Source organism: Calonectris borealis, chromosome W, assembly GCF_964195595.1.
Source record: "Calonectris borealis chromosome W, bCalBor7.hap1.2, whole genome shotgun sequence".
Classification (NCBI taxonomy): Eukaryota; Metazoa; Chordata; class Aves; order Procellariiformes; family Procellariidae; genus Calonectris; species Calonectris borealis.
This window is the reverse complement of record NC_134351.1, coordinates 29,026,519-29,098,607: the sequence shown is the minus strand read 5'-3', so window position 1 is coordinate 29,098,607 and position 72,089 is coordinate 29,026,519.

Sequence of the window (72,089 nt, the reverse complement as noted above, 5' to 3'; positions counted from 1 at the left end):
GCTCACCATGGTGGAAGCAACCACCGGCTGGCTGGAAACATACCCTGTGCCCCATGCCACTGCCCGGAACACCATCCTGGGCCTTGAAAAGCAAGTCCTGTGGCGACATGGCACCCCAGAAAGAATTGAGTCAGACAACGGGACTCACTTTCGAAACACCCTCATAGACACCTGGGCCAAAGAGCATGCCATTGAGTGGGTCTATCACATCCCCTACCGTGCACCAGCCTCCGGGAAAATCGAACGATACAATGGACTGCTAAAGACTACGCTGAGAGCAATGGGTGGTGGGACATTCAAACATTGGGACACACATTTAGCAAAGGCCACCTGGTTAGTCAATACCAGGGGATCTGCCAATCGAGCTGGTCCTGCCCAATCAAGACTCTTACGTACTGTAGATGGAGATAAAGTCCCTGTCGTGCATCTGAGAAATATGCTGGGGAAGACGGTCTGGGTTACTCCTGCCTCTGGCAAGGGAAAACCCATCCGTGGGATTGCTTTTGCTCAAGGACCTGGGTGCACTTGGTGGGTGATGCGAAAGGATGGGGAGGTCCGGTGTGTACCTCAAGGGGATTTGATTTTGGGTGAAAATAGCCAATGAACTGAATTGTATGATGTCAACTGTTACATGATATTGTATGTCATTATTTCTATGATATAGCAGTGGTATAGCAGTGAAAATCACCCAGATTAGTGAAGAATGAACTAACTCCAATGAAACCGAGCGAAGTGCAACGATGATAGAACTGGACGAGCGCAGCAGTACCAAAATGAGAACTGGCTTCAGGATGCAACGGCCCAACACCGCACACCATCTCTTCGGCCCTGAAAGACTGTTATAACAGATGGAGCCCAAAGTCATGGACTAAATGAACTCAGTGGACATTTTAGAGGGATAGTCCATAGACCGAGGGAATGATATCTGTGCGTGCATATATATATATGTGTGTATATATAAAGAAAGATAGTGGTGGTTAATTGAAATGTATTAAAAAAGATGTGAGACCTAAGCATGACGTAAATGGTATGGAATAAGGGGTGGATACTGTCCTGGTTTCGGCTGGGATAGGGTTAAATTTCTTCCTAGTGCTGTGTTTTGGATTTAGTATGAGGAGAATGTTGATAACACACTGATGTTTTCAGTTGTTGCTAAGTGCCCTCCTAGTCCAAGGACAGCTCCCGTGCCTACTGACTGAGCTAGGTACACAAGATGGGAGGGAACATAATCAGGACAGCCAGCCCAGCTGGCTAATGGGGTATTCCATACCATTTGACGTCATGCTCAGTATATGAACGGTAGGCGTGATCCAGGAAGTACCGATCGCTACTTGGTTATCGGTCAGCGCGGGTGGTGAGCAATTGCATTGTGCATCACTCATTTTGTATATTTTATCATTATCATTATCATTATTATTTTCCCTTCTTTTTCCCTGTTCTATTAAACTGTCTTTATCTCAACCCACGAGTTTTTCTCACTCTTACCCTTCCGATTCTCTCCCCGTCCCGCTGGGGGTGGGGGGAGTGAGTGAGCGGCTGCGTGGTATTTGGCTGCCTGCCAGGTTAAACCACGACAGTGGGATGAATGAAACTCTAAACTTCTATAATGGTGCCCGTGATATTGCATCAACATATTAATAGTCTGCATTTCTCCCATTACATAGCCCAAAATTATTATCAGTAAATTAGGGCAGTGTTAAAGAAAAACTGCATTCTGAGACCTGGAAAGCACTGTATTTGGGACTGTAAGAACTAAACTCATCAAATAATAAATAGAAAGAAACCTCACAAATGCTCTAATCAAATTTGCTTCAGAATCTCCATAATTTGAATAAATAGTGGGCATTCTAACAAATTTTTCCAGTCACTGTCTTTACTCAGCATTGTGTCCCTGGACTCCAACTAAATATAATGTTTGTTTTGGATAAGGAATACTGCACTACAAGCATCAGGATTAAATACCATCACAGAAACTCCGAAGTTAAGTGTTCGAGCAAAGAATCAATTCTAAAAGGATAGTAATATTTCAATGGTAATTATCACTATCATCCTTTCAAAATAAAGGATGTATGTCCTGTTAAGTAAAGAATAATGAGCTAAGCAAGCAGCACATATTTTGTTTATGTTGCTTGAAAGCATGACTCCAGATGGTAGGATTTGTTAGGGAGGGTCCTGTTTCATACCGTATCTGGTAAGAATGGCCCCATTCTAAGCTGGGGCTTCCAATTCCTAAGGTATATGACCCTGTCTTTGTTTTAATACAGCATTTTTACATTCAGACACTGGTGATGCACAGACTAGATTTTTAGACTGATACAGAAGTTCTGCTTGGTATTTCACTCTACAACAATAAAAAGAATAGCTCTTTCCAGATTATGTGCAGTTAATAACACAATCATATGAATCAATTCAAAACAGAGTAGGGGCATTTCAGAGCATTCTATATGCATGTTACTATACAAACACACACAATGGGAGTGTTTGGTTTGCATCAAAATTATAAATTACACATGTAATTATGTACTAAAGTACACTTCAGCCTTCAATGGACAACGTCATATTTATATTTTTTAAATACACTGGAACTTAATATTTCCAAAGTTAACTAATCTGAACAACAGCCAGCTGAATTCTAGCCTATCACCTGTTTCTTCTACAAACGTCATTTTTAATGCATACACTTCAAAGTCATTTATTGTGTCTTATGTCAAAATATTGTCGTAAATGAGTGGTTTAGAGGCCGCTTAAAGAATCACCGTCAAAGGTATTAGCAGAAAGTGATTTTAATAGAGATTTATAAAAGCGCGACTTAACAGAGTTCGATGGCAAGGTTCACTCTATCACTTACTACATGGATGAAGTATAGAAAGGAAAATCGTGTTATAATTGAGTTGGAATGATTTATACAGAGACCGAGGACAAAAAGGGTAAGGGAGACCCTCCCGTTGAGTCACGAGGTTCAGAGTAAACCTGTCTGGATCCACTCCTAGTCCCAGACTTGGTCAGTGGTTTATATCTAATACAAAAAGGGTAAGGAGACCCTCCCGTTGCGTCACGAAGTTCAGAGTAGACCCCCTTGCTTTCTAAACTCCTTCTCAGAGAGGAGTCTAGGTGCTTCTGGATCTACCCCTAGTCTCAGACTTGGTCAACAGTTTATGTCTAAGGGATTATGTGTGTTTAGCAGCAGTCTAAGGTTCATTCACAGTTTTAAGGTGGATCACAAGATTTTAGCAGCACTTAATCATTAACTAATTTGACATTTACGAAGTAAGTTAGTAGAGTCTACTACAATCACAACAGTAACTTAATTACAGATTATGCTTACTATTAGTTCACACACACACACACAGAGAAATATATATAAATGTACAAAAGGTACCTGTTAAAAATTCCCCTCGAGTTCAGTGAAATATTCATGTCAAATGTCTTGGCATTTCTCAACGGGCAAAGGGTTGAGCCTCGAGGAGTGTTTCAGCTGAGGAGAGTTTCAGCCCAGGTCTCGTGGCAGTCGGCGACAGTCATCCAAATATCGCAAACTTGAGAGTTCGCGAGGTCTGAGAGGCGTCCCACTCGGAGGGAGATGCTGGGCGCAGCCCGCTGCGGTCCAGGAGAGCTCAAAGGGTCTCACTTAGGACCACCGTTTATAGGTTCGCAAGATGATTGGCTTTAGTCATCTGTAAATTTCCATCCTGGCCACAGTCCCAGGTGGTAGTTACTAAAAATTCTCAAGGTTTCAGGTATTGTTCCACTTGAGCTACGACTCAGATAAAGGTATCAGGGGATGACACCTGGGCCAGGCAGTAGGAGTACGTTCCCAGCCTCAGCTATGCAGAGTTTCTGATACGGTCAAGGAGTGCTTATCCGCCAGACTCAGTACACCAAGGCCAAGGTTTCATGGGAATTTCTGAGATCAACAAGTGGCCCAGGAGAAGGGGGGGGTGAATGCACCACCACATATTATTAAAATAAAAGCTCAGTACTGTATCTAAAAAAACAAAGAATCTTACTCTGAAATCCACAAAAATTGAAAATCCACAAAAAAACCTCTGAAATCCTCAAACTCCACTAGTGAGTGAAACATGCAACTCTTCAAGCAGCTCCCACTTATTATATATGTGCAAAGTGGCAAAGGGTAACAGACAGCAGGGAGCAACTCATTGTAAAACATGAACTGCCTTACTGGGTAAGGCCAAAGATTTCCCATTTCCCTTTCTCTAGCAGTAGCCAACAGTGTACAGAAAAGAAAATAAAAAGATGTAAAAATAGGTTAGGTATATGGTGATACTCCTCCCAAATATTCTCACAGATTCAAACTATTTGTGACCCAGGGACTTTTTAGTTCTAGTGTATTTAATAAACTCTCCTGGGATTTCTCTTCAGTTAACTTGTTCCATCTCCCCTTGAATACATTTGATCTTTTAGCATCCAAAGGCTTCTAAAACACTAATGCCTTCATGGAATATGAAGTCAAAAATGAGCTGAAATTGGTGGAAGGGTGCATGTAAGCTGAAGACGATGTCGAGATGAAGGGTAAAGAAAAACCACACCAGCTGTCTCTCACGTGCTGACACCTCACATACAAAATTGTCAAAAGACTTGGAACATTGTGAGGGAAGGAGAGTAAAGGAAACTTGCAATTTCTTACACTCAACCACTTTGCAATGGCATGCTGCAAACATGTTGATGCAGGACCATAATGTCAAAAGACACTGAGCAAGGAGAGGGACGGATATGGAAAAACTGCAGCACACTATTTACTTTTACTGGGTTGCAGATGCATCCCAGTGGCAAACATGCAACAGCTTCAAGTGTATGAGCAACAAATTCCAACAAGAATAATTTCTTTTCTGTTAACATCTACCACAGCAATAAAAACATTTCATTACAGCAGATTTAGATTCTCAAGTAGCGTCTGATTCTCTTTAGAATGCAAGTTCAACAAACTTAAGGTTCTGAAAACCAAGACATGAAGAGTTAAGGTATATACCCCTGTGACTTGAATCTTTGTCCTTGAGCAGTGCCCAATATGACCATAACACACACACACACACACAATTTCTGTTTGAATGGTGCTGATAAAGAACTGCCTACATCTTCCTTCAATTACATATTCTAACATGTCTAAATTTTACAACTCTATCATTCCCTTTAGCAAATCTTTTGCATTTTTGTACAAGACTGCATGTATAGGTATGCATTCAGTTGCTCATTAGATTCACAGATTATATATCTCTCAACCTATAGCTGACTGTCCCTGCAGCAAGACCATCCCTCAGTCTGTCTAGATTTGAAGCTTGAGTAGCACTGCTGAAATGAGGCAAACTGGATTTAAGTACAAAGGCGTCTTTCCTTTGATAACATACATAGGATAATGAAGCAGAGGGGATCAATCTTTCCAATCTTTCCAATGGGAAACATAGCCCATAGCAGGATACCAAAGTCGTATTTAGCATTCTAGAAGGAAGAGGGATCAAACAGAACCATAATACTGTGGTAAGCTTTATGGTTTTGTCCATTCAGTAGAAAAGGCAAGTGCGTACCCTAGAGAAGAGAAGAGGGAGAGAAGGGCTGTGTGCATGTTACATCTCAGGCAAGCCAGCCATCAAGCAGAACGGAGGTTACTGGATACATCTGTTTAACTTGCTTGCTTGCTGTCTCTTCAAGTCAGCCACTCAGTATGCTTCAGCTGTATGACTTCAGCCACTTCAATGTAGTAAAATAAAATGAATTTTTAAATCTTCACTGAAGTGAGGAATAAGCACAAGCTACAGCTGCCAGATAAATTACAGCTGCCAATTAAATTAAGGAAAGCCTGCTCCACAATTCAAATGGGAACACCCACTGACTTCAGTGAGTTCAGGACTTACCCTCTGAGCTTTGAGGAAGCTATGTATCATACAGCTCTGTGCACCAGCCTGGTACTTGGTAACCTGGTTTCTTTTCTCTCCTACTGAGCTGTTGGATGACCTTAAGTAAGCCAATTCTAGTCCTGTGCTTCAACTCCTCCTCTTCCCCAAATTTTATCTATGTCAATTAAATAATGTTGCTAGTCTTCTTTATACAATGCTTTAAGATCTATGGATGGAAGTACTGTGTGAGAATTAAGCACTAAGTTACTGGAAACTTAAAAAGTAAAATTACTCCCTGTAGAAACAGTCTTATAAAGTCATGTCTGTTGGTATGTAGTCACAGATAAAGTGCATGTAATCCCTGCAGTACAGTAAATCTGTTGTGTTTTTTCCAATCTAGTTTTAAGTCTCCAAGAAGGAAAGGCTTCTGTAAGCTTCTTCAGAAGCCTGTTCTACACCTTAATAGTATTCATCTCGACTTCTCCTTGATGTCTTGGCTAATTACTGTCTCCTACTCAAACCTGTATCAGACTAATCAGTTCCTACCTTTACTTTTCTAAGCTTTACTTTTCTTCTCTCACTTATCGAGCATTATATACCATAAGAATCTGTAAAATGGGTTTATTTATTGTTCTTTTTAGCTAAACAATGAACATACGGGCTTTTAAAATTTTCCCTTCAATATGAATATGAGCTCTTCAAATTTCCTGATCATTTTTATAATGCATTACCAAAACCTTTCTGGTAGCAGGATGTGTACCCAGAACATACTCATTATTCTAGACATGGTTGTGCAGAGCCATCTACAGACAGATTATAAATCTCTGCTTCAAAAATTGGAGACTACAGGAATAACACACATTATCTCAGACTTTTAAACTAAAATATAACATTTTAGACTGTTGTGGTGGGTCTGTTGCTGAGCTGTCTGAAACCAGCTGTGTCTGGCACAGGGCAGCCCCTGGCCTCTTCTCACAGAGGCCACCCCTGCAGCCTCCCCACCCCCTTACCAAAACCTTGCCATGTACACCCAATACAAAGGCCTCAGAAGAAGTGTTTTGATCTACTTCCACTTTTAAGCACTGTTAAGACAATTACAAGAAAAAAAAATGAACAAGTCAAATATACAAAAGAAATTCTCAAGAGAAAACACACACAGAGTATTCTCAGGGCCCAAAAATTGAAAAGCAAAAGCATCAGGACAATAAACAGCCTTCTTTTGCTAACTAGAAACAGATTTTCTCAGTGAGAGGTCAGAAACAGTAACTCTACAACCCAAACTGCAGGCTTCAACTCCCACTATTCCCACAAAGAAGTCCACGCTTTTATATTAAGAGCAACAATGTGCAGTCAAAGAATTTGGCATTAAACTAAGAAGGTATGAAAGAATAAGACTATTTAAGAAAAAACCTAAACTGTCTAGAGAGGAAAGAAGGACCAAGTTTCCAAGCTAGACAAGCCTTTTTTGGTATCTGGCCAGGAAAGAGAGATAATTGCTTTAGTCATCTACCTCAGAGGACTATAATAAAAGTGTTCACTGGCCTTGATTTGCATTGCAATTAAATATACTATAGCTTAGACAAAGTTATTTTCCAAATAATAGCTTCTACTATGAACTAAATATCAGGTGTACCTATTTCTGGCTTCCCATATATCAGTAATTGACATTTAAAGCCAACAAGTAGACAATTAGTAATAAATGTTTCTATGAATTATTATCTTTCTGAATCTGCTGTTTACCTTGCATAGGGAAGTACTGTTCCTACCTGCAATAGCAGAGGTTGTTGGGGAACTAATGATCAGTACTGGCACTTACCTGCAGCACTTGCTTCCTGGCTTGGACAGCACCTTCTCTTTGCAATACCAGTCTGATTCACTGTAGCACTCAAGGACTTGTTTGGTGGCTAATGAATGAAGGCCCACTGCTTGTGGCTGCTGGGAAAGGGGTAACCCTTCATAGTACTGTTCCTAACGCTGTGCACAATCCATATAGCTTTTGATTGTTAATAATAGCCACTATACTCAGACTATAAAATTGTTTATTGTAAACTCAGTATTATAACCCAGCAGGAACTCTTGAACTATAAATACCAATTCCTGATGAGGCAGTATCTTCAAAGAGAAGTATTTTTCTAAAATACAGCACTGACCACATATTTGCAAGTATGTCAGGAGATGGCCCAGACATGCACCATCCACATATGAATTCTCCCTTTGGAAGAAAAGCCAGGATGCAGACAAGGTAGGAAGAGCCACAGCACACTTCACTTCATCCCTGCTTCTGGACAATCAAAAAACCAGTACAATCAGATGCATACCAAAGTGCACCTGCACTGCAAAATAGACACATCCACTGAATTTCCACTGATACATGAAATATTTAGTGAAAAGAGGAGCAAATCAAAGAAATATTTCCATTAGGCTGCTCAACAGCTCAAGACAAATTTACATATTTCTGGAATGAATTGTGTGACTACAGTCACCAATCAATTATCTGAAAATTACTACTTTGCTATCAGAAGACAAAAATTTGTATAGGAGGAAATTAATTACCAACTTTTCTTCTTAATATGATGAAACACTTGAATTTACCTCTGCCACTTCTGCTTTTTTCTCTCCCGATTTGGAAGAAGCTCCACTTGCCTTCTTGTCACCATGCTGTAAGTATAGAAAATAAATGTGTAATTATTAAGATCTTGAATTATACCTCTATGTAGAGAGATTCCCAAATATCTTAGTGCATGTATGATCCATTTCACCTACCATAATATGAGAGAATGGAACATTATAAGTTTTCTTTCTCACTAATGGTTTACAGGATTTCTAAGTGATCCGATGGATAACTTCAAGTGAAATCACAGTTGGAAAGTAATGATTTTCAGGGCAATATATTTAAGACTATTGTTCTTGTGAGAAGTTATGGAAGATAATTAAGCTTATCAATCATTCTTCATCTGCACAGTGCTCTCTAACTGATACTTGCTTCAGTAATGCTGTCAGTCCCACAGGCTTCAGTAGAAATTGAACAGGTCTCTCAGAGACCAACATTAAACATGCAATCATGAACATCCACTCCAGCATCTGAACTTCCCTTGGAAACATTCAAATGCTCATTACGCCCATCCCTCCTTACCTGGAAGACAGCTGTTACTATAATTTCTATAATTATATTATTGATATACAAAAAATAATCTCTGTAATAGTTCAGGCACAAGTACACATTAGGGAATCCAATTCTACTAGATTCCCCAAACCTCCTCTATCTTTCATCCCCTCCAAGACATTAAACTTCTTGCTTTCACCTCACCTGAAATGCAATCCTGTTTGTCCCCCACAGGCGACAACATACAGTAACACACAGTTTATTCAGCATGCACCCAGGTATTCAGTGCAAGCTTTACTCTATATATCTGTGAAAAGCAGTGAATATGGTCTCTCAAAAAAATCTTTTTCAAAAAAATGTTGTTTAATCTTTATAACAAAACCCCCCAAAATGTAAAAATAAGCAAGAGATTTTACAATTACTATAAAAGACAATGTAATATAGCTATTGTCAATATCTTGGCTAGTATAACTTCACACAGCAACTCAAACATCTGAGAATGAGGATTCATGTCTGGTCTGTTTTGTTAAGTAGAGCAAGGAGATGATTTTGGACCCATTTATTTCCCTATTGATTTGTGGGTTGAATAGCAGGAGGTAAAGTTTGCTAACCCATTAAAGCAAGAGTACCTACAGCATTTTCTTTACATGGCTACAGGGAGAAAATAATGATCCATGTATCACTGCATTATCTTCAACTGGAATGTGTTCAAGTTCATTAGACAGCCTGGGAAAACAGGCTGTTGAATGAACAAAGTAAAACTAAAGGAAAAAAAATTACGTCTCTAATCTGTTTCCATTATGGCAGTACAGAACAAAAGTTTCAAAAACTTTTTTTTAAACAAAAATTCTAATAATTCAAGTTTTTAAAATGAGTTTGGGCATCAATAAGATACTTGACAAGTTTTTAAATTAAAAATACTATTCTCATATTCCAGTTTTGCCTCTTCAGAGGAAGAACAAGTCTTTTCAGGTAACAGGTGAACTGATTCACTGCCCTACTAAAGCACTTTCAGTACAGACACAATTGTACCAGTAAAAAGCACAGATAACTGGTTTAGTAAAAGCACACCACACACATACCAGTAAAAGCAATATCAGTGAGAGTGCTTTTGCTGACAAAAGCATAACTGTACCAGAGCCGTCACAGCTATATGGTTCAGGGACTAGAGTTCCTACACAAAAAAGGCTCTGTAATGTAGAACAGGCTCTATTCCTAAATCAATACTCTCAGCATCACAACACTAAAAGCCAAGTGCTACCCTGAATCCAGCTACAGGTCTTATTGTTATCAATGTAGATAGCATTTAGCTTGTGTAGAATTGTGAAAGCATACTGCATGTAATGCTAGGTGTCCCGATCCAATGTCGGGGGAGGTTTCGATATGATCCCAAGAGCGAGATTAAGACACAAACGAGGTCAAATGCTGCATATCCTAAACAACTTTTATTATTAAAAGTAAAAGTTAGTAGCGATAGGATAGATCAGAACAAAGATAGAAATCAAGCAAGCATTCGGGATAGAGTTGCAAGAATAGTCACCACCATGGATCCGCGGTGTCTCGGGAGTTCAAGTCTTTCGGTGTTTCTGCGGTGGACGATGGCTCCCGGGGTCGGCAGTGGGCGATCCCCTCAGGCTAGTCTTGTCAGTCCCTTTTATTCCTGTTCAAGGGCTGCAGTTTCCATGGCAACGGCACGTTGCTACATTCCTGTGCAACAGAGTCTTGCACACAGCGCAGCCCCTGCAAACCGGAGGTATAGTAAATATCCTTAAAACATTGTAACAAGAATGATGTAATTGATAATGTGAACTGGACCTCCAGTGAAAAGGGGTTCAAAATGCAATAGTTATCTATAAAGTGGTATGCCTAGCTGTATATAGATACATACATGTTGGAGAAAGTTAGCCAGACTAGGCCGCGGTGGGAAAATTCTGAGTCATGCTGACAAGGGAGAAAAGAAAGTCATGCTGACCTTGCTCTGTGCAGATAAGCAACTTTGAGAAAGTACAGTATAAGAAAAACAGGATGGAACCCGGACCACGTAGCAGTAACCGAAAGTAGGAGGAATATGATAATGTAATTTTTAGAGCTAAGCCAATGATTGTGAGACAAGTATGCATAAGGTAGAACTTAGTGTATAAATATGTGTAGGGTTTTACAATAAAGTTGAAGCTGGCCTTATCACTCACATTGAGTCGACTGCCTGCCTTCCCTCGCTCGTCGCAAGTGGTGCCCGAACAGGGACCCCCCATCCCTGTTTTTCACCGGACAGCGAGATCGGAGAAGCACTGGTAGCAGCGACCAGGGAGCAGAAGATCAGTAGACGCTGTCGCGGCGTGCCTGATCCGTGCTTGAACCCAGGACGATTAAAAGGGGTTCGCCATCCGATAGAAGGCTACCCGTGGGAAAAGGCTGCAAACGACCGGATAATTAAGAGGGTCAACATAGCGCGCAATGGAAGTAGAGGTAGCCTTCGATATTTTAAAACGCTTTTTAGAAGAGCGGGGAGTAAGCCAATTAAAAGACCTGGCTGGTTTAATTGTTAGGGAAAGCGAAAGGGTTTTTTAAAGACCCTGAAAGTATGTTTGAAGTAGACAAGTGGCGTTTTTATGGAGATTGTTTGTGGGATCTAGTAATCGATGATGATAAATCAGCAAAAAAATTAATGAAATCTTGGAGAGATGTTATTAATTGCATAAAAAGATATAAAACTGAAAGGCGAATAGCTACAGCCGCCTCAGATCGGCTTGAGCAGTCCGATCCTGCCGCTGGACGTCTCACAGCAGGGGGTGACTACTTTTCACCTCCGCCTTCGGGAATTCCTGTTCCCGTCGTTTGCCAACCCTCTCGTCCCCCTCCTGATCCACCGACAGAAAGGGCTTGTCCCTCCGCAACGCCGGGGGAAAGGGAGGGGGAGAGGGAGGGTCCAAGTGAAAAGGAGAGGGTAGACAGTAGCGGACAGGAGACTGCTCAAGCTGAAAGTCTTCTAAAGGCCCCACTGGGGCAGGGCATCGCTGCTGCTTCTGTGCTGCTGTGCTGGACAGGCTGGAACTGCAGCGTGAACTCGAATCAAAGGGACTGTGACCTGTGGCTGAGTCCATGCGGGACAGGACACCCCGAGGCGTCTGTGACTGTGGATAAGCCCATGCCCAAGCAGCAGGAACCACCTGAACCAACGGAGGACAAACTTTACAAGAAGCAGCGCAAGTGCAGCAGTGACCCGACCTGAGCCGGCTTTGGTGCCCAGTAACTCCACGCAACGCACCACCTCTGCTGACCTGAGTGACCACCATAACAGATGGAGCCCAAAGTCATGGACTAAATGAACGTAGTGGACATTTTGTGTACATTTATGGATATTTTATGGACATTTTACAGGGGATTGTGCGGGCCTGTCCTACGTGTAGCCACCATGGGCCTGGTCTCGGAATCGGCGTGAATCCCAGGGGACTCGAGGCCAGAGAATTGTGGCAAGTGGATGTGACTCACGTTGCTGACTTTGGCAGACTGAAATATATACATGTTACGATTGACACCTATAGCAAATTTATATGGGCCACGGCACAAACAGGAGAACGAGCACTCCACGTAATGCGACATTTGACTAGTTGTTTTGCAGTCATGGGAGTGCCACAAACGATAAAAACTGACAATGGCCCTGCATACACAAGCGCCAAAGTGAAACGTTTTTTCCAAACATGGGGAGTGCGACATACTGCTGGTATTCCGCACTCACCCACGGGACAAGCTATCATTGAAAGGGCGCATCAAACGCTGAAACAATATTTGCAAAAATTTAGGGAAATCTCAGATGTACAAGAAAGACTTGTTAAGACTCTTTTTGTGCTAAATCATTTATGTATTTTTGCAGATCAGAAAGAGCCACCAGCATGGGTGCATGGTTATCCTAAAGAAAATAAGGATGACAAGCCAGTTTTCGTTATGTATAGAGATCCGGCAACCGGACTGTGGAAAGGTCCAGCAGAAGTGAAGTATATGGGTAGAGGTTATATGTGTGTACTTACTCCCACAGGGCCGAAGTGGATTCCAAGCCGCTGGACCAAAGCTGCTGTTGCTGATGATGATCAATGCAGCTCTGTCCGTACTGATCCCAGCGATGCCGTTGCCCAGCCGTGCGAACTTATGGGTGGCGTGGGCGAATAAAACTGGGACGACAGACTTTTGCCTGAGTTCAGCTACGGCAACTGAGCCCTTTAAAACATGTCTGATAGGCTTTCCTGAAATTATTGCCAGAGATTTTGATAATTGGACGTCTGTAACAGTTAATTGTATAAATGTTACTGTAGCAAATTGCTCGGTACAACTAATAAGAGCCCTAAATCACACTCTCCCTTGGGACCCCCCAAGAAATTGACCTTTTGGGGTCAGAAAAAATTGGAAATGCAACTGATAATGTTACTACTCAGACATGTTTTGTGTTTGGCAGCTTTAGTCGCTTTGCCGCACAGGCCCAGACCTTTCAGTCATTGATCGGCATAAGCAGCCGCACTGATGATAACAACCCTTTTGTTAATACCACCGGTTGGACTGTTGTTTCACCTTTTACGAAAGGATTCGAAATAGGCCAATATTGTGGGAATTATAACGCTTCCAAAACACTCAGTGCCTATGGACGGAGTATGAAGGGAACCAATAACTCTTTGTGGAACAATGATACGGCCAAAGCTCTTCCCCCCGGATATTTTTTGATCTGTGGGGATCGAGCATGGCCTGGCATTCCAAAGAACGCCTTTGGAGGGCCTTGTTATGTAGGTAAATTAACTCTGCTTACAGTTAGCCGACAAAGTTGGCTCAATATAACTACAGTAGCGACAAATCGACACAAAAGGTCTATACATCAATTGCAGGCAGATTGTAACGACAATATAGAATTATGGTCAACCACAGCCAATGTATTTAATTCCCTAGTGCCTAACATAGGCACTGCGCAAGCGCTGGCTTGGTATTTTATTAACAATTATAGTTATAGTAAAAATAGCATATCACTGTATTTTAAATAATGTTGTAAAAATGAACCACAATGTATTGGTGGTCCAAAAAGAAAAAGGGGGAATTGTTGGAGAAAGTTAGCCAGACTAGGCCGCGGTGGGAAAATTCTGAGTCATGCTGACAAGGGAGAAAAGAAAGTCATGCTGACCTTGCTCTGTGCAGATAAGCAACTTTGAGAAAGTACAGTATAAGAAAAACAGGATGGAACCCGGACCACATAGCAGTAACCGAAAGTAGGAGGAATATGATAATGTAATTTTTAGAGCTAAGCCAATGATTGTGAGACAAGTATGCATAAGGTAGAACTTAGTGTATAAATATGTGTAGGGTTTTACAATAAAGTTGAAGCTGGCCTTATCACTCACATTGAGTCGACTGCCTGCCTTCCCTCGCTCGTCGCACATACATACTCATACACAAAGTTTATATACATGAGAAGGGGAAATTCAAATTGTAACTGCTCAGCAGTGGTAATTCATGACCAAGGAAAGATCTGGTATGGAGGACAAGAAGGCCTAACTGCAGATGGGTTAAACTGGCTGGAAACAGGAATGCCAGAGACAGAAGGACTCCCTGTAAGGGAGTGGTTTCCCTTGGTGATAAGAAATCCTGCGGTATTGTCTTGTAGCAACCTTGGAATGTTCTCAGGGTTCTGAGTTCTCAGGGGCCACCTTTGGTCAACAGAGCTGGTGCTGGGGGATGAACCAAACACTGGGCTAAGGCGTCTGATGCCAACACTCTCATGATTGGTGCAGGTGTATGTGTATATAACGAATCGGCTCATTAAGCATTTTTGCAGACTCCTTGTAGAAATGCTTATGGCGGTAGGACTCTGTACAATGCATTGTTCATTAAATCACTTTATATTTAAGCACAAACGTGTGTTAAATTCACCTCAAGGAGTACAATAAAAATTCCTCAACACATGAATTGGCATGGTTGACCAATTTTATCTTGCTCAGATCATGTTTGTACAAAGCTTAAGTAAAACAAATGCATGGTTTGAATATTCCATACTAGGGATTCCCAAATTTATGCTAGTTGGGCAAAACATCCATATAATGAATTGTATTACTCCAAAGAAGTAATAGCAGCAACAGTTCCTAAACACATATATGTGCAAGTGTCCTGGTTCCGGCTGGGACAGAGTTAACTTTCTTTCCAGTAGCTTGGGGGGTGTGCTGTGTTTTGGGTTTGGTATGAGAGGAGAGTTGATGGCCCATTGATGCTTTGGTTGTTGCTGGGTGGTGCCTGCATGGGGGACTTACTTTTTCGGCCTCCCATGCTCTACCAAGTGCAGGGGAAGCTATGCGGGAGGGTGAGCATAGCTGGGGCGGTTGACCCAGCTGGCCAATGGGGTATTCTATACCATGTGACGTCATGCTCAGTATAAAAACCGGGGGGGACGGGACTCGCCTCCCTGTTGGTGACACGCCGTCAGCGGTCGGTGAGCAGTTGCATTGTGCATTGCCTGCTTTGTATATTCTGTTATTGTTGTTCTCATTGTTATTATTTCTGTTCTACTTTGTTTTATTTCAATTATTAAACTGGTTTTATCTCAACCCGCGAGTTTTTCTACTTGCGCCCTCCCAATTCTCTCTCCCATCCTACCAGAGGTGGGGGGTGAGCAAGCGGTTGTGTGGGGTTTATTTGCTGACTGGGGTTAAACCATGACAGTCCTTTTTGGCGCCCAACATGGGGCTCGAATGGTTGAGATAACAACAGATTAATTAGAGCGTATTAAGGAATTTATATCTGTTAACAGTTGCCGGTCACTATTGATTCATCTGTTCTCGATATTAATTTATCTGATCTGCACCATGCTCTCCTTTTTGCTTTACCTGTTAAAGATTGGTGTTGGGTTTTGCAGTCTGCTGTGCTCTGCAGTGATTAGTGATGTTTTGCCTGGGAGATTTGTTACTAAAACACTGGCATTGGGGGTTATTTGGTATTTGGGATATGTAATGAAGCCGTTACTGTATTTAGGGTACCACCTCACGGAGACAATTAGCAATTATACCTCTTCCCCTGAGAGGTTTTTTATGGAAAAAATAGAGAATGGCCCCTTCACTACCTTCCTCTATGATGTTTTCTCCTTCGTTAAAATAACTTGTCAGTACCTTGAACATCCCTGGATAGTTAAGATACATCTATTGGTATTCCTTGGGAATCTTGTTTTGGTTTTGTCCAAGCTTAGTAAGCAATTTGAGAATGTCATCCAGAGATCTGCCCCAAGGCTGGATAGTTATGAGTGGCAGGGCAAGTGGGATAGCATGGGCAAATGCCTAGGACGGTGGGCAACCCCAGTGTTTTGGAACTTCACCCCTGAGCAAGTGCAGAATCCTGAAAAATTAGTAGAATATTTGGAAGAAGTATGCTGTCACCCTGGTCATTCTAGGGAGACACAAATCACTGCGATGTGCTGGGGCCTGGCCCATGCCTCCTGAGCCCTGTTTAACACCACTCAGAACCCCCAAGGGGAACGAAACATCTCTGCATCTGATGACAAAACAACAGGCCCTGTGACTACCCCACCCCCCACGACAGGCACGGCGGCTACTCCACCCACTGCGACAGAGAACCAACCCATGCCAGTATCAGTCGCCCCTATACAAAAAAGAAAATGCACAAGAAAATCAGCTCGTTTAGTAAGGGATGAAGATGAACCAGGGCCATCACGAGAACAGGAGGAGGAAGAGGCAGAAGCCATAAATGAGATGGTAACCACGCGATCCCTATCCCTGAGTGAGCTGCAAGATATGCGAAAAGATTTCAGTCATCATACAGGCGAGCACATTGTCACCTGGCTGCTCCGATGCTGGGATAAGAGGGCCAGTAGCCTGGAATCAGAGGGTAGGGAAGCCAAGCAGCTGGGCTCCCTTTCCAGGGAACGGGGCATTGACAAAGCGATTGGACAAGGGGCACAAGTCCTCAGCCTCTGGAGGCGACTCCTGTCAGGCGTGAAGGAAAGGTATCCCTTCAAGGAAGATGTTATATATCGCCCAGGCAAATGGACCACCATGGAGAGAGGTATCCAGTACCTGAGGGAATTAGCCGTGCTGGAGGTGATTTATGATGACCTGGACAAAGAGCAGTTATCCAAAGATCCAGATGAAGTCAAATGCACCCGACCCATGTGGCGGAAGTTTGTACGGAGCGCAACAGCATCACATGCAAACTCATTGGCAATAACTACCCGGAAAAAAGGAGAGGAACAAACGGTGGATGAATTGGCTGGCCAAATCCAGCAATATGAAGAAAGTCTCTCTTCCTCCCTATGGGCCTGTGTCTCTGCTGTGGAGAAACTGTCCCGGGAGTTCCAGCAACACAAAGAGGATATGTCCTACTCCCCACCTGCACGGGCCAGTATCTCATCCATTAGGAGCAAGCGTCCCTCTGCTCAAGAGAGGAGACATCGTGGGTACACACCACGGGGCACCCTGTGGTTCTACCTGCGTGACCATGGAGCGGACATGAGGAAGTGGACTGGAAAATATACCTCAGCCCTAGAGGCACGGATACGTGAGTTGCAAGGAAAAACAGTCACACAAGGGGGTTCTCCCAGGAAAAATGCTGCTCCAGTCTCCAGGGAGCAGTTCCCCAGAAAGAGTAGAAGGTCTGATTCCACTTCTGACCTTAACAAAGGGACTACTGATTCGTACTTAAAAGAAGTGGGTAGCGGATACGATGACCAGGAGTAGAGGGGCCCTGCCTCCAGCCAGGTGGAGGAAAGGGACAACCGGGTTTACTGGACTGTGTGGATTCGATGGCCTGGCACATCAGACCCACAGGAGTATAAGGCTCTCGTAGACACCGGTGCACAGTGTACCCTGTTGCCATCAAGCTATAAAGGGGCAGAACCCATTTGTATTTCTGGAGTGACAGGGGGATCCCAAGAGTTAACTGTATTGGAGGCCAAAGTGAGCCTAACCAGGAAGGAGTGGCAGAAGCACCCCATTGTGACTGGCCCAGAGGCTCCGTGCATCCTTGGCATAGACTACCTCAGGAGAGGGTATTTCAAGGACCCAAAAGGGTACCGGTGGGCTTTTGGTATAGCTGCCCTGGAGACGGAGGAAATTAAACAGCTGTCCACCTTGCCTGGTCTCTCAAAGGACCCTTCTATTGTGAGATTGTTGAAGGTCCAAGAACAACAGGTGCCAATCGCTACCACAACAGTGCACCGGCGGCAATATTGCAGCAACCGAGACTCCCTGATTCCCATCCATGAGCTGATTCGTCGACTGGAGAGCCAAGGAGTGATCGGCAAGACTCGCTCACCCTTCAACAGTCCCATATGGCCAGTGCGAAAGTCCAATGGAGAGTGGAGACTAACAGTAGACTACCGTGGCCTGAACGAAGTGACGCCGCCACTGAGTGCTGCCATGCCGGACATGCTAGAACTTCAATACGAACTGGAATCAAAGGCAGCCAAGTGGTAAGCCACAAATGATATCGCCAATGCGTTCTTCTCAATCCCTTTGGCGGCAGAGTGCAGGCCACAGTTTGCTTTCACTTGGAGGGACGTCCAGTACACCTGGAATCGACTGCCCCAGGGGTGGAAACACAGCCTTACCAATTGCCATGGACTGATCCACACCGCACTGGAACAGGGTGAGGCTCCAGAACACCTGCAATACATTGATGACATCATTGTGTGGGGCAACACAGCAGAAGAAGTTTTTGAGAAAGGGGAGAAAATAATTCAAACCCTTCTGAAGGCCGGTTTTGCCATAAACCAAAGGTAGGTCAAGGGACCTGCACAGGAGATCCAGTTTTTAGGAATAAAATGGCAAGATGGACGTCGTCAGATCCCAACGGATGTGATCAACAAAATAACAGCCACGTCTCCACCAACTAGCAAAAAGGAAACACAAGCTTTCTTAGGCATTGTGGACTTTTGGAGAATGTATATTCCAGATTACAGCCTGATCGTAAGCCCTCTCTATCAAGTGACCAGGAAGAAGAACTACTTCAAACGGGGCCCTGAGCCACAACAAGCCTTTGAACAAATTAAACGGGAGATAGTTCATGCAGTAGCCCTTGGGCCAGTCCGGGCAGGACAAGATGTAAAGAATGTGCTCTACACCGCAGCCGGGGAGAATGGCCCTACCTGGAGCCTCTGGCAGAAAGCACCAGGGGAGACTTGAGGTCGACCCTTAGGGTTCTGGAGTCGGGGATACAGAGGATCCAAGGCCCGCTACACTCCAACTGAGAAGGAGATATTGGCAGCATATGAAGGGATTCGAGCTGCTTCGGAAGTGGTTGGTACTGAAGCACAGCTCCTCCTGGCACCCCGACTGCCGGTGCTGGGCTGGATGTTCAAAGGGAGGGTCCCCTCTACACATCATGCAACTGATGCTACGTGGAGTAAGTGGGTCGCAGTGATCACACAACAGGCCCAAATAGGAAATCCCAGTCAGCCAGGAATCTTGGAAGTGATCACGGACTGGCCAGAAGGCAAAGATTTCGGAATATCCCCAGAGGAGGAGGTGACGCGTGCTGAAGAGGCCCCACTGTATAATAAACTACCAGAAAATGAGAAGCAATATGCCCTGTTTGCTGATGGGTCCTGTCGCCTTGTGGGAAAGCATCGGAGGTAGAAGGCTGCTGTATGGAGTCATATACGAGAAGTTGCAGAAACTGCTGAAGGAGAAGGCGAGTCGAGCCAGTTTGCAGAGGTGAAAGCCATCCAGCTGGCCTTGGATATGCCCTGTGGGGGTGGTTGCAGCAGTGGAAGCAGAACAACTGGCAGCGCAGAGGCAAACCCATCTGGGCTGCCGCACTGTGGCAAGATATTGCTGCCCGAGTAGAGAACCTGGTTGTAAAAGTACGTCACGTAGATGCTCACGTACCCAAGAGTCAGGCCACTGAAGAACATCAAAACAACCAGCAGGTGGACCAGGCTGCTAAGATTGAAGTGGCTCAGGTGGATCTGGACTGGCAACATAAGGGTGAATTATTTATAGCTTGGTGGGCCCATGACTCCTCAGGCCATCAAGGAAGAGATGCAACCTATAGATGGGCTTGTGATTGAGGGGTGGACTTGACCATGGACGCTATTGCACAGGTTATCCATGAATGTGAAACATGCGCTCCAATCAAGCAAGCAAGCCCAGTCAAAACTTTTGTGTAATGTAGAGGGGGATAAAGTCCCTGTCGTGCACATAAGAAATATGCTGGGGAAGAGAGTCTGGGTTACTCCTGCCTCTGGCAAGGGAAAACCCATTCGTGGGATTGGTTATGCTCAAGGACCTGGGTGCCCTTGGTGGGTAACGCGAAAGGATGGGGAAGTCCGGTGTGTACCTCAAGGGGATTTGATTTTGGGTGAAAATAGCCAATGAACTGGGTTGTATGATGTTAAATGCTTTATAATACTGTATGTCATCACTTCTGTGGTTGCCATATGTCATATCAACAGTATTGCAGTAAGAATCACCCGGATTAATGAAGAATGAACTCTGATGAAACCGAGCAAAGTGCAATGATGATAGAACTGGACGAGCACAGTGATAATGGAACCAGAATTCGTTTCAGGATGGAACAGCCCAACACCACACACCATCTCTCCTGCCCTGAAAGACTGTTATGACAGCTGGAGCCCAAAGTCATGGACTAAATGAACTCAACGGACATTTTAGAGTGGTGGCCCATGGACTAAGGGAATGATATCTCTGTTTGTGGATATTAAAAGGCAGGAAAAGTGGTGGTGATTAATTGGAATGTATTGGAAAATGTGAGACCTGGGCATGACGTAGATGGTATAGAATAAGGGGTGGATACTGTCCTCGTTCCGGCTGGGACAGAGTTAACTTTCTTCCCAGTAGCTTGGGGGGTGTGCTGTGTTTTGGGTTTGGCATGAGAGGAGTGTTGATGGCCCATTGATGCTTTGGCTGTTGCTGGGTGGTGCTTGCACTGGGGACTTTTTCTTTCTCTTTTAGGCCTCCCATGCCCTGCCAGGTGCAGGGCAAGCTGTGGGGGTGGAGGAGGGGCACATCCGGGGTGGTTGACCCTGCTGGCCAATGGGGTATTCTATACCATGTGACATCATGCTCAGTATAAAAACCAGGGGTGTGGGGGGGCTCGCCCCCCGTTCCTGACATGCGGTCGGCTGTCAGTGAGCAGTTGCATTGCGCATTGCCTGCTTTGTGTATTCTGTTATTGTTGTTGTTACCATCGTTATTATCACTGTTCTACTTCATTTTATTTCAATTACTAAACTGTTTTTATCTCAACCCGGGAGCTTTCCTACTTGTGCCCTCCTGATTCTCTCCCCCATCCCACTGGAGGGTGGGGGTGAGCAGCGGCTGCGTGGGGTTTATTTCCTGGCTGGGTTTAAACCACGACACAGGTGCACAAGAATCTGGGAGGGAGCATAGCCAGGAAAGTTAACCCAACTGGCTAAAGGGAATTCTATACCATATGACATCATGCTCAGCATATAAAGCTGGGGGAAGAAGAAGGAATTGGGACATTTAGAGTGATGGCGTTTGTCTTCCCAAGTAACTGTTACACATGATGGAGCCCTGCTTTCCTGGAGGTGGCTGAACACCTCCCTGCCAATGGGAAGTAGTGAATGAATTCCTTGTTTTGCTTTGCTTGCGTGCATGGCTTTTGCTTTACCTGTTAAACTGTCTTTATCTCAACCCACGAGTTATCTCACTTTTACCCTTCTGATTCTCTCACCCATCCCACCGGGGGGGAGTAAGCGAGTGGCTGTGTGGTGCTTAGTCGCTGGCTGGGGTTAACCCATTAAAACAACATAACATTGCAAGAGAGGATTGATATTCTAGACATAGGACTTTTCCAATACATGTCAGCAGAAGCAATGACAGGTGGCAACATCAGGAACATTGGGGACAGAATTTTTAGTAGGGCCTGTAGCTATAGGATAAGCGGTAATGGTTTTAGACTAAAAGAGGGTAGATTCAGACTAGATATAAGGAAGAAATTTTTTAAAATGAGGGTGGTGAAACACTGGAACAAGTTGCCCAGAGAGGTTGTAGATGCCCCATCCCTGGAAACATTCAACGTCAGGCTGGACGAGGCTTTGAGCAACCTGATCTAGTTGAAGATGTCCCGGTTCATTGCAGGGGGTTTGGACTAGTTTAACCTGGCAGGCAGCCAAATACCACTCAGCCGCTCACTCACTCCCCCCACCCCGAGCAGGGCAGGGAGAGAATCGGAAGGGTAAGAGTGAGAAAAACTCGTGGGTTGAGATAAAGATAGTTTAATAGAACAGAAAAAGGGAAAATAATAATGATAATGATAAAATATACAAAATGAGCGATGCACAATGCAATTGCTCACCACCCGCGCTGACCGATAACCAAGTAGCGATCGGTACTTCCTGGATCACGCCTACCCTTCATATACTGAGCATGACGTCACATGGTATGGAATACCCCGTTGGCCAGCTGGGCCAGCTGTCCTGATTATGTACCCTCCCATGTTGTGTACCTAGCTCAGTTAGTAGGCACGGGAGCTGTCCTTGGACTAGGAGGGCACTTAGCAACAACTGAAAACATCAGTGTGTTATCAACATTCTCCTCATACTAAATCCAAAACACAGCACTAGGAAGATATTTAACCCTATCCCAGCCAAAAGCAGGACAGTATCCACCCCTTATTCTATAGCATTTTACGTCGTCCTTAGGTCTCACATTTTTTTTTTAATACATTTCAATTAACCACCACTATCTTTCTTTTTATATATACACATATATATATGCACGCACAGATATCATTCCCTTGGTCTATGGACTATCCCTTTAAAATGTCCATTGAGTTCATTTAGTCCATGACTTAGGGCTCCATCTGTCATAACAGTCTTTCAGGGCCGGAGAGATGGTGTGTGGTGTTGGGCTGTTGCATCCTGAAGACAGTTCTCATTTTGGTACTGCTGCACTCGTCCAGTTCTATCATCATTGCACTTTGCTCGGTTTCATCAGAGTTAGTTCATTCTTCATTAATCTGGGTGATTTTCACTGCTATACCATTGATAGCAACCATAGAAATAATGATATAAAATATCACATAACAATTGACATCATACAATTCAGTTCATTGGCTATTTTCACCCAAAATCAAATCCCCTTGACGTACACACCGGACTTCCCCATCCTTTCGCATTACCCACCAAGTGCACCCAGGTCCTTAAGCAAAAGCAATCCCAAAGGCTGGTGCATGGTAGGGGATGTGATAGACCCACTCAATGCCATGCTCTTTGGCCCAGGTGTCTATGAGGGTGTTTCGGAAATGAGTCCCATTGTCTGACTCAATTCTTTATGGGGTGCCATGTCGCCATAAGACTTGCTTTACAAGGCCCAGGGTGGTGTTCCGGGCGGTGGCATGGGGCACAGGGTATGTTTCTAACCATCCGGTGGTTGCTTCCACCATGGTGAGCACATAGCGCTTGCCGTGGTGGGTTTGTGGGAGTGTGATATAATCAATCTGCCAGGCCTCCCCATATTTATATTTCAACCATCGTCCTCCATACCAGAGAGGCTTTACTCGCTTGGCTTGCTTGATTGCAGCGCATGTTTCACATTCATGGATAACCTGTGCAATAGCATCCATGGTCAAGTCCACCCCTCGATCACGAGCCCATCTATATGTTGCATCTCTTCCTTGATGGCCTGAGGTGTCATGGGCCCACCAAGCTATAAATAATTCACCCTTATGTTGCCAGTCCAGATCCACCTGAGCCAACTTCAATCTTAGCAGCCTGGTCCACCTGCTGGTTGTTTTGATGTTCTTCAGTGGCCCGTCTATTGGGTACGTGAGCATCTATGTGTCGTACTTTTACAACCAGGTTCTCTACTCAGGCAGCAATATCTTGCCACAATGCGGCAGCCCAGATGGGTTTACCTCTGCGCTGCCAGTTGTTCTGCTTCCACTGCTGCAACCACCCCCACAGGGCATTTGCCACCATCCATGAGTCAGTATAGAGATAAAGTACTGGCCATTTTTCTCGTTCAGCAATGTCCAAGGCCAGCTGGATGCCTTTCACCTCTGCAAACTGGCTCGACTCACCTTCTCCTTCAGCAGTTTCTGCAACTTGGCGTATATGACCCATCCAGCCCAGCACCAGCAGTCGGGGTGCCAGGAGGAGCTGTGCTTCAGTACCAACCACTTCCGAAGCAGCTCGAACCCCTTCATATGCTGCCAGTATCTTCTTCTCAGCTGGAGTGTAGCGGGCCTCGGATCCTCTGTATCCCCGACTCCAGAACCCTAAGGGTCGACCTCGAGTCTCCCCTGGTGCTTTCTGCCAGAGGCTCCAGGTCGGGCCATTCTCCCCGGCTGCGGTGTAGAGCACATTCTTCACATCTTGTCCTGCCTGGACTGGCCCAAGGGCTACTGCCTGAACTATCTCCCGTTTAATTTGTTCAAAGGCTTGTTGTGGCTCAGGGCCCCATTTGAAATCGTTCTTCTTTCGGGTCACTTGATAGAGAGGGCTTATGATTTGACTGTAATTTGCAATATGCATTCTCGAAAAGCCCACAATGCCTGAGAATGCTTGTGTTTCCTTTTTGCTAGTTGGTGGGGACATGGCTGTTATTTTGTTGACCACATCCATTGGGATCTGACGACATCCATCTTGCCATTTTTTTCCTAAAAACTGGATCTCCTGTGCAGGTCCCTTGACCTGACTTTGTTTTATGGCAAAACCGGCCTTCAGAAGCATTTGGACTATTCTCTCCCCTTTCTCAAAAACTTCTTCTGCTGTGTTGCCCCACACGATGATGTCATCAATGTATTGCAGGTGTTCTGGAGCCTCACCCTGTTCCAGTGCGGTGTGGATCAGTCCATGGCAATTGGTAAGGCTGTGTTTCCACCCCTGGGGCAGTCGATTCCAGGTGTACTGGACGCCCCTCCAAGTGAAAGCAAACTGTGGCCTGCACTCTGCTGCCAAAGGGATTGAGAAGAACGCATTAGCGATATCATTTGTGGCATATCACTTGGCTGCCTTTGACTCCAGTTCGTATTGAAGTTCCAGCATGTCCGGCACGGCAGCACTCAGTGGCGGCGCAACTTCGTTCAGGCCATGACAGGCTCACTTCGGCCTCCAATACAGTCAACTCTTGGGATCCCCCTGTCACTCCAGAAATACAGATGGGTTCTGCCGCTTTACAGCTTGATGGCATCAGGGTCCACTGTGCACTGTTGTCTATGAGAGCCTTATACTCCTGTGGGTCTGATGTGCCAGGCCATCTAATCCACACAGTCCAGTAAACCCAGTTGTCCCTTTCCTCCACCTGGCTGGAGGCAGGGCCCCTCTAGTCCTGGTCATAGTATTCATCTCACTTCTTGTAAGTATGAATCAGAAGTCCCTTCATTAAGGTCAGTTCTGCTCTGTCTGGGGAACTGCTCACTGCAGACTGGAGCCGCAATTTTCCTGGAAGAACCCCCTTTTGTGATTATTTTTCCTTGCATCTCACATACCAGTGCCTCTTGGGTCGAGGTAGATTTTCAATCCCACTTCTTCATGTCCTCTCTGTGGTCATGCTGGTAAAACCATAGGGTGCCCATGGTGTCTACCCTCTATATCCTCTGAGCAGAGGAACGCTTACTTGTAATAGCTGAGACACTGGTCCATACAGGTGGGGAGTAGGACCTATCCTCTTTTATTTGCTGGATCAGTTTCTCCACAGCCGAGACAAGGGAGGAAGAGAGACTTTCTTTGTATTGCCAGTGTTGGCCAGCCAGTTCATCCACCGTTTGTTCCCCTCCATCTTTCCAGGTCATTGCTGCCAATGATTTGGCATACGACAATGGTGCACTCCATACAAACTTCCGCCACATGGGTCGGGTGCACCGGACTTCATCTGGGTCTTTGGATAACTGCTCATTGTTCAGGTCATCATAAATCACTTCCAGCACAACTAATTCCCTCAGGTACTGGATACCTCTCTCCATGGTGGTCCACTTGCCTGGGTGGCATATAACATCTTCCTTGAAAGGATACCTTTCCTTCATGCCTGACAGCAGTCACTTCCAGAGGCTGAGGACTTGTGCCCCTTGTCCAATCACTTTGTCAATGCCCCCTTCCCTAGAAAGGGATCCCAGCTGCTTGGCTTCCCTCCCCTCTAATTCCAGGCTACTGGCCCTGTTATCCCAGCATCGGAGCAGCCAGGTGACAATGTGCTCTCCTGGATGATGGTTGAAATCTTTTCGTATATCTCGCAGCTCACTCAGGGATAGGGATTGGGTGGTTACTGTCTCATTTACGAGTTCTTCCTCTCCCTCTGAGGAAGAGGAGGAATCCGCCTGCCACGTTCTTCCTTTGGGGAGAGCGGGTAGTTCTCCCTTTTCCTCCTCCCATTCTCATGATGTCCCTGTTTTAGAGAGGTCTGCCTCCTCACTGGCAGGCAGTATGCTTCTTCCTCCTGCTCGCTGTTAGGAGAAGCTTATTCATCCCTTTCTAAACGAGTTGACTTCCGCTTCCAAAATTTCTTCTTGTGCATAGGGGCGACTGATACTGGCACGGGTTGGTTCTCTGATTTAGCTGTAGTACCTGTCGCCGGGATTTGGGTAGCCACAGTGCCTGTCGCTGGGGTTGGAGTAGCTACGGCACCTGTCGCGGGTGTTGGAGTAGCTGCAGTGACTGTCGTTTTGTCATCAGATCCAGAGACCTCCTCTTCCCCTTGAGGGTTCTGAATAGTGTTGAACAGGGCTCGGTAGGCATGGGCCAGGCCCCAGCATATTGCAGTGATTTCTGTCTGTCTGGAATTGCCAGGGTGACAGCATGCTTTCTCCAAATATTTTACTAATTTTTCAGGATTCTGCACTTGCTCAGGGGTGAAGCTCCAAAACACTGGGGGTGCCCACTGTCCTAGGTACTTGCCCATGCTGTCCCACACACCCTGCCACTCATAACTATCCAGCCTTGGGGCAGATCCCTGGGTGGTATTCTTATATAGTTGTTTAACCTTAAACAAGGCCTGAAACACATTCAGGAGACATAGCAACAGGAACATGCTGGTTTGAACATCCCAAGGATATTCAAAATCCTCAAGAGCTGTTGTAATCAGCCTGGAGGAGAAATGGAAGGTGTAGGAAGGTGTCTCCCTCATATATTGGCTCTCCAAGGAGAAGAGGTAAAAAGTGTAATTATTAATATTTTCTGAAAGATAGCTCCCGAAGTACGGGGATGATGGCAATGCTGAGTACAATCTCACGACCAATAATTTTATCATACCATAAGCCAGTGTTACACAGTACAGCAAAGTGGTAACTTTAATGCATCTCCCAGAGGTGATAAACAGCACCACAGGGAGTGCATATGGCAAGTACGGTGTTACATAAAACAACTCCGAGATCAAGGACAACAACTCTGAGAGCAAATGAATCAACATTGTGACCAGCGACTACTGAACTAATATAATGAATGCTTATCACAAATTTGTTTTAACATGCTCTGGTCAGATGTGTCGTTATCTCAACCCTTCGAGCCCTACGTTGGGTGCCAAAAAGTACTGTTGTGGTTTAACCTGGCAGGCAGCTAAACACGGCTCACTCCCACCCCCCAGTGGGATGGGGGAGAGAATCGGAAGAGTAAAAATGAGAACATGTATGGGTTGAGATAAGAGCAGTGTAATAATTGAAATATAATATAATAATAATAATAATAATAATAATATGTAATGAAAAGAAAGATAACAAAAAGAGAGAGAAATAAAACGCAAGAAAGACAAGTGATGCAAATGTAAAATAAAAAAAAAACAATTGCTCACCCTCCGTGGACCGATGCCCAGCCAGTCCCTGAGCAGCGGCCCCCCGGCTAGCTTTCCCCTAGTTTATACACTAAGCATGACGTCATGTGGTATGGAATATCCCATTGGCCAGTTTCGGTCAGTTGTCCTGGCTGTGCCCCCTCCCAGCTTCTTGTGTATCTCCAACCTTCTCAGTCCGCAGAGCATGAGAAGCTGAGAAGGCCTTGACTCTGTGTAAGCACTTCTCAGCCGTAATGAAAACATCTCTATATTATCAACACTGTTTTGAGCACAAATTCAAAACATAGCCCCATACTAGCTACTACGAACAAAATTAACTCTATCCCAGCCAAAACCAGCACAGCAATATACATTTTTAATAATAAAAAAGAGCAAATTTAACTAACATTGAACAGAAATATATTTAAAGATATGTAGAATCCATGACCATTGATCTTTGAATAATATAAATATAGTCTCTTTCATGTGATACATAATCCTATCTCATGTTGTCCTTCTACTGTTAAAATTAGTAATATTTTTTATTTATAATGATCACAAGTATTGGTGCATTATAATAAAACAAAATGGCATAAATGGGGATTGAAATCACCGTTTGTATGCAACCAATTTGAAGAGAAAATACTTTGGGTTTTGTGAGTATAATCAACTGTACAGAAATATAATAAGGTGAAATAGCACAAAACACTACCTCTAAGAACCAGACTTAAGTGAACACCTTGAAATATCTCCACAGTACTCAGTACTACTTGGTTTGACTACTTGGTTCAAAGCACATAAACCCTCACCTTTTGCTGGATCCCTAATGATCGTTTCACTGTGCACTAAATGAATCACTTCCACCTCAGTACCTGATTGCACATTGCTTTTTTGTAACTGCAAAAGAGCACAATAATATAAAAATTTGATTTGCCTGAGCAAGCCGATGGCCACATCTGTTCAGCCAGGCTCTGGCAGATGAGTCAGCATGTGGTGAAGTGGCAGACAGGCCTGCCCAGATCCCTGCAGAAGCCCTGTCATCTCTAGTTTTGTTCTGCTGCAATGGCCAAGCCACAGTTGCAGGGCAAGAGCCTCTGTGGCACATTTTTCTGGGTTATCCCTGTTTGCAGCATCTTCCCTTTCTGCTCACACTCCTCTGTAAACAAACACGGTGTTAATGGAGTTTAAGTGTGGATGATTTCCTGTCAGCATGTAGTGCTCTTGTGAGTACTTCTTTTTATTTTAAGCCTTGCATTTGTTTCATGTTTGTTCTGAGATGTATTATGGTATAGCTCTGCATTGCAGTGAGAAGTGTTTCCACACGTGTTCAGGACCAGGCATCAGCACAGTAATACAGAGGACTTGGTTTGTTGTGAAATCACTTGGTAATCAAACACAATTTAATTCCAGCTGATGTACAAAACATTATAAATTTAAAGAAGTAACAGAATTCTGAGCGTATCACAAAACCCCAAATCTGTAATTTCTACCCAGAAGAATTTGTGCTATATGTCAGAGCCAGGCTTATGGAGCCATTCAGCCCTGTCAACCATTTTGATGCTGGCAATGGGCTTCCAGTTTCAGTAGAAGTGGGCAGTGACCATCCAGAAACCCGGATGCAGCTGTCCAGATGCCCTTTGCTACATATGCACAGACTATCCAGGGCATCCCAAATGTGATGTAAATTCCATTTGCAAATACACAGCAACTCCAATAAAAGCAGATCAATGACATATGCATGGGAGCTCTGATATGAGATTTACAGGAACTTATATTTTGTATTCATCAGTGCTGGCACATCTGAGGCACAAATGTTGCAAAACCCCAGTTATTTTAAGTAACCATAGGGTAGCAGAATGGTAAAGTCTGAGCAGAAGTGCTATGCTTGAGGAAATGCTAGTTTAGTGTGTAGCAGAGATGCTACTTGAGATGACGTGGCTGAGGACAGCTGTACAGTGCCCAAACATGTTCTGCTGAAACCGGCCTGGCTAACCCTTCTCACCTAGGAGGTGTGGTCTGCCTCTACACCAGGTAGATCCAAGGCCTAAGTAGTCCATTCTTGTGCCTTTTCTTAAACAGAAACCTGTGCTGATTTCCGGAACATGAACTTCAACAAATAGCACAGAAACCTCTTCACAGAGGAGCTGAGCCTGACTGTATCTTGTATTAGGAAGTGAATTGCTCCCTCACCCTCTTACCCATTGGGTTGCAATGCTAGAAGTTTATTAGTCAATTCGTACCTCTACTCTGAATCATCATCAACAAACACTAGATGACAAATCTGTTCTGATCATCACTGCTCTTGAAAGGCCATAGGCCAATTGCAGAATAGTTTAGGGGGTGGAGTAATAATCTAAAGAATAAATGTGTAATTATTAAATATGGCAAAAATAATGGCCTTGAGTAAGAAAATAAACACTCCCTGTCATAAGACCCTGAAAACTGAGACAAGATCTTTACACTTAAAGAAAAATAAACATCATATAAGCACAAAGTGCACATGTCCTGCTCCAAGCTCTAGGAAAATGAAACTCCTCCTCAAACACTGAGAATTTGGCATAACCAGAGGAAATGTGGTTATCTGTGCTTGCCAGGGACATGCTTCAAAGCTCACTGTAAAAAATGACTTCCCACTGCCTGTAATGAGTTTTACATTAAGTCCAGAAAAAAGTATTTCTGCAACAACAAAACTTTACATGACTCAGGTCCAGATATCTGCATATGTAAAGGACCCTTCTCCCCCATGTAGGGGAAAAATTGAAGACAAGACACCAAATTCCATTCTTCTTTTAAACAAAACTCCAATTAACTCTGTCATCATTACATACTAGTGTGAAAAGATACTGAATTCTTTTTAATAGACTGATTAAGCCAAGACCTAAAAAGAGGTGCTGTCAGCAGGTTGCTAGTGTGCTGATATTTGTGGTGAATGAATAGTTAAGTGCCACTATACCCATATTTATACTTATGATGCCAGAGCAGACATTTCCTCCACATCTTCTACCTCTGCTGCCAAAGCACATGGTTTGAAGGTAAAGGCACTGGACATGCTTCACATACCAAAAAGAGATAAATCTCTGTCCTTGGGGTACCAGAACACGTGGGGAAAAGACTAAATACGGCTTATGAAGCTCAAAAAGTGAAAGGGTTTCCAAAAGTACATGAGGGATTAAAGAATTAATGACAGCAGATGCCACTGTCCTAGTGCATACAAACATTCAAGTCTGATATGGGGAGCAGAGTCACCCCTTTGCTCAGCCCAGTCCTGCTGTTTCAGGGAGAGCAGGAAGATGACATATAGCTGGGGAAAAGTTTGTTTGTGTTCTGTTTCCAGGGTTTGCTGGAACAGCTGTTTGAGTTAATTTGTGGTTGCCAGTTAATTTTCTTCCCTCTGACCACAATCCTAACATTCTCCTTTGCTTCTTAATGTCTGCACTTAGACTTGTTTACTGACCACAGTGTTGCAAACCAGATTTTTAAGAGATGCACAAGACATTATTCACCCACTGCACAGAGGAGAATATTCACAATGTTGTGTCTTTATACCTGAAACCTCCCTTTTCATATACTGACTCCGCAGACAGCTAGGGTCCTTCTGCATAGATCTGTTGACATGATTGGGCTTGTGTTCATTGATTTTCTTGTTTGTCTTCCTTGTCTTCCCAGAAATCTTGTCCAGGAATGTCCACAAGAATCATTTTGTGTTAGCTCTGAGTTTCTGAACATCAATATATTCAGTGAGAGGTCAGACACTACTGCACTTGTGCTGTACAATAAGGGAACTCACACCTGTCACCAGGGCAACTCTGCCTCCAACTCTTGTGCCCTCAGAGCCTTGGGCATGTGCAGCAGGATTCTATAAAACATACACAAAAGGTCTGAAACCATCTGAAAAAACATCAGATGTACTTCACATTACACAGTATAGGCATGCTATATCCATCCAAGAATTCCTCACCTGTTATATGGCAGCCCAGATTTCATCAGCTTTTATTTTCACAGTTGCAGCTGTGTGACAGATGCACTTGACCCCTTAACCAGACTGGTGGTGGTTTGGTACAGGCTCCGGAAGAGGTAAAGGCCTGAGCTGTAGCCAGGCCGTGAACTCCTCTAGTTTCAATCTGTTCCCTGAAAACCCACAAAGGAACCGAGTGCATATGAGCTTGGAACACCGATCTTGCAATTAACGCATGAATAGTGGGTGGCTTTTCCAAGACTCATTTGTCAAGGAACAAAGTAAGTTGTGGGTACAAGGAGTCTCATGCATACCTTTTCCATCGCATGTAATTTGACTACAAGTCAACCACTTTATTCCATAAATATGACAGCCTAGGTGAGCCTTCTTTGAGCTCTCCCTGCTAGGCAGCGTGGCTGCATGGCAGTGATATCCCCTAGAGCTGGGCCACCTCACAAAGTTGCTCCTCAAGGCAGAGAGACATTTTACCAACGGCAGATCTTTGGTAAGCAACCGATATCGCGCATAACCTTGTAGTATGGTAACTTTGATTTTGTCTTGGTAACTTTGATTCCATGCTGAATTGATGCTAATGAAGCATTACATAAATTTTGCATGTATAATAGCTTAGACATAAACCCTTGACCAAGTCTGAGACTAGGTTTGGACCTAGCCACACCTAGACTCCTCTCTGAGAAGGAGGTGGGTTGAGATAAAGGTTGTCCAAGCACAGCAGACTACAAAACCCAACACCAATCTTTAACAGGTACAGTAAAAACAAGAGCATGGTGCAGATCAGATAAATCAATATCGAGAACAGATGAATGAATATTGTGACTGGCAACTGTTAATAGATATAAATTCCTTAATACGCTCTAATTAATCTGTTGTTATCTCAAACCCTTCGTGCCCCATGTTGGGTGGCAAAAAGGACTGTCGTGGTTTAACCCCAGTGAGCAGCTAAACCCCATGCAGCTGCTTGCTCACCCCCCCAACTCTGGTGGGATGGGGGAGAGAATCGGGAGGGCACAAGTAGGAAAACTCGTGGGTTGAGATAAAAACAGTTTCATAATGGAAATAAAACAAAGTAGAACAGTAATAATAACAATGATAACAACAACAATAAAAGAATATACAAAGCAGGCAATGCACAATGCAACTGCTCACAGACCCGCTGACCACGTGTCACGAACGGTGTGGGGGGACAAGCCCCCCCCCCCCAATTTTTATACTGAGCATGACATCACATGGTATAGAATAGCCATATTGGCCAGCTGGGTCAACCACCCCGGCTGTGCTCCCCTCCCCCGCACAGCTTCCCCTGCACTTGGCAGGGCATGGGAGGCCGAAAGAAAAAAAAAGTCCCTGGTGCAAGCACCATCCAGCAACGACCAAAGCCTCAATGGGCCATCAATGCTCCTCTCATACCAAACCCAAAACACAGCACACACCCCAAGCTACTGGGAAGAAAGTCAAGTCTGTCCTAGCCGGAACGAGGACAGGTCATAACAGACAGCATGTTGTGGATGAGTGAGTTAGATCGCTTAAAGAATCACCGTCAAAGGTATTAGCAAAAGTGGTTATAATATGATGTTGTAAAAGTGAGACTTAACAAAGTTTGATGGCAAGGTTCACCTTATTAATTACTGCATGGAAGAAACATACAAAGGAAATTTGAGTTACACACTGTTGTGGTTTATCCGGCAAGCAGCCAAACACCACACAGCCACTTGCTCACTCCCCGCCACCGCAGTGGGATGGGGGAGAGAATCGGGAAAAAAACCATAAAATTCTTGGATTGAGATAAAGACAGTTTAATAGAACAGAAAAGGAAGGGAAAATAATAATAATAATAATGATAATAATGGTAGAATATGCAAAATGAGTGATGCACAATGCAATTGCTCACCACCCGCTAACCAATAACCAAGCAGCGATCGCTACTTCCTGGACCACACCTCCTATTTATATACACTGAGCATGACGTCATATGGTATGGAATACCCCTTTGGCCAGTTGGGTTAGCTGGACTAGCTATGCACCCTCCCAGCTTCCTGTGCACCTGGCAGAGCATGGGAAGCTGAAAAGTCCTTGACTAGCAGGTGACTTCGCAACAACTGAAAACATCAGTGTGTTATCAACATTCTTCTCATACTAAATCCAAAACACAGCACTAGGAAGAAATTTAACCCTATCCCAGCCAAAAGCAGGACAGTATCCACCCCTTATTCTATACCATTTACGTTATGCTTAGGTCTCACATTTTCCAGTACATTCCAATTAGTCATCACCACTTTTCCTGCCTTTATATATATATTTATGTATACACACAGCTATCATTCCCTTACTCTATGGGCCATCCCTCTAAAATGTCCGTTGAGTTCATTTAGTCCATGACTTTGGGCTCCATCTGTCATAACAGTCTTTCAGGGCCAGAGAGATGGAGTATGGTGTTGGATTATTGCATCCTGAAGCCAGTTCTGATTCCATTATTGCAGCGCTCATCTGGTTCTATCATCGTTGTACTTTGCTTAGTTAAATCGGAGTTCATTCTTCATAAATATGGGTGATTTTTACTGCTATACCATTGATAGCAAGCATAGAAATAATGATATACAATATCATAAAACATTTAACATCATACAATTCAGTTCATTGGCTATTTTCACCCAAAAACAAATCCCCTTGAGGTACACACCGGACCTCCCCATCCTTTCGCATCACCCACCAAGGGCACCCAGGTCCTTGAGCAAAAGCAATCCCACGGATGGGTTTTCCCTTGCCAGAGGCAGGAGTAACCCAGACTGTCTTCCCCAGCATATTTCTTATGTGCACGACAGGGACTTTATCCCCCTCTACAGTACGTAAGGGTTTGGATTGGGCAGGGCCAGCTCGAGTGACAGATCCCCTGGTGTTGACTAGCCACGTGGCTTTTGCTAAATGTGTGTCCCAATGCTTGAATGTCCCACCACCCATTGCTCTCAGCGTAGTCTTTAGCAGTCCATTGTATCATTCGATTTTCCCAGAGGCTGGTGCATGATAGGGGATGTGATATACCCACTCTTTGGCCCAGGTGTCTATGAGGGTGTTTCAGAAATGAGTCCCGTTGTCTGACTCAATTCTTTCTGGGGTGCCATGTCGCCATAAGACTTGCTTTTCAAGGCCCAGGATGCTGTTCCTGGCGGTGGCATGGGGCACGGGATATGTTTCCAGCCATCCTGTGGTTGCTTCCACCGTGGTGAGCACATAGCGCTTGCCGTGGTGGGTTTGTGGGAACGTGATATAATCAATCTGCCAGGCCTCCCCATATTTATATTTCAGCCATCGTCCTCCATACCAGAGAGGCTTTACTCGCTTGGCTTGCTTGATTGCAGCGCATGTTTCACCTTCATGGATAACCTGTGCAATAGCGTCCATGGTCAAGTCCACCCCTCGATCACGAGCCCATCTATATGTTGCATCTCTTCCTTGATGGCCTGAGGCATCATGGGCCCACCAGGCTATAAATAATTCACCCTTATGTTGCCAGTCCAGATCCACCTGAGCCACTTCAATCTTAGCAGCCTGGTCCACCTGCTGGTTGTTTTGATGTTCTTCAGTGGCCCGACTCTTGGGTACGTGAGCATCTACATGACGTACTTTTACAACCAGGTTCTCTACCCGGGCAGCAATATCTTGCCACAATGCGGCAGCCCAGATGGGTTTACCTCTGCGCTGCCAGTTGTTCTGCTTCCATTGCTGCAACCACCCCCACAGGGCATTTGCCACCATCCATGAGTCAGTATAGAGATAGAGTACTGGCCATTTTTCTCGTTCGGCAATATCCAAGGCCAGCTGGATGGCTTTCACCTCTGCAAACTGGCTCGATTCACCTTCTCCTTCAGCAGTTTCTGCAACTTGTCGTATAGGACAAGTCTCCCCTGGTGCTTTCTGCCAGAGGCTCCAGGTAGGGCCATTCTCCCCGGCTGCAGTGTAGAGCACATGCTTTACATCTTGTCCTGCCCGGACTGGCCCAAGGCCTACTGCATGAACTATCTCCCGTTTAATTTGTTCAAAGGCTTGTTGTTGCTCAGGGCCCCATTTGAAATCGTTCTTCCTCCTGGTCACTTGATAGAGAGGGCTTACGGTCAGGCTGTAATCTGGAATATGCATTCTCCAAAAGCCCACAACACCTAAGAAAGCTTGTGTTTCCTTTTTGCTAGTTGGGCTGTGTTTCCACCCCTGGGGCAATCGGTTCCAGGTGTGCTGGACGCCCCTCTAAGTGAAAGCAAATTTATATCTGTTAACAAATAAATTTATTCTGCGCCATGCTCCTGTTTTTGCTGTACGACGTCCATCTTGCTGTTTTATTCCTAAAAACTGGATGTCCTCTGCAGGTTCCATAACCTTACTTTGTTTTATGGCAAAACCGGCCTTCAGAAGGATTTGGACTATTCTCTCCCCTTTTTTTCATCCCACTGCCTCATGTTATTATTATATGTTATATTATATTATATGTTATATTATATTATATGTTATTATTCCATCCCACTGCCTCATGTCTGCTCCGTGGTCATGCAGTTAGAACCACAGGGTGCCCCGGGGTGTGTACCCACGATATCCTCTCTCCTGAGCAGAGGGACTCTTACTCCTAATGGCTGAGATACTGGCCCGTGGGGGTGGGGAGCAGGACATATCCTCTTTGATTTGCTAGACCTCCTGAGACAGTTTCTCTACAGCAGAGACACAGGCCCGTAGGGAGGAAGAGAGACTTTCTTCATATTGCCGGAGTTGGCCAGCCAATTCATCCACTATTTCTTCCTCTCCGTCTTTCCATGTCATTATTGCCAATGAGTTTGCATGTGACGCTGGTGCACTCCGTACCAACTTCCGCCACATGGGTCCGGTGCATTTGACTTCATCTGGATCTTTGGGTAACTGCTCTTTGTTCAGGTCATAATAAACCAGTACAAAAGTCCAATGGAGAGTGGAGACTAACAGTAGACTATCGTGGCCTGAAAGAAGTCATGCCGCCACTGAGTGCTGCCATGCCGGACATGCTGGAACTTCAATACGAACTGGAGACAAAGGCAGCCAAGTGGTACGCCACAAATGATATCACTCATGTGTTCTTCTCGATCCCTTTGGCAGCAGAGTGCAGGCCACAGTTTGCTTTCACTTGGAGGGGCGTCCAGTACACCTGGAATCGACTGCCCCAGGGGTGGAAACACAGCCCTACCATTTGCCATGGACTGATGCACACTGCACTGGAACAGGGTGAGGCTCCAGAACACCTGCAATACATTGATGACATCATTGTGTGGGGCAACACAGCAGAAGACGCTTTGGAGAAAGGGGAGAGAATAGTCCAAATCCTGCTTAATGCCGGTTTTGCCATAAAACCAAACTATGGTCAAGGGACCTGCACAGGAGATCCAGTTTTTAGGAAAAAAATGGCAAGATGGACGTCGTCAGATCCCAATGGATGTGATCAACAAAATAACAGCCATGTCCCCACCAACTAGCAAAAAGGAAACACAAGCTTTCTCAGGCATTGTGGGTTTTTGGAGAATGCATATTCTAGATAACAGCCTGACCGTAAGCTCTCTCTATCAAGGGACCAGGAAGGAGAACGACTTCAAATGGGGCCCTGAGCAACGACAAGCCTTTGAACAAATTAAACGGGAGATAGCTCATGCGGTAGCCCTTGGGCCAGTCCAGGCAGGACAAGATGTAAGGAATGTGCTCTACACCGCAGCCAGGGAGAATGGCCCTACCTGGAGCCTCTGGCAGAAAGCACCAGGGGAGACTCGAGGTCAACCCTTAGGGTTCTGGAGTCGGGGATACAGAGGATCCGAGGCCCGCTACACTCCAACTGAGAAGGAGATATTGGCAGCATATGAAGGGATTCGAGCTGCTTCGGAAGTGGTTGGTACTGAAGCACAGCTCCTCCTGGCACCCCGACTGCCGGTGCTGGGCTGGATGTTCAAAGGGAGGGTCCCCTCTACACACCATGCAACCGATGCTATGTGGAGTAAGTGGGTCGCAGTGATCACACAACGGGCCCGAATAGGAAACCCCAGTCGCCCAGGAATCTTGGAAGTGATCACGAACTGGCCAGAAGGCAAAGATATTGGAATGTTCCCAGAGGAGGAGGTGACGCGTGCTGAAGAGGCCCCACTGTATAATAAACTACCAGAAAATGAGAAGCAATATGCCCTGTTCACTGATGGGTCCTGTCGCCTTGTGGGAAAGCATCGGAGGTGGAAGGCTGCTTTATGGAGTCCTATATGCCAAGTCGCAGAAACTGCTGAAGGAGAAGGTGAATCGAGTCAGTTTGCAGAGGTGAAAGCCATCCAGCTGGCCTTGGACATTGCCGAACGAGAAAAATGGCCAGTACTCTATCTCTATACTGACTCATGGATGGTGGCAAATGCCCTGTGGGGGTGGTTGCAGCAATGGAAGCAGAACAACTGGCAGCGCAGAGGTAAACCCATCTGGGCTGTCGCATTGTGGCAAGATATTGCTGCCCGGGTAGAGAACCTGGTTATAAAAATACATCACGCAGGTGCTCACGTATCCAAGAGTTGGGCCACTGAAGAACATCAAAACAACCAGCAGGTGGACCAGGCTGCTAAGATTGAAGTGGCTCAGGTGGATCTGGACTGGCAACATAAGGGTGAATTATTTATAGCCTGGTGGGCCCATGATGCCTCAGGCCATCAAGGAAGAGATGCAACATATAGATGGGCTCGTGATCGAGGGGTGGACTTGACCATGGACGCTATTGCACAGGTTATCCATGAATGTGAAACATGCGCTGCAACCAAGCAAGCCAAGCGAGTAAAGCCTCTCTGGTATGGAGGACGATGATTGAAATATAAATATGGGGAGGCCTGGCAGATTGATTATATCACACTCCCACAAACCCGGCACGGCAAGCGCCATGTGCTCACCATGGTGGAAGTAAACACCGGATGGCTAGAAACATACCCTGTGCCCCATGCCACTGCCCGGAACACCATCCTGGGCCTTGAAAAGCAAGTCCTATGGCGACATGGCACCCCAGAAAGAATTGAGTCAGACAATGGGACTCATTTCCAAAACACCCTCATAGACACCTGGGCCAAAGAGCATGGCATTGAGTGGGTATATCACATCCCCTATCATGCACCAGCCTCCGGGAAAATTGAATGATACAGTGGACTGCTAAAGACTACACTGAGAGCAATGCGTGGTGGGACATTCAAGCATTAGTACACACATTTAGTAAAAGCCACCTGGTTAGTCAACACCAGGGGATCTGTGACTCGAGCTGACCCTGCCCAATCCAAACCCTTACGTACTGTAGAGGGGGATAAAGTCCCTGTCATGCACATAAGAAATATGCTGGGGAAGACAGTCTGGGTTACTCCTGCCTCTGGCAAGGGAAAACCCATCCGTGGGATTGCTTTTGCTCAAGGACCTGGGTGCACTTGGTGGGTGATGCGAAAGGATGGGGAAGTCCGGTGTGTACCTCAAGGGGATTTGATTTTGGGTGAAAATAGCCAATGAACTGAATTGTATGATGTTAGTTATTACATAGTACTGTATGTCATCACTTCTATGGTTACCATATGCCATATTAACAGTATTACAGTAAGAATCACCCAGATTAATGTTGGATGAACTCCGATGAAACTGAGCAAGGTGCAACGATGATAGAACCGGACGAGCGCCCAGAACTGGCCTCCGCATGCAAGAGTCCAACACCACACACCATCTCTCCTGCCCTGCAAGACTGTTATGACAGGTGGAACCCGAAGTCATGGACTAAATGAACTCAACGGACGTTTTAGAGGGATGGCACATGGACTAAGGGGATGATATCTCTGTGTGTGTATATATCAAAAGGCAGGAAAAGGAGCGGTGACTAATAGGAATGTATGGGAAAACGTGAGACCTGGGCATGATGTAGATGGTATAGAATAAGGGGTGGATATTGTCCTGGTTCCAGCTGGGAGAGGGCTAACTTTCTTCCCAGGAGCTTGGGGGTGTGCTGTGTTTTGGGTTCGGTGTGAAAGGAGCGTTGATGGCCCATTGATGCTTTGGCTGTTGCTGGGTGCTGCTTGCACCGGGAGGGGGGAGCACAGCCGGGGTGGTGGACCCAGGTGGCCAATGGGGTATTCTATACCATGTGACATCATGCTCAGTATAAAAACCAGGGGTGTGTGGGGGCTCGCCCCCGGTTCGTGACACGCGGTTAGCGAGCAGTTGCGTTGTGCATTGCCTGCTTTGTGTATTCTGTTATTGTTGTTGTTCTCATTGTTATTATTACTGTTCTACTTAGTTTTATTTCAATTATTAAACTGTTTTTATCTCAACCCGGGAGCTTTCCTACTTGTACCCTCCCGATTCTCTCCCCCATCCCACCGGGGGGGTGTGATCGAGCGGCTGCATGGAGTTTATTTTTGCTGGCTGGGGTTAAACCACGACACCTGGCAGGAATTTAATACCTATTGTCAAAGTACAGCAATGGGAGAATGCTGACACTATATTACAGGTGAGTGACAGAGGACTATAAAGATACCATGATAACACATATTTTCATGTCAGACTGTCAGTTATATCTCATTTATGACTTCTGCCTCTTTCTCCTCCTGTTCTCGTGGTGCCCCTGGCTCATCTTCATCCCTTACTAAACAAGCTGATTTTCTTGTGTATTTCTTCTTATGTATAGGGACGACTGATATGGCACGGGCTGGTTCTCTGTTGCGGGGGGCAGAGTAGCCACAGTGCCTATCGCTGGGGTTGGAGTAGCCGCAGTGACCATTGTTTTGCCTGGGAGATCCAGAGACCTCCTCTTTCCCTTGAGGGTTCTGAATAGTGTTGAGCAGGGCTCGGTAGGCATGGGCCAGGCCCCAGCACATCGCAGTGGTTTGTGTCTCTCTGGAATTGCCAGGGTGACAGCATGCTTTTTCCAAATATTTTACTAATTTTTCAGGATTCTGCACTTGTTCAGGGGTGAAGTTCCAAAACATTGGGGGTGCCCACCGTCCTAGGCATTTGCCCATGCTATCCCACTCACCCTGCCACTCATAACTATCCAGCCTTGGGGCAGATCTCTGGATGACATTCTTAAATTGCTTACTAACCTTGGATAAAACCGCAACAATATTCCCAAGGAATACCAATAGATGTATCTTAACTACCCAGGGATGTTCAAGGTACTGGCAAGTTCTTGTAAGGAAGGAGAAAACATCATACAGGAAGGTAGTGAAGGGGCCATTCTCTATTTCCTCCATAAAAAATCTCTCAGGGGAAGAGGTATAATTGCTAATGGTCTCCATGAGGTGGTACCCAATATACAGAAACGGCTTCATTACAAATCCCAAATACCAAATAACCCCCAATGCCAGTTTTTTAATAACAAATCTCCCAGGCAAAACATCACTAATCACTGCAGAGCACAGCAGACTGCAAAATCCAACACCAATCTTTAACAGGTACAGCAAAAAGAAGAGCATGGTGCAGATCAGATAAACTAATATCGAGAACAGATGAATCAATATTGTGTCCAGCAACTGTTAACATATATAAATTCCTTAATATGCTCTAGTTAATCTGTTGTTATCTCAAACCCTTCGAGCTCCACGTTGGGAACCAAAAAGGACTGTCGTGGTTTAACCCTAGCCAGCAACTAAACACCACACAGCCGCTCGCTCACTCCCCCCAAGTCCGGTGGATGGGGGAGAGAATTGGGAGAGTAATAGTGACAAAACTCGTGGGGTGAGATAAAGACAGTTTAATAATTGAAATAAAATAGTAGTAATAATAATAATAATAAAACTAATAATAAAAAAAGTATATACAAAGCAGGCGATACACGATGCAATTGCTCAGCAACCGCCAACCGATGCCCAGCCAGTCCCCGAGCAGCGATTGCTGCCCCCCAGCCAACTTCCCCCAGCTTATATACTGAGCATGATGTCATATGGTATGGAATACCCCGTTGGCCAGTTAGGACAGCTGACCTGGCTATGCTCCCTCCCAGCTTCTTGTGCACTTGACAGAGCATGGGAAGCTGAAAAGTCCTTGACTATCATAAACACTACTTCGCAACAGCTAAAACATCAGTGTGTTATCAACATTCTCGTCATACTAAATCCGAAACACAGCACTAGGAAGAAATTTAACTCTGTCCCAGCCGAAACCAGGACAGCATCCACCCCTTATTCTATACCATCTATGTCATGCCCAGGTCTCACATTTTTCAATACATTCCAATTAATCACCACCACTTTTCCTGCCTTTTGATATATACAAACACAAAGATATCATTCCCTTAGTCTATGGGCCATCCCTCTAAAATGTCCATAGAGTTCATTTAGTCCATGACTTTGAGCTCCATCTGTCATAACAGTCTTTCAGGGCAGGAGAGATGGTATGTGGTGTTGGACTGTTGAATCCTGAAGCCAGTTCTGGTTCCATTATCTCTGCTCATCCGTTTCTATCATCGTTGCACTTCGCTAGGTTTCATCAGAGTTCATTCTTCATTAATCTGGGTGATTCTTACTGCAATACTGTTTATATGACATATGGCAACCATAGAAGTGATGACATACAGTATTATAGAGCAACTAACATCATACAATTCAGTTCATTGGCTATTTTCACCCAAAATCAAATCCCCATGAGGTACACACCGGACTTCCCCATCCATCACCCACCAAGTGCACCCAGGTCCTTGAGCAAAAGCAATCCCAAGGATGGGTTTTCCCTTGCCAGAGGCAGGAGTAACCCAGACTGTCTTCCCCAGCATATTTCTTATGTGCATGACAGGGACTTTATCCCCCTCTACAGTACGTAAGGGTTTGGATTGGGCAGGGTCAGCTCGAGTCACAGATCCCCTGGTGTTGACTAACCAGGTGGCTTTTGCTAAATGTGTGTCCCAATGCTTGAATGTCCCACCACGCATTGCTCTCAGTGTAGTCTTTAGCAGACCACTGTATCATTCAATTTTCCCGGAGGCTGGTGCATGATAGGGGATGTGATATACCCACTCAATGCCATGCTCTTTGGCCCAGGTGTCTATGAGGGTGTTTCGGAAATGAGTCCCATTGTCTGACTCAATTCTTTCTGGGGTGCCATGTCGCCATAGGACTTGCTTTTCAAGGCCCAGGATGGTGTTCCGTGCAGTGGCATGGGGAACAGGGTATGTTTCTAGCCATCCGGTGTTTACTTCCACCATGGTGAGCACATAGTGCTTGCCGTGGCGGGTTTGTGGGAGTGTGATATAATCAATCTGCCAGGCCTCCCCATATTTATACTTCAACCATCATCCTCCATACCAAAGAGGCTTTACTTGCTTGGCTTGCTTGATTGCAGCGCACATTTCACTTTCGTGGATAACCTGTGCAATAGCGTCCATGGTCAAGTCCACCCCTCGATCACGAGCCCATCTATATGTTGCATCTCTTCCTTGGTGGCCTGAAGTGTCATGGGCCCACCGAGCTATAAATAATTCACCTTTATGTTGCCAGTCCAGATCTACCTGAGCTACTTCGATCTTGGCAGCCTGATCCACCTGCTGGTTGTTTTGGTGCTCTTCACTGGCCCGACACTTGGGTACGTGAGCATCTACGTGACATACTTTTACAACCATGATCTCTACCCGGGCAGCAATATCTTGCCACAATGCGGCAGCCCAGATGGGTTTACCTCTGCGCTGCCAGTTGTTCTGCTTCCACTGCTGCAACCACCCCCACAGGGCATTTGCCACCATCCATGAGTCAGTATAGAGATAAAGTACTGGCCATTTTTCTCGTTCGGCAATGTCCAAGGCCAGCTGGATGGCTTTCACCTCTGCAAACTGGCTCGATTCACCTTCTCCTTCAGCAGTTTCTGCAACTTGGCATATAGGACTCCATACAGCAGCTTTCCACCTCCGATGCTTTCCCACAAGGCGACAGGACCCATCAGTGAACAGGGCATATTGCTTCTCGTTTTCTGGTAGTTTGTTATACAGTGGGGCCTCTTCAGCACGTGTCACCTCCTCCTCTGGGGATATTCCAAAATCTTTGCCTTCTGGCCAGTTCGTGATCACTTTCAAGATTCCTGAGCGGCTGGCGTTTTCTATTTGGGCCCGCTGTGTGATCAGTGTGACCCACTTACTCCACGTAGCATCGGTTGCATGGTGTGTAGAGGGGACCCTCCCTTTGAACATCCAGCCCAGCACCGGCAGTCGGGGTGCCAGGAGGAGCTGTGCTTCAGTACCAACCACTTCCGAAGCAGCTTGAACCCCTTCATATGCTGCCAATATCTCCTTCTCAGTTGGAGTGTAGCGGGCTTCAGATCCTCTGTATCCCCGACTCCAGAACCCTAAGGGTTGACCTCGAGTCTCCCCTGGTGCTTTCTGCCAGAGGCTCCAGGTAGGACCATTCTCCCTGGCTGCGGTGTAGAGCACATTCTTCACATCTTGTCCTGCCCGGACTGGCCCAAGGGCTACTGCCTGAACTATGTCCCGTTTAATTTGTTCAAAGGCTTGTCGTTGCTCAGGGTCCCATTTGAAATCGTTCTTCTTCCTGGTCTCGTGATAGAGAGGGCTTACGATCTGACTGTAATTTAGAATATGCATTCTCCAAAAACCCACAACACCTAAGAAAGCTTGTGTTTCCTTTTAGCTAGTTGGTGGAGACATGGCTGTTATTTTATTGATCACATCCGTTGGGATCTGATGACGTCCATCTTGCCATTTTATTCCTAAAAACTGGATCTCCTGTGCAGGTCCCTTGACCTTCGTTTTATTGCAAAGCCGGCCTTCAGAAGGATTTGGACTATTCTCTCCCCTTTCTCGAAAACTTCCTCTGCTGTGTTGCCCCACACGATGATGTCATCAATGTATTGCAGGTGCTCTGGAGCCTCACCCTGTTCCAGTGCATAGTGGATCAGTCCATGGCAAATGGTAGGGCTGTGTTTCCACCCCTGGGGCAGTCGGTTCCAGGTGTACTGGACGCCCCTCCAAGTGAAAGCAAACTGTGGCCTGCACTCTGCTGCCAAAGGGATTGACAAGAACGCATTAGTGATATCCATTGTGGCGTACTACTTGGCTGCCTTTTACTCTAGTTCGTATTGGAGTTCTAGCATGTCCGGCACAGCAGTACTCAGTGGCGGCGTGACTTCGTTCAGGCCACGGTAGTCTACTGTTAGTCTCCACTCTCCATTGGACTTTCGCACTGGCCATATGGGACTGTTAAAGGGTTAGTGAGTCTTGCTTATAATTCCTTGGCACTCCAGTCAACAAATCAGCTTATGGATGGGAATCATGGAGTCTCGCTTGTTGCAATATTGCTGCCAATGCACCGTTGTGGTAGCAGTCAGCACGTGTTGTTCTTCGACCCTCAGGAACTCCACAAGAGAACGGTCCTCCAAGAGACCAGGCAGGGTCGACAGCTGTTTAATTTCCTCCGTCTCCAAGGCAGCTATACCAAAAGCCCACCAGTACCCTTTTGGGTCCTTGAAATACCCTCTCCTGAGGTAGTCTATGCCAAGGATGCACGGAGCCTCTGGGCCAGTCCCAATGGGGTGCTTCTGCCACTCTTTCCCGGTTAGGCTCACTTTGGCCTCCAATACAGTTAACTCTTGGGATCCCCCTGTCACTCCAGAAATACAGATGGGTTCTGCCCCTTTATAGCTTGATGGCATCAGGGTACACTGTGCACCGGTGTCTTCGAGAGCCTTATACTCCTGTGGGTCTGATGTGCCAGGCCATCGAATCCACACAGTCCAGTAAACCCGGTTGTCCCTTTCCTCCACCTGGCTGGAGGCAGGGCCCCTCTAGTCCTGGTCATTGTATTCACTACCAATTTCTTGTAAGTACGAATCAGAAGTCCCTTTATTAAGGTCAGAAGTGACATCAGCCCTTCTACTCTGTCTGGGGAACTGCTCCCTGGAGACTGGAGCAGCAATTTTCCTGGAAGAACCCCCTTGTGTGATTGTTTTTCCTTGCAACTCACGTACACGTGCCTCTAGGGTCGAGGTAGATTTCCCATCCACTTCCTCATGTCCTCTCTGTGGTCACGCAGGTAAAACCACAGGGTGCCCCGGGGTGTGTACCCACGATGTCTCCTTTCTTGAGCAGAGGGATGCTTGCTCCTAATGGCTGAGACACTGGCCCGTGCAGGTGGGGAGCAGGACATATCCTCTTTGAGTTGCTGGACCTCCTGAGACAGTTTCTCCACAGCAGAGACGCAGGCCCGTAGGGAGGTAGAGAGACTTTCTTCATATTGCTGGAGTTGGCCAGCCAGTTCATCCACTGTTTGTTCCTCTCCATCTCTCCAGGTCATTATTGCCAATGAGTTTGCATGTGACGGTGGTGCGCTCCGTACAAACTTCCGCCACATGGGTCGGGTGCACTGGATTTCATCTGGATCTTTGGATAACTGCTCATTGTTCAGGTCATCATAAATCACCTCCAGCACGGCCAATTCCCTCAGGTACTGGATACCTCTCTGCATAGTGGACCACTTTCCTGGGTGACATATAACATCTTCCTTGAAGGGATACCTTTCCTTCACACCTGACAGGAGTCGCCTCCAGAGGCTGAGGACTTGTGCCCCTTGCCCAGTCGCTTTGTCAATGCCCCCTTCCCTAGAAAGGGATCCCAGCTGCTTGGCTTCCGTCCCCTCTAATTCCAGGCTACTGGCCCTGTTATCCCAGCATCGGAGCAGCCAGGTGACAATGTGCTCGCCTGGACGACGGCTGAAGTCTTTTCGCATGTCTCGCAGCTCACCCAGGGATAGGGATCCGGTGGTTACCATCTCATTTACGGGTTCTGCCTCCTCCTCCTCCTGTTCTCGTGATGGCCCTGGTTCATCTTCATCCCTTACTAAATGAGCTGATTTTCTTGTGCATTTTCTTTTTTGTATAGGGTCAACTGATACCGGCATGGGTTGGTTCCCTGTCACAGGGGGCGGAGTAGCTGCCATGCCTGCCGTGGGGCGTGAGGGAGCCGCTGTGCTTGCCGTGGGGGGTGGGGTAGCCACAGGGCCTGTTGCTTTGTCATCAGCTGCAGAGACGTTTCCTTCCCCTTGGGGGTTCTGAGTGGTGTTAAACAGGGCTCGGTAGGCGTGGGCCAGGCCCCAGCACATTGTAGTGATTTGCGTCTCCCTAGAATGGCCAGGGTGACAGCATACTTCTTCCAAATATTCTACTAATTTTTCAGGGTTCTGCACTTGTTCAGGGGTAAAGTTCCAGAGCACTGTGGGTGCCCACCGTCCTAGGCATTTGCCCATGCTATCCCACTCGCCCTGCCACTCATAACTATCCAGCCTTGGGGCAGATCTCTGGATGACATTCTTGAATTGCTTACTAACCTTGGATAAAACCAAAACAATATTCCCAAGGAGTACCAATAGATGTATCTTAACTACCCAGGGATGTTCAAGGTACTGGCAAGTTATTTTAACAAAGGAGATGACATCATGGAGGAAGGTAGTGAGGGTACCATTCTCTATTTCCTCCATAAAAAATCTCTCGGAGGAAGAGGTATAATTGCTAATGGTCTCCATGAGGTGGTACCCGAAATGCAGAAACGGCTTCATTACGAATCCCAAATACCAAATAACCCCCAATGCCAGCGTTTTAGTAACAAATCTCCCAGGCAAAACATCATTAATCACTGCAGAGCACAGCGGACTACAAAACCCAACTCCAATCTTTAACAGGTACAGTAAAAACAGGAGCATGGTGCAGAATAAATTAATATGTTACCAGATATAAATTCCTTAATATGTTCTAATTAATCTGTCGTTATCTCAACCCTTCACTGCCCCACGTTGGGCGCCAAAAAGGACTGTCGTGGTTTAACCCCAGCCAGCAAAAATAAACTCCATGCAGCTGCTCGATCACCCCCCCACTCCAGTGGGATGGGGGAGAGAATCGGGAGGGCACAAGTAGGAAAGCTCCCGGGTTGAGATAAAAACGGTTTAATAATTGAAATAAAACTAAGTAGAACAGTAATAATAACAATGAGAACAACAACAATAACAGAATACACAAAGCAGGCAATGCACAACGCAACTGCTCACCGACCGCCGACCGCGTGTCACGAACGGGGGGCGAGCCCCTCCACACACCTGGTTTTTATACTGAGCATGATGTCACATGGTATAGAATACCCCATTGGCCAGCTGGGTCCACCACCCCGGCTGTGCTCCCCCCTCCCGGTGCAAGCATCACCCAGCAACAGCCAAAGCATCAATGGGCCATCAACGCTCCTTTCACACTAAACCCAAAACACAGCACACCCCCAAGCTACTGGGAAGAAAGTTAACCCTGTCCCAGCCGGAACCAGGACACAGGAGCCCTGGGTTAATTAGTGCTGCTTCACAGGGTAGACAGGACTCTTGGTTCAAACCTCTAGTGAAAAGAACTCAGATGTGAGAGATCGGGATACCAAGGGAAACAACTGAGGAAAGAAGAGGAAGTGCCCATCCACAGTGCCCAGTAGGAAAATATTATATGATTATCAAACCATACCCAGAGCCATTTTATTGACTTTCACTTGGAATAGGAAGAGTGGCAGTTTTCATCTTCCATTCTTTTGCACCAAAAGAGTTTTACATTCAGCTGCATCCCAGTCAGACACATACAGAATTTGCCAGTTCTGTACTGAAAGACTCAATGTGAATGTCATCTACAGGCAACAGTTTTCACAGCATTCAAAATACTTAAAAATACAATATTAAAAAAATTGAAAATAAAACATCAAAATTTCAAACATGTCCATTGCTGAAGAGGCAGCACCATACAAGGCTCTGAAACCCAATACAAGGAAGGAGCAGTCTCTTCACAACTTTGCTAGGAGAGACACAGGGGCTATTTTTCCCTATTTGTAGCATAAATTCTGTAGTGTTTGCTGTGAGAAAAACTCTGTAGGCTCTCCTTGCCAGCATAACCTTTCTTTCTCTATTTTAAATAAGTTTCAAAGGCTAAGGAATGTATATGAAGGAATAGGAAAATTAACTAATCGATATAAATTAGTTATTTTTCCTAGAGCTTCATCTCCATGCAGAAATTCATAGTTGATATGCAAAAGTTGGAAGCACTGGAGTGTGCTGTGACTTTTAAAGAGGTTATAGCTTCTCCTTCTGCTCTCTACAGCTTCCTGAGGAGGGGAAGTGGAGAGGGAGGTGCTGATCTCTTCTCCCTGGTATCCAGTGATAGGACGCATGGGAATGGTTCAAAGCTGCACCAGGGGAGGTTTAGACTGGACATTGGGAAGCATTTCTTTACCGAGAGGGTGGTTAAACACTGGAACAGGCCTCCTAGAGAGGTGGTCGATGCCCCATGCCTGTCTGTGTTTAAGAGGCATTTGGACAATGCCCTTAATAACATGCTTTAACTTTTGGTCATCCCTGAAGTGGTCAGGCAGTTGGACTAGATGATCGTTGTAGGTCCCTTCCAACTGAAATAGTCTATTCTATTCTTTTCTTGTCAGTCCTGAACAGGGTATCACTGTGGCTTAAACTCACAGGAAAAGCATGTTGTTGAATGGCAGCCCAGTCAGAGTTCAGCTTTTCGTTTAAGTGACTTACCTTGTATTTATGGCAACTTACCACCAGAAGCAGGCAGGCCCAGGAGCTGACTCTCCCCTGCTGCTTTCTACATAGTATAAATTATAGCATCACCTCACAGGCTACTGCTGTGAAATTTGTAGCTGGGTCACAAGCTGGTTGAATAGGCTAGACAAGATGCCTGTTTAAATTCAAGCACAGGAAGGGTCCATTCTCCTCAAAAGGCCGATTATCAGCATTTTGGTTTTGATACTACCATAAACATCCTTGTACCACAGTACATATATGCTCTCTGTCTCAATAAATCTTCTATTAAGATGCGTATTCTGGAGTGAAAAATGGATTTAATCCCGCTCCAACAGAAAGCTTAAAGAAAGTTTCAAGGGATGGAGTCAAACAACATGGAATTTTGTTCCTAGGCCTTTTGGAGTTGTTTGTTATTATTACCATCATTTTTTTTATACCCTGTAGTAGTCTCCTTGTCCTTTAATATACCTTCTCATTATCACAATAGACTTTTTTAATTATAAAGCACTACTTAAGATTTCCAGTACATTTTTCTTCTTCATTAATATAGGCAGCCAAAACCCCTTCCTTTCATTATTTTGAATAGTACAGACTATCCTCCTACTGAAGGCCTGAGGAAACTAACAAATAAGAGAAAAGCAAATTCAAAAGCTCTCAAGGGGCAAATCTCTTGAGGAGGCATGAGATGAAAGGCAAAAATCACAGGAACATCCTGATTTGAGCCAGTTCAGGATGTTCCTGGTGAGAGGCACAGCTCGCTCTCCATCTCTCAAGTGCACATTCTTCAGTTTATCTGTTGTTACATGAAAGAGTTACTGTAAATAGGAGCCACAACTCCAGAAGTCTCTAGCCACTGCAGAGGAGCATTGCTCTGGTAGCCATTTCAGCTTTGCTGAAGGAGACAACACTGCCTGTAGAACAACAATTTCCAAAAGCTGACAAAAAGACTACACAAAAATCTCATATCTGCATTGTCCATAATCTGCAATACTGATATTTCTATGTGCTTAAATAACCACCCTTGGGATTCATATCAAATATCGTTTTTTCTGTTATAATGATATCCCTGAAATAGGGCAAATCTCCAGATTCACATGTCCTTTATCACAGCAGAGATTGGAAGAGGAGACTGGATTGGATAAAAAGAGCTGATGCTTGTAAAACAGATAGCAATCCATAGGATGATGTTACATTATTCTAAAAGAGAGGAGTCTCTGGGCAGATTATATACTCATCAGTGTTACTGCGTATAGCAGAAGAGGTTCATGCCTTCTGTCATGACTCTGCTTGTATCCTGTGAAGGTGGACAAATGAACTACAATATATCTGTAGTTGTAGTCACTCGAGCCATGTAGTGGGGTAAAAATATTTTGTAACTGTATCATATGACCATGCCATGAGATGAAGTCTAGCCTCTGCTTAGTGTATGATAACTTGATTTTCACAATCAGCAGCAAGCTTGATCCTTGTCATACTTTGTCAGTAATTTCCTTTATACTCCTAGACTTTCTTTGATGATGTTTCTTCTATATAGTGACCATTAAGAGATGTGTCTACTCACTATTATGTAATAGAAAAGGGAAGGAAATTGAAACCACTTTTCCAGCACAAATATATTGATCCAAATTCAAAATCAGCATTCAAAAATCAAATGAAAATTGGCATTTTCCCTCAAAGAACTTTGAGCTCAATGGGTGACAAATACTATGCCAATAGCAGAATATTATATCTTGAAACAGTGTTACGCAATCAACATTGGTCCTTAATATAAAAATGGAGTAATCTCCTAAACTAAAACCTAACAAGATGCTTTTTTTCCCGAATAGTTCAAAATAATTCAAATGAGATAATTTTTTAAGCATTTTTCTTGGTGAATGAAAAAGAGAACAGCTGAAGTGATGGAAAGCCATATAGATTGTCGATACCAAGAGTAAAACATAGTTGTATCACACAGATTGTCTCCCAAAATGACTGTAACTCTCGCTTATCATCACAATTCTCCTCATTCTACTTGTAAATGCATTGAAACTATATTTACATGCAATGATGAAACTGATTCTTTCATTCTGATTATTTCATGGTTGCACTGGAAGCACAAATGTCATTGCAAGTGAGACACCTGGAATCCAGTAGACACATGGCAGCAGTATTGGTTCATGGTTACATGCTAGTATTTTCAGTGTATGCACTTTTCTTGCAATCTATATGGTATCTAATCTTTAATACATGGTACAGACTTATTACAACTACATGGATGCTTTGAGGACAAGGAAGTGTTGGTATACATATGTAAGGACTTTTGAGCTCTTTTCCAATGTTTGCATATTCTTCTGGAGAGGAGAAAAAATAAATGAAAGCAAGCTAGCCAGCGATAAGTAAGATCAAATTCCAAAATGAAAACTATTCTGCTATGAAGCACTGTTATACATCTTTCTAGCTCCTTAAAAATGGTACCTGGAAGAGTAACATATGGAGCAAGGGTGACACTCTGTGACAATATAGGAGAAGTACAGTTTTTTTCATTTGGCTTGTCTCTCCTTGTTTGTCAGGATCATTACAAATCCATGTTAGGTGGATTTTGTTCAGTGTTGAGTTCAGAGACAGGCGAATGTCCTCCTCTGTGGCATATGTGGCCTCCGCTCAGCCAGCTTTGTGTCAAACAACACAGCACATCTGTGATTACCCAGTATCAGTACTTCAGCAGGAACAAGTTGTTTAAGCAACACAAGTAAATGAGAAGGAAATATGCTGGTCAAAACACAATCTCTATTCATCTTAACGAGACTGCATATTCCCTTAAGGAACACAAAAAAGTATTCTGAAATTTAAGAAAAAATCCTGAGTAAAACAGAGTAAAACAAATTGTTCCATGATCCTGGGAACAGAAGATGCTTTCTTCTCAACAAATTTGTGCCTTCTAATTGGTCCTTTTTTAACCAACTTATAACAAAGCTGTAGCAGAAGCTCCCACCTTGTTAGATATCAAAGTATCTATATGCTTCAGCCAGAGCTCATGTCTTATTAGACATCAAAAAATCCACTTAGGAGAGAATCTAAGCCGTGTTCTCTGGTGCCTAATAAAGCACAAACTCCAAAAGAAGCTTTCCTTTCAACTACTAACAGTTATAACAACAACTAATAACAGCAACACAACTGGAGAGTAAAGAAATTTCACCATTAAGTCTGCAAGCGAGCTACATTTTGCAGCTATTGGGACAGTAGCGCAGAATAAATTTTATTCTGAAATCCTTTCCTCATGGCTCCCTACTGTTAACATTACCTTTATCTCTTTCATCTCCAAAGATTTTGTTGAACAATCCCAGTTGATCCCATGCTACATTTCCTCCCCAACTTCTCATCCACTTCTAAAATCTCTCATTATACATTGCTATTTTGAGGGGTTGATGTCAACCTAAAAAAAAATTTCTTTATCCTGTCCTGGATATTCACAAACACTCCAGATCATTGGTGGTCTGAGAAGATGTTATCTTGGAAGATTTAAGCTATTACCACCTCCCCGCTATCATATCTTTGGAAAGATTATTATTTTGTGAAGTAGGAGCAAGAATAATCTGGTTTACTCACCACTCTTTTCTAATCAGTAGGTGCTTTCATGGCTTGTTAGCAGAGCACTTACTGCCACTCTGCAATCTGTCAACCTGCCACAGCAGTTTCTTTCCTAACCCTCTCCCATAAACCACCATATGAGAGTTTTTAATCAGATTGGACAACTGTCCTGAGGTTATGTGATTAACTTCTCTGTTTTATGCAAGTCAATGGACACAATTGTTTCATAATGTTTGTGACAGCCTTGAATTCAGACAGGATGATGAGCAAACAGCTTTTCTGATAAAAAAAAGGCAGCTGCATTTGCTTCCCTCTCATTATATTGCCAGCCAAACATCTGAAAAAAAATCAGACAGATCAAAAGAATTTCACCAGTCAGCACTGATGGTTTATAACATCAGTATAGCCCTAGTCTTGATCGAGCTCTAAAGGCCAGATTCATCTTGATATCAGCAGACACAGCGCTACTGAGTTTCAATGGGTATCACTTACACGACGGAGGGATTTAGAGAAGTCCAGTGTACAATTATATAAGTTTTGATCCTACTATCTTTTGTGTATGTGCGAGTATAAGCACAGAGTAGTCCCACTGACTGTAGTTGTATCCAGCCCTGATAAAAATATCGTAACATTTAGTTTCTCCATGTTGAAGATGATTTACCAAGTCAGGTTTGCTTCTAGCTAAACCTGGTTCTGAAAGGAAGTCCTGACCTGACTGAAGTCAACAAAAGGTTTGCTTTTGAACTTTCCACAGGGACAGGATTTTAACATTATATTTTAGGCCACTGAGATATTACTTCCAGCACTGCCTAAAGCCTCTGTTGCTGTTCTGTTATTATGCCTTTTGCCCTAATTTCATTTAAGATTTGTTTCTGCACAGTAATCCTATTTCATAATCCCTTCCATGCCTGTTTGATTTATATTGTCTTCAATCTCCCACGGTCTTTGGCAAAGTAGCAGTTAGATGTCTGTCTGCTTGTACAACCCTATTCTCTGTTCTGTCAAGCTGCAAACATCTAAAAAACATGTGTCCTTTTCTACCTTTTCCACCTTTTCCATGCACTGTTGAGACAAAGCTATACAATCCTACAGAGTACTGAGCCTCAGTAAAATTACATTTATTCTATAAAAAGGACATGCAGTACTCAGTGCTGGATTGAAAACCTTAAGTAAAACTGTCTCTCTCAAATCCATAGCAAATATCCCATTGTCTTTAGGAGGACCAGGATTTAATTCCCTGCTTTTTGCTTTATCTTTTCCAACAGGAATGATTGCTGCATTTCCTGTAATATTTTCTCTGCGCATCTTTGAGGCATGGTACTGAAAGACAATTTTTAGTGTTTTATAAAAAAGCTTATAAAAAAGTAGTTTAGGAAAGTTTTTCTTTTACAAAAGATTTATTTTCTGTATGCTCTGTGAAGATATAACTGCAGCATTTTGGAAAACTTAGATAGAAATGACTGAATCATTTTAGAATAACTAATTTTCTTGATTTTGTGCCTCAGTAGCAAACACAAACTATCAGACACTTCTTTCTTCTTCTGGACTCTCTCTGGAGAGGGAATAGCAGTGGCCATGGGAGGGCTAGGAAGGCTCCTGGTACTGACAGGGCTGAGTGCGGCCCAGACCTACTCTCAGGTGTCCAGGCTGGGGGCACACCAGCTCTACCCGCTGCAGCCCCAACACTTTCTGTCTAAGCTTTCAGGGAATGAGGGGGTAAACTATGCTCCCAGTGGAACCTAGGAGTGCCAGTCGTGCTCCTATATTTAAAATTGCTCCATTTCTGAGTTCATCAGTCTGTAAAAGCTTTGTCACATGCTTTATAGGGATTAGGAGGAGGTATAATTTATATAAGACAAGGAAAAACAAGACAGCAAAAGGAAGAAATTATGCCAGAACAGAAACAATTACTATGGCCAGTAAGATTTTTTTTTTGGCGCCATTTTCTTTTCTTGCACCATGTAGTGCTGGGTTCAGTTCCATAACAGGAAGCACTGGGCTTATTGCACAAAGACTCAGGTAACCTGAAAGAGGTATTACCTTCATAACTTTCTAGCAGACCAGGTGAATGCTGTCAGGAAATACTTGGTAGGAATGTGGATTGCTTTATTACTTTATTTGATAGTAACATACGTCAGCAGAAGAAGAGAAGACAAAGTGCTCAGTTTGAAGGGACTTTGTAGATGATGGGGAGACCATGTCTCCTTTTTTTTTTTTTCTGAGAAATTAGTGACAATAAATGATTCAGCAAAAGAAAAAATATAGAGAGGGGAGTTCTTCATAATTCTCCTTAGGGTAGGCTTTTGAGATATATAGTGCATTCTGATGGGACCTGGATGGAAACTTGCTATCTAACTAAATGTATGAAAATATATCAAGAGTCCAAGCAAAAGTATTACTTGTCCAAACAGAGTTTCTTCACATGAAAATAACTACAAAAGGAGTCAATAAAATGATATGCTACAGAAGAGATCTCATTAAGTTATTGCATAAATCAGAATTGGATAATTCAATTTGAAAACATACATGGCACTACCCTTGGGCATCACTGCAAGTAAAGTGTCTGTAAACAACATAAGAGCCCCCATGCCTGATTTCCACTTGCAGTGTATGCTCCTTTCTTGCTTTAGCATAGAGAAGTCACTGCAAGGTATGGAACAAACAGAAGAGTGTAGGGGAAAGATCTGACTGGCAAGGGCACATCTAAAGGCACTAAATGAGAAACCAACATTCATAAATACAAATGAGTATTCATTAAACTCTGGTAACTGTCACAGGATTCTTTATTGCCGACTGAGGAAGGAGACACGGACACCCTTAAGTACAGAATTACAAAGGGAAATTCTTTACTGCAATGTGCATGTGGTGCCCCAGCCTAGTGATGAGGGACACCAATCATAAGTAACACACAGGTTATATAGAATATAAAGGTGGGCTATTGCCCAATTACAGTCCTAGGCTTATCTACAGTCAGCCAATCAGTCCTTAATATTTGTGTGCACAGTGTGCTTTCCTTCACGTGGCTGCGTGATCAGAGACAGTGGTCTGGGCTGTTTTTTGTTCTTTGTCTGCTACATGCTCAGAACCGGTTTCCATGGGTTTGTTATCAGGCAAGGTTGTTGCAACTAGCTGAGTTTTCATGCTTCAGTGTCTTCTCTCCTTGAGTTCAGGGAAAGCTCATGGAAACTAGGTGTGGTGGGTAGACCTTGGCTGGCCACCAGGCACCCACCAAGTCACTCTATCACTCCCCCTCCTCAACTGGACAGGGGGAGAGAAAATATGGCGAAAGGCTCATGGGTCGAGATAAGGACAGGGAGATCACTCAAAAATTACCATTACAGGCAAAACAGACTTGACTCAGGGAAATTAATTTAATTTATTGCCAATGTAAGTCAGAACAGGATAATGAGAAAAAAGAACAATCTTAAAACACCTTCCCCACATCTCTCCCTTCTTCCCAGGCTCAACTTCACTCCTGACTTCTCTACCTCCTCCTCCCCTGAGTGGCGCAGGGGGATGGGGAATGGGGGTTGCGGTCAGTTTGTCCTGGTTTTGGCTGGGATAGAGTTAATTTTCTTCATAGTAGTTGGTATAGTGCTGTGTTTTGAATTTAGGATGAGAATAATGTTGATAACACACTGATGTTTTAGGTGTTGCTAAGTAGTGCTTGCACAGGTCAAGGACTTTTCAGCTTCCCATGCTCTGCCAGGTGCACAAGAAGCTGGGAGGGAGCATAGCCAGGACAGCTAACCCAACTAACCAAAGGGGTATTCCATACCATATGACGTCATGCTCAGCAATATAAAGCTGGGGGAAGAAGAAGGAGGGGGGGGCATTCGGAGTGATGGCATTTGTCTTCCCAAGTAACCGTTACGCATGATGGAGCCCTGCTTTCCTGGAGATGGCTGAACACCTGCCTGCCAATGGGAAGTAGTGAACGAATTCCTCGTTTTGCTTTGCTTGCGTGCATGGCTTTTGCTTTACCTGTTAAACTGTCTTTATCTCAACCCACGAGTTTTCTCACTTTTACCCTTCTGATTCTCTCCCCCATCCCACTCTGGGGGGAGTGAGCGAGTGGCTGTGTGGTGCTTAGTTGCCGGCTGGGGTTAAACCATCACACGTTATCTCTGCTGCTCCTTCCTCCTCACACTCTTCCCCTGCTCCAGCGTGGGGTCCCTCCCACGGGAGACAGTCCTTCACGAACTGCTCCAGCGTAGGTCCAGGAACAGACTGCTCCAGTGTGGGTCCCCCATGGGGTCACAAGTCCTGCCAGGAGCCTGCTCCAGCGCGGACTCTCCACAGGGGCACAGCCTCCTTCAGGCACATCCACCTGCTCCGGCATGGGGTCTTACAAGGGCTGCAGGTGGATATCTGCTCCACCATGGACCTCCATGGGCTGCAGGGGGACAGCCTGCCTCACCATGGTCTTTACCACAGGCTGCAGGGGAATCTCTGCTCTGGTGCCTGGAGCACCTCCTCCCCGTCCTTCTTCACTGACCTTGATGTCTGCAGAGTTGTTTCTCTCACATATTCTCACTCCTCTCTTCTGCCTGCTGTAGCGCAACAGGTTTTTTTCCCTTTCTTAAATGTATTATCACAGAGGTGCTACCAACGTCGCTGATTGGCTCAGCTTTGGCCAGCAGCAGGTCTGTCTTGGAGCCGGCTGGAACTGGTTCTATTGGACATAAGGGAAGCTTCTGGCATCTTCTCACAGAGGCCACCCCTGTAGCCCCCCCACTACCAAAACCTTGCCATGTAAACCCAATACACTAGGGTAAAGTTAATCCTATTGAGTGGCCTAAGTTTATACTTTTCTTCACAATAACCAATATCAGGAGCACCTACACTAGTATGAATATTCATGATATGCATACTGTCTGTTCAGTATAAAAGCTACGTACACAGTATGAGGGAAGCTGCTTGGTGTGTAGGTAGTGCAACTTCACCAAAATTCGTAGGAGACACCTACAAGGAAAAGAGAAAGTGCTGGGAGTTGATTGCCTCTTGCACTAAAGCCCAAGACAGCCCCATTACACCAATGAGTGAGAGTGTATGCTCTCAGACTGTCTGGTTTTAAGTCAAAACGTGAAAATCTGAAGTTAATTTGTCTTTTCTAGTCCATCTATGACATTTCAGTGGAATAAAAAGTATCCTGGCACCATTTCTTCTTTCACATGTTCTCTGCAAACTGCCCAGCTACCCCATGCCATTTTATCATCCTGCTTTTGCATCTGATTATAATCTGTTATTCATTTTGCGTCAGGGCTATATACTATGCAAACTATCCAGGAGTTTGTCATGAGAACAGATATCCACTGGTAAAAGATAAGCATATCTGAATGCTTCCTATAAGCTTTCTTCCTTATTCAGTTCATCTAGTGGTAGCCTTATAAATCCATTGTACAGTCACAGCTGCAGCAGTACTTACCATAGTTATACACAGAAGGGTGAAGGGGAAATTCAAATTGTAACTGCTCAGCAATGGTAATTTGAGACTGAGGAATGACCTGGCCTGGAGGTGGGAAGGCCTAACTCCAGAACCAGGTTAAACAATAGAAGCAGGAATGCCAGAAGCTGCACAACTCCATATAAGGGACCATAAATTCCCTTGCTGATAAGAAATGCCACAGTACTGACTTGTAACAATACTATTGGTGCTGATGCAAGTATATATAAGGAATTGGCTTGTGCTGCATCTTTGCAGACTCCTTGTAGAACCGCTTATGACAGTAGGACTCTGTCGAATGCATATTAATACTTAAGCACAAACGTGTGTTTAATTTGCCTCAAGGGGTACAATAAAAATTCCCCAACAATAGTTACAGAATGAAGAAACAGAAACAGTGGGAAAACCTCTTTGTCTACCATCTGGACAGAAGAAATAATTTTTGCAGAGCACAAGACTGTTCAGGCTTTATGGCTCCCTCCTTTCCCATCTTTGTCATGACTGCTGAAATTGCTAAACATGCACTAATTAGTATCTGTTGCAAAGCTGGGTTGTGTAATGTGGGACTCTGGGCTGATACCAGAAGCAAAGTTGGAAGGATAAGCATATTAATCAGAAAAAGAGATGTGGAAGTACATCAATATATTTGGTATATATGGCAAAGTTAAGGGAAAGAGAGAGAAACAGCAAAGGGAACACCAAGGTCAGAGAAGGAAGAGGAGGAGGTGCTCCATGGTGCCAAAGCAGATATTCCCTGCAGCCCATGAAGGACTCGCACTGGAGCAGATGGATATTTCCTGAAGGAACTGCTGCCCATGGAGAACCCATGCTGGAGCAGACTTTTTTTCCTGAAGGGCTGCATCAAGGTGAAATTAACCTGCAAAGAAAAATCAGTATATCAAAATTAGTGGTTTGAAATTTGATCCTGATTCTCTCCCTTACTCTAAGAACGTCCACAGCTGTACTGCTCCAAAACATGGTATTAATTTAAAATGTGCATGTAGTGAAAACACTCAATGTTTAAGCATAACATGTCTTTTACTCTTCTTCATTTTTCTGCAGAATGGACAGTAGACTTCAGTTGTTTTTCTTTAAAATACTTTCAAAATAGCTGAAAAACATTTAATTGTGCTCTGGTAAGGTTTTGAATGCTCTCATTTATGCCTCATATGAAGTACAAGTCTCAGTAGTCCATATGAACCATTTCTACAAAGAGCCTGGAAACCCACAATATAGCAGATTATCTATAATCCTAGCAATAAAGTAAAATGACAAAGAGGAATATAGTCTTTAACAGGGACAAAAAACCTCTGTGCTCTAAGATATATTTGCAAATAAAGTATATGAGAATGTAACTACTCCTTTTCTAATCCAGAAGTAGGGAAGGGCTAAAAAGAAAACAAAACAAAAATCCACTCTTGAGTTTTGAAGTTTGCAAGCAGTTATTAATAGTCTCATTTGGCAACCTGTCACCAAGCTATGAACGTGTACAGTCCCAGACAGTTCTACATCAGTAAACTCTTTGTGAAAGCAACATTCCCGGTGGGCTTTCTTAGGAGTCAAATCAAATATAACTTTGGCTTTCAAGAGAAAATTATTCTTTATTACACATTACAGGAGAAAACATATGTCTTGATCTTTGAATTTTGAGCAGCTCTGACTTACTGGATAGCCAGGGAATACAATGACCATCTAAAAGAATTACTGACCATCCTCTTGAATATATTGAATTAAATCAATTTGTTCTTTAAAAATATCCTTTTTTCAATAGGACTACCTGATGTTATACAACTACAGCACCGGAGTGTCTTATGAAATTGTACACATCTTCCAATATATTTGTTTTTTATAACAACTTTGTGACTATGCAGAATTCTTCATAAATATTTAATTCAAATTATTCCACAGACAAAAGCACCAGGGAAGAGTCAGAAAGTGATCCATTGTTTCTTAATCAGAGATGAGTGACTAAGCAGCTCGTGCATTGCAATGGCAGAGGGTTATTGATCCTGATTAAGTCATATGAGAATGAACTAGGATCCTAATCCAGGCTGGACAGACAGTGCAGTTGTGGCCATTCAGGAAACAAAAATATTTTTAATTTTAAAAAGTCTTGTGGGATAGAAAAACTATTTCTTGTACTATCAGCTAGAGTATTTGTGAGAAAACAAGCACAAATGCTCCAAAGGAAAAATGTATATTCTAAACTGGTACAAATCACTATAGGAGTAAAATAATGGTAAAAAACAGTAGGAGTAATTTATTTCAACTTTCAGAAGCTTTTACCATGATATAAGGGATGGAAATAAGAAATACAAAGTGATTATGTATTACAATAATTACTTGTTAATTAAACAGTGTGTAATACAGCAGTTCTTGTGTTCTTATGGTATAATTTAATTTACTTCTGTTACGGTTTTTTGGAATTTGTTTTCATTGATTTGGTGGCCTGTAGTTAATTTATCATATGTGATTAATTGTAGAAAGGTTTTTAAATAATATCAATGTTAGGTTGACCTCTTGATCTTACCTGGTTAAATGAAAGTGGATACACTAACAGCTATGGAGGTCCTAAAAGAAAAATTAATGAAATTACATTTTTCTGAAATAACACTTTTCAGCTACAGCTCCTTTAAAGTATGATCCTTCACACACCCCTTCACAGCTTGGAGGAAAACTCATCCAGAGACCTGTTTGGGCACATGGTTGTATGTAGATGTATTGGGTCTGGCTGGGATGGAGTTAACTTTCCCCATAGCAGCCCTCATAGTGCTGTGCTTTGTATTGGTAGCTAGAAAGGTGTTGATAACACACCAGTGTTTTGGCTACTGCTGAGCAGTGCTCCCACAGCATCAAGGCTGCCTCTCCAACTCCCACCCCCAAAGGCCAGTAGGCTGGGGGGTGGGCAAGAGGTTGGGAGTGGACATAGCCAGAACAGCTGACCCAAACTAACCAAAGAGATATTCCATACCATATGAGATCATGCTCAGCAATAAAAGCTAAGCGAAAGGAGGAGGGGAGGGGGGCATCCGTTATGAAGGCGTTTGTCTTCCGGAACAACCACTATGTGTACTGAGGCTCTACTTCCCAGGAAGTGGCTGGACATCGCCTGCTGATGGGAAGTAGAGAATAAATTTTATTTTGTTTCCTTTGCTTCTGCGCATGGCCTTTGATTTTTTCTTTATTAAACTGCCTTTATCTTGTCCCACGGGTTTTTTTCATCTTATTTTCTCCCTCCCTGTCCTGCTGAGGAGGAGGAGTGATAGAGCGGCTTGGTGGGCACCTGGCAACCAGCCAAGATCAACCCACCAGAGTCACCGTTTTTTACCCTGTTCTTCCTTTGGTTGTTCACATGCACAACGTTATGTTTGTGCCCTACGGGAAAAAAGAGTGATCTTAGCTACAGCTGGCATTAACGTGCAGCGATGATGCATCAGTTCTTTAATGAGCATCGGCTGTAGCAATTCCATTTCACACACAATTACCCCAGAAGTGGACATGTCTGACATGATCTAAGTAGCCTGAATTGCTACTGTTTCTGTAATAGCCTGTCGTGGTTTAACCCCAGCCAGCAAAAATAAACCCCACGCAGCCGCTCGATCACCCCCCAACTCCGGTGGGATGGGGGAGAGAATCAGGAGGGCACAAGTAGGAAGCTCCCGGGTTGAGATAAAAACGGTTTAATAATTGAAATAAAACTAAGTAGAACAGTAATAATAACAATGAGAACAACAATAACAGAATACACAAAGCGGGCAATGCGCAATGCAACTGCTCACTGACCGCCGACCGTGTGTCACGAACCGGGGGCGAGCCCCCACACACACCTGGTTTTTATACTGAGCATGATGTCACATGGTATAGAATACCCCATTGGCCAGTTGGGTCCACCACCCTGGCTGTGCTCCCCCTCCCTGGTGCAAGCAGCACCCAGCAACAGCCAAAGCATCAATGGGCCATCAACGCTCCTTTCACACTAAACCCAAAACACAGCACACCCCCCAAGCTACTGGGAAGAAAGTTAACTCTGTCCCAGCTGGAACCAGGACAATATCCACCCCTTATTGTATACCATCTACATCATGCCCAGGTCTCACGTTTTCCAATACATTCCAATTAGTCACCACTACTTTTCCTGCCTTTTGATATATATACGCACACAGAGATATCATTCCCTTAGTCCATGGACCATCCCTCTAAAACGTCCGTTGAGTTCATTTAGTCCATGACTTTGGGCTCCATCTGTTGTAACAGTCTTTCAGGGCAGGAGAGATGGTGTGTGGTGTTGGACTCTTGCATGCAGAGGCCAGTTCTGAGCACTCGTCCGGTTCTATCATCGTTGCACCTTGCTCAGTTTCATCGGAGTTCATCCAACATTAATCTGGGTGATTCTTACTGTAATAATGTTAATATGGCATATGGTAACCATAGAAGTGATGACATACAGTACTATGTAATAACTAACATCATACAATTCAGTTCGTTGGCTATTTTCACGCAAAATTAAATCCCCTTGAGGTACACACCGGACTTCCCCATCCTTTCTCATCACCCACCAAGTGCACCCAGGTCCCTGAGCAAAAGCAATCCCACGGATGGGTTTTCCCTTGCCAGAGGCAGGAGTAACCCAGACTGTCTTCCCCAGCATATTTCTCATATGCACGACAGGGACTTTATCCCCCTCTACAGTACGTAAGGGTTTGGATTGGGCAGGGCCAGCTCGATTAACAGATCCCCTAGTGTTGACTAACGAGGTGGCCTTTGCTAAATGTGTGACCCAATGCTTGAATGTCCCACCACCCATTGCCCTCACTGTTGACTTTAACAGCCCGTTGTATCGTTCGATTTTTCTGGAGGCTGGTGCATGGTAGGGGATGTGATATACCCACTCAATGCCATGCTCTTTGGCCCAGGTGTCTATGAGGGCATTTCGGAAATGAGTCCCGTTGTCTGACTCAATTCTTTCTGGGGTGCCATGTCGCCATAGGACTTGCTTTTCAAGGCCCAGGATGGTATTCTGGACAGTGGCATGGGGCACAGGGTACGTTTCTAGCCAGCCAGTGGTTGCTTCCTCCATGGTGAGCACATAGCGCTTGCCGTGCCAGGTTTGTGGGAGTGTGACATAATCAATCTGCCAGGCCTCCCCATATTTATATTTCAACCATCGTCCTCCATACCAAAGAGGCTTTACTCGCTTGGCTTGTTTGATTGCAGTGCATGTTTCACATTCATGGATAACCTGTGCAATAGCGTCCATGGTCAAGTCCACCCCTCAATCGCGAGCCCATCTATATGTTGCATCTCTCCCTTGGTGGCCTGAAGTGTCATGGGCCCACTGAGCTATAAATAATTCACCTTTATGTTGCCAGTCCAGATCTACCTGAGTTACTTCGATCTTGGCAGCCTGATCCACCTGCTGGTTGTTTTGATGTTCTTCAGTGGCCCGACTCTTGGGTACGTGAGCATCTACGTGACGTACTTTTACAACCAGGTTCTCTACCCAGGCAGCAATATCTTGCCACAATGCGGCAGCCCAGATGGGTTTACCTCTGCGCTTCCAGTTGTTCTGCTTCCACTGCTGCAACCACCCCCACAGGGCATTTGCCACCATCCATGAGTCAGTATAGAGATAAAGTATTGGCCATTTTTCTCGTTCGGCAATGCCCAAGGCCAACTGGATGGCTTTCACCTCTGCAAACTGGCTCGATTCACCTTCTCCTTCAGCAGTTTCTGCAACTTGGCATATAGGACTCCATACAGCAGCTTTCCACCTCCGATGCTTTCCCACAAGGTGACAGGACCCATCAGTGAACAGGGCATATTGCTTCTCATTTTTTGGTAGTTTATTATACAGTGGGGCCTCTTCAGCACGCGTCACCTCCTCCTCTGGGAACATTCCAATATCTTTGCCTTCTGGCCAGTTCGTGATCACCTCCAAGATTCCTGGGCGAATGGGGTTTCCTATTCGGGCCCGTTGTGTGATCAGTGCGACCCACTTACTCCACGTAGCATCGGTTGCATGATGTGTAGAGGGGACCCTCCCTTTGAACATCCAGCCCAGCACCGGCAGTCGGGGTGCCAGGAGGAGCTGTGCTTCAGTACCAACCACTTCCGAAGCAGCTCGAGTCCCTTCATATGCTGCCAATATCTCCTTCTCAGTTGGAGTACAGTGGGCCTCGGATCCTCTTTATCCCCGACTCCAGAACCCTAAGGGTCGACCTCAAGTCTCCCCTGGTGCTTTCTGCCAGAGGCTCCAGGTAGGACCATTCTCCCCGGCTGCGGTGTAGAGCACATTCTTCACATCTTGTCCTGCCCGGACTGGCCCAAGGACTACTGCATGAACTATGTCCTGTTTAATTTGTTCAAAGGCTTGTCGTTGCTCAGGGCGCCATTTGAAGTCGTTCTTCTTCCTGGTCACGTGATAGAGAGGGCTTACAATCTGACTGTAATTTGAAATATGCATTCTCCAAAAACCCACAACGGCTAAGAAAGCTTGTGTTTCCTTTTTGCTAGTTGGGCTGTGTTTCCAGCCCTGGGGCAATCAGTTCCAGGTGTGCTGGACGCCCCTCTAAGTGAAAGCAAATTTATATCTTTTAACATATTAATTTATTCTGTGCCATGCTCCTGTTTTTGCTGTACCTGTTAAAGGTTGGAGTTGGGTTTTGTAGTCCGCTGTGCTCTGCAGTGATTAATGATGTTTTGCCTGGGAGATTTGTTTCTAAAACGCTGGCATTGGGGGTTATTTGGTATTTGGGATTCGTAATGAAGCCCTTTCTGTATTTTGGGTACCACCTCATGGAGACCATTAGCAATTATACCTTTTCCTCCGAGAGATTTTTTATGGAGGAAATAGAGAATGGCACCCTCGCTACCTTCCTCTATGATGTCATCTCCTTTGTTAAAATAACTTGCCAGTACCTTGAACATCCCTGGGTAGTTAAGATACATCTATTGGTACTCCTTGGGAATATTGTTGTGGTTTTGTCCAAGGTTAGTAAGCAATTTAAGAATGTCATCCAGAGATCTGCCCCAAGGCTGGATAGTTATGAGTGGCAGGGCGAGTGGGATAGCATGGGCAAATGCCTAGGACGGTGGGCACCCACAGTGCTCTGGAACTTTACCCCTGAACAAGTGCAGAACCCTGAAAAATTAGTAGAATATTTGGAAGAAGTATGCTGTCACCCTGGCCATTCTAGGGAGAAGCAAATCACTACAATGTGCTGGGGCCTGGCCCACGCCTACCGAGCCCTGTTTAACACCACTCAGAACCCCCAAGGGGAAGGAAACATCTCTGCAGCTGATGACAAAGCAACAGGCCCTGTGGCTACCCCACCCCCCATGGCAAGCACAGCGGCTCCCTCACCCCCCAGGGCAGGCACGGCAGCTACTCCGCCCCCTGCGACAGAGAACCAACCCATGCCGGTATCAGTCGCCCCTATACAAAAAAGAAAATGCACAAGAAAATCAGCTCGTCTAGTAAGGGATGAAGATGAACCAGGGCCATCACGAGAACAGGAGGAGGAGGAGGCAGAACCCGTAAATGAGATGGTAACCACCCGATCCCTATCCCTGGGTGAGCTGCGAGACATGCGAAAAGACTTCAGCCGTCGTCCAGGCGAGCACATTGTCACCTGGCTGCTCCGATGCTGGGATAACAGGGCCAGTAGCCTGGAATTAGAGGGGATGGAAGCCAAGCAGCTGGGATCCCTTGCTAGGGAAGGGGGCATTGACAAAGAGACTGGGCAAGGGGCACAAGTCCTCAGCCTCTGGAGGCGACTCCTGTCAGGTGTGAAGGAAAGGTATCCCTTCAAGGAAGATGTTATATGCCACCCAGGCAAGTGGTCTACCATGGAGAGAGGTATCCAGTACCTGAGAGAATTAGCCGTGCTGGAGGTGATTTATGATGACCTGAACAATGAGCAGTTATCCAAAGATCCAGATGAAGTCCAGTGCACCCGACCCATGTGGCGGAAGTTTGTACGGAGCGCACCAGCGTCACATGCAAACTCATTGGCAATAATGACCTGGAGAGACAGAGAAGAACAAACAGTGGATGAACTGGCTGGCCAACTCCGGCAATATGAAGAAAGTCTCTCTTCCTCCCTACGGGCCTGTGTCTCTGCTGTGGAGAAACTGTCTCAGGAGGTCCAGCAACTCAAAGAGGATATGTCCTGCTCCCCACCTGCACGGGCCAGTGTCTCAGCCATTAGGAGCAAGCATCCCTCTGCTCAAGAGAGAAGACATCGTGGGTACACACCCCGGGGCACCCTGTGGTTTTACCTGCGTGACCACGGAGAGGACATGAGGAAGTGGGATGGAAAACCTACCTCAGCCCTACAGGCACGGGTACATGAGTTGCAAGGAAAAACAACCACAAAAGGGGGTTCTTCCAGGAAAACTGCTGCTCCAGTCTCCAGGGAGCAGTTCCCCAGAGTACAAGGGCTGATTCCACTTCCGACCTTAACACAGGGACTTCTGACTCATACTTACAAGAAGTGGATAGCGAATATGATGACCAGGACTAGAGGGGCCCTGCCTCCAGCCAGGTGGAGGAAAGGGACAACCGGGTTTACTGGACTGTGTGGATTCGATGGCCTGGCACATCAGACCCACAGGAGTATAAGGCTCTCGTAGACACCGGTGCACAGTGTACCCTGATGCCATCAGGCTATAAAGGGGCAGAACCCATTTGTATTTCTGGAGTGACAGGGGGATCCCAAGAGTTAACTGTATTGGAGGCCAAAGTGAGCCTGACCGGGAATGAGTGGCAGAAGCACCCCATTGTGACTGGCCCAGAGGCTCCGTGCATCCTTGGCATAGACTATCTCAGGAGAGGGTATTTCAAGGACCCAAAAGGGTACCGGTGGGCTTTTGGTATAGCTGCCCTGGAGACAGAGGAAATTAAACAGCTGTCCACCTTGCCTGGTCTCTGGGAGGATCCTTCTGTTGTGGGGTTGTTGAAGGTCCAAGAAGAACAGGTACCAATCGCTACCACAACAGTGCACCGGCGGCAATACTGCACCAACCGAGACTCCCTGATCCCCATCCATGAGCTGATTCCTTGACTGGATAGCCAAGGAGTGATCAGCAAGACTCGCTCACCCTTTAACAGTCCCATATGGCCAGTGCGAAAGTCCAATGGAGAGTGGAGACTAACAGTAGACTACCGTGGCCTGAATGAAGTCACGCCGCCACTGAGTGCTGCTGTGCCGGACATGCTAGAACTCGAATACGAACTGGAGTCAAAGGCAGCCAAGTGGTATGCCACAAATGATGATATCACTAATGCATTCTTCTCAATCCCTTTGGCGGCAGAGTGCAGGCCACAGTTTGCTTTCACTTGGAGGGGCGTCCAATACACCTGGAACCGACTGCCCCAGGGGTGGAAACACAGCCCTACCAATTGCCATGGACTGATCCACACTGCACTGGAACAGGGTGAGGCTCCGGAACACCTGCAATACATTGATGACATCATCGTGTGGGGCAACACAGGAGAAGAAGTTTTTCAAGAAAGGGGAGAGAATAGTCCAAATCCTTCTGAAGGCCGGCTTTGCAATAAAACAAAGTAAGGTCAAGGGACCTGCACAGGAGATCTACTTTTTAGGAATAAAATGACAAGATGGACGTGATCAGATCCCAACGGATGTGATCAATAAAATAACAGCCATGTCTCCACCAACTAACAAAAAGGAAACGCAAGCTTTCTTAGGCGTTGTGGGTTTTTGGAGAATGCATATTCCAAATTAAAGTCAGATTGTAAGCCCTCTCTATCAAGTGACTCGGAAGGAGAACGACTTCAAATGGGGCCCTGAGCAACGACAAGCCTTTGAACAAATTAAACGGGAGATAGTTCATGCAGTATCCCTTGGGCCAGTCCGGGCAGGACAAGATGTGAAGAATGTGCTCTACACCGCAGCCGGGGAGAATGGTCCTACCTGGAGCCTCTGGCAGAAAGCACCAGGGGAGACTCGAGGTCGACCCTTAGGGTTCTGGAGTCGGGGATACAGAGGATCCGAGGCCCGATACACTCCAACTGAGAGGGAGATATTGGCAGCATATGAAGGGACTCGAGCTGCTTCGGAAGTGGTTGGTACTGAAGCACAGCTCCTCCTGGCACCCCGACTGCCGGTGCTGGGCTGGATGTTCAAAGGGAGGGTCCCCTCTACACATCATGCAACCGATGCTACGTGGAGTAAGTGGGTCGCACTGATCACACAAGGGGCCCAAATAGGAAACCCCAGTCGCCCAGGAATCTTGGAGGTGATCACAAACTGGGCAGAAGGCAAAGATTTTGGAATATCCCCAGAGGAGGAGGTGACGCGTGCTGAAGAGGCCCCACTGTATAATAAACTACCAAAAAATGAGAAGCAATATGCCCTGTTCACTGATGGGTCCTGTCATCTTGTGGGGAAGCATCGGAGGTGGAAAGCTGCTGTATGGAGTCCTATATGCCAAGTTGCAGAAACTGCTGAAGGAGAAGGTGAATCGAGCCAGTTTGCAGAGGTGAAAGCCATCCAGCTGGCCTTGGACATTGCTGAACGAGAAAAATGGCCAGTACTTTATCTCTATACTGACTCATGGATGGTGGCAAACGCCTTATGGGGGTGGTTGCAGCAGTGGAAGCAGAAGAACTGGAAGCGCAGACGTAAACCCATCTGGGCCGCCGCACTGTGGCAAGATATTGCTGTCCGGGTAGAGAACCTGGCTGTAAAAGTACGTCACGTAGATGCTCACGTACCCAAGAGTCGGGCCACTGAAGAACATCAAAACAACCAGCAGGTGGATCAGGCTGCCAAGATCGAATTAGCTCAGGTGGATCTGGACTGGCAACATAAGGGTGAATTATTTATAGCTTGGTGGGCCCATGACACCTCAGGCCACAAAGGAAGAGATGCAACATATAGATGGGCTCGTGATCGAGGGGTGGACTTGACCATGGACGCTATTGCACAGGTTATCCATGAATGTGAAACATGCGCTGCAATCAAACAAGCCAAGCGAGTAAAGCCTCTCTGGTATGGAGGACGATGGCTGAAATACAAATATGGGGAGGCCTGGCAGATTGATTATATCACACTCCCACAAACCCACTAAGGCAAATGCTATGTGCTCACCATGGTGGAAGTAAACACCAGATGGCTAGAAACATACCCTGTGCCCCATGCCACCGCCCGGAACACCATCCTGGGCCTTGAAAAGCAAGTCTTATGGCGACATGGCACCCCAGAAAGAATTGAGTCAGACAATGGGACTCATTTCCGAAACACCCTCATAGACACCTGGGCCAAAGAGCATGGCATTGAGTGGGTCTATCACATCCCCTACCATGCACCAGCCTCCAGGAAAATTGAATGATACAATGGACTGCTAAAGACTACGCAGAGAGCAATGGGTGGTGGGACATTCAAGCATTGGGATACACATTTAGCAAAAGTCACCTCGTTAGTCAACACTAGGGGATCTGTTAATCGAGCTGGCCCTGCCCAATCCAAACCCTTACGTACTGTAGAGGGGGATAAAGTCCCTGTTGTGCACATAAGAAATATGCTGGGGAAGACAGTCTGGGTTACTCCTGCCTCTGGCAAGGGAAAACCCATCCATGGGATTGCTTTTGCTCAAGGACCTGGTTGCACTTGGTGGGTGATGCGAAAGGATGGGGAAGTCCGGTGTGTACCTCAAGGGGATTTGATTTTGGGTGAAAATAGCCAATGAACTGAATTTTATTATGTCAACTGTTATATGATATTTTATATCATTATTTCTATGGTTGCTATCAATGGTATTGCAGTGAAAATCACCCAGATTAACGAAGAATGAACTAACTCCGATGAAACCGAGCAAAGTGCAACGATGATAGAACTGGACGAGTGCAGCAGTACCAAAATGAGAACTCTCTTCAGGATGCAACAGCCCAACACCACACACCATCTCTCCTGCCCTGAAAGACTGTTCTGACAAATGGAGCCCTAAGTCATGGACTAAATGAACTCAATGGACATTTTAAAGGGATAGTCCATAGACTAAGGGAATGATATCTGTGCGTGCATATATATATATGTATATATAAAAAGAAAGATAGTGGTGATTAATTGACATGTATCGAAAAATGTGAGACCTAAGCATAACGTAAATGGTATAAAATAAGGGGTGGATACTGTCCTGGTTTCGGCTGGGATAGGGTTAAATTTCTTCCTAGTGCTGTGTTTTGGATTTAGTATGAGGAGAATGTTGATAACACACTGATGTTTTCAGTTGTTGCTAAGTGCCCTCCTAGTCCAAGGACAGCTCCCATGCCTACTGACTGATATAGGTACACAAGATGGGAGGGTACATAATCAGGACAGCCAGCCCAGCTGGCTAATGGGGTATTCCATACCATGCGACGTCATGCTCACTATATGAAGGGTAGGCGTGATCCAGGAAGTACCGATCGCTACTTGGTTATTGGTCAGTGCGGGTGGTGAGCAATTGCATTGTGCATCACTCATTTTGTATATTCTATCATTATTTGTTATTATTTTCCCTTTTCTGTTCTATTAAACTGTCTTTATCTCAACCCACGAGTTTTTCTCACTCTTACCCTTCCGACTCTCTCCCCGTCCCAGTGGGGGGGTGGGGGGAGTGAGTGAGCGGCTGTGTGGTATTTGGCTGCCTTCCTGCCAGATTAAACCAGGACAAGCTCATATTTCATGACCCTGTCACTTTTAACTAGTGTGTCTTCAAGCTACCATAACCACTCACGTGGTGCGTAAATTCAATGTAAATTAATCCTTCACTTGCGTTATATCTACTAAACCCCTTATTTAATTTGACACTGTAGAATCATAGAATCATAGAATCATTAAGGTTGGAAAAGACCTCTAAGATCATCGTGTCCAATCGTCAACCCAACACACCATGCCCACTACACCATGTCCCTAAGGGCCTCATCTACACGTCTTTTAAATACTTCCAGGGTCGGTGACTCAACCACTTCCCTGGGCAGCCTGTTCCAAGGCCTGACCACTCTTTCAGTAAAGAAATTTCTCCTAATGTCCAGTCTAAACCTCCCTTGGTGCAACTTGAGGCCATTTCCTCTCGTCCTATCACTAGTTACTTGGGAGAAGAGACCAACACCCACCTCACTACAACCTCCTTTCAGGTAGTTGTAGAGCGTGATGAGGTCTCCCCTCAGCCTCCTCTTGTCCAGCCTAAACACCCCCAGTTCCCTCAGCCGCTCCTCATAAGACTTGTGCTCCAGGCCCTTCACCAGCTTCGTTGCCCTTCTCTGGACACGCTCCAGCACCTCCATGTCCTTCCTGTAGTGAGGGGCCCAAAACGGAACACAGTATTCGAGGTGCGGCCTCACCAGGGCCGAGTACAGGGGCACGATCACCTCCCTACTCCTGCTGGCCACACTATTTCTGATACAGGCCAGGATGCCGTTGGCCTTCTTGGCCACCTGGGCACACTGCTGGCTCATGTTCAGCCGGCTGTCAACCAGCACCCCCAGGTCCTTTTCCTCTGGGCAGCTTTCTAGCCACTCTTCCCCAAGCCTGTAGCGTTGCATGGGGTTGTTGTGGCCAAAGTGCAGGACCCGGCACTTGGCCTTGTTGAACCTCCTACAGTTGGCCTCGGCCCATCGATCCAGCCTGTCCAGGTCCCTCTGCAGAGCCTTCCTACCCTCGAGCAGATCAACACTCCCGCCCAACTTGATGTCGTCTGCAAACTTACTGAGGGAGCACTCGATCCCCTCGTCCAGATCGTTGATAAAGATATTGAACAGGACCGGCCCCAGTACTGAGCCCTGGGGAACACCGCTCGTGACCGGCCGCCAACTGGATTTAACTCCGTTGACCACAACTCTCTGGGCTCGGCCGTCCAGCCAGTTTTTTACCCAGCGA